The 72089-nt window shown below is 36.6% G+C and overlaps 3 protein-coding genes across 3 annotated transcripts in view; all 3 read right to left on the bottom strand.

Moving 5' to 3' along the window:
• Positions 1–1851: 1851 nt before the first annotated feature.
• Positions 1852–2223, bottom strand: LOC145791663 (uncharacterized). The gene has a single exon (XM_082872063.1). It carries the CDS (start codon positions 2221–2223, stop codon positions 1852–1854), a length of 372 nt encoding a protein of 123 aa, XP_082728189.1.
• Positions 2224–38164: 35941 nt separating this feature from the next.
• Positions 38165–64748, bottom strand: LOC114268971 (uncharacterized). Its single transcript, XM_028210214.2, has 6 exons — positions 64233–64748; positions 54292–54818; positions 53428–53620; positions 51206–51270; positions 39751–39961; positions 38165–38667 (listed from the first exon to the last, which is right to left on the bottom strand). The coding sequence occupies exons 1-6, from the start codon at positions 64377–64379 to the stop codon at positions 38323–38325; spliced, it is 1488 nt and encodes a 495-aa protein (XP_028066015.2). The 5' UTR covers positions 64380–64748; the 3' UTR covers positions 38165–38322.
• A 2201-nt stretch (positions 64749–66949) lies between these two features.
• The window catches only part of LOC114268972 (uncharacterized), an 11474-nt gene continuing 6334 nt past the window's right edge, over positions 66950–72089 (bottom strand). The window contains exons 4-6 of the mRNA XM_082869725.1: positions 71409–71473; positions 69925–70135; positions 66950–67464 (exon numbers count right to left, since the gene is read on the bottom strand). Coding sequence (XP_082725851.1) covers positions 67120–67464; positions 69925–70135; positions 71409–71473 — 621 coding nt within the window. The 3' untranslated portion in view covers positions 66950–67119. The remainder of the gene's footprint in view (positions 67465–69924; positions 70136–71408; positions 71474–72089) is intronic.

Below are 72089 nucleotides of genomic sequence, written 5' to 3'. Positions count from 1 at the left end.
TGGAGGACGTAGAACAACCTGACTTATCTATTCCTCTAGTTTATTGTTTTGACCTTTCTTTTCAAGTTTTATGATGTGAAAAAAATGACTTTGATTCAACTCACAGAGTTGGAGAATGTACTTGTATTGAAATCAATGAAATTAAAGTTGCGAGCACTAAAAATTTTCCTTTTGGTCCCAAAATGGTCTAAGTTTTACAAGGCAAATTTTGAGAAAAATAAACTTTTATTAAAACTTTTCAAAACCATTTTCAGAAATGATCACTACTTGATACGCACATAATCAATCCTCAAGATGTACAACCCCGAATCGACATATCGCAACTGCCCATAACTGTATCCACTATACTGGTTCTGTATCGCAAGCAGCCCTTTTTGCCAAAATGAAGATCACACAACCGAGCTAACCGATAATGGGGAAAGATGGCCCAATCAAAATGAACGAATAAGATAGTTGAGTTGGAGATGGTTATAGTCGAACTTCAAGATGAAGTTGCCTACGTATCCTAAAGATGGGAATCAAGCCTTACCAAGTTCGGTTTAGGTTCACTCAAGTATTACTCTCTCCTTTTGCGCTATAACTTTTGCCAAAGTCGTCCTTTCAGGTTTTCAACCTTGCGAGCTCAATTTTTCTTTGTTTCTAATTTTTCAAGCTCTAACTTTCGCCTAAGTCGCCCCTTCAAATTTTTGGCCTAGCGAGCCTCTCAGGGATAGTATTTCTTCAACTTGTCCATATTGACTGCTGTGAAAACTCCAGGCCATCTGGGTCCATGAGGATAATCGCCCCTCCTAACCAGATAGATTTGGTGATGTAAGGACCAGTCCAATTGGGTTGGAACTTGCCCCTAGGGTCATGGATAGCAACTCAGTTGTCTTTCAGTACCATGTCTCCTTCCTTGAGATTCCTAGACTTAACTTTCTTGTTAAAAGCCCTGGCAATTTGATGCTGGTAGCCTTGGATGTGATATAATGCCCTCAACCTCCTTTCGTCGAACAATATCAACTCCTCAGACCTGCTCTGTTACCAATCCACCTCTGCTATCTGGCACTCAACCACAATTCACATGGATGGTACTTCAATTTTGATTGGTAGAACGACTTCCATCCCATACGCCAGAGAATAGGCGGTTACCCATGTGGATGTCTAAATCAATGTTCTGTAACCCCAGAGAGCAAACACCAATTTATCCGGCCAATCCTTGTAGGTCTCAACCATCTTCCACAGGATGTTCTTAACGTTCTTGTTAGCGGCCTCAACAGCTCCATTGGTTTGTGGTTTATAGGTTGATGACTTGTGAAAAGCCACGTTATATTTCTCAAGCAGATCCACCACCTCTTTCTTGAAGTATGAGCCATTATCTGATATGATTTCATTTGGAACTCCATATCGGCAGATGATGTTATTTCTGATGAATTTGGCTACATGTGACATTTTCAGCACTGCGTATGACTGAGCTTTCACCCACTTCGTGAAATAGTCAATCGCTACCAAAATGAACTCGTGCCCATTTGACCCCTTTGGTGAGACTGCACCGATAACGCCAATTTCCCAAACTGAGAAAGGCCATGGCGAAGTCATATTGTAAGGCTTTGACGGTGGTATGTTCATGCGATTGGCATGGATCTGGCATTTGTGGCATCGTTGTACAAAACCAATGCAATCCTCTTTCATAGTTGACCAGTAATAACCTTGCCTGAGGATCTTTCGAGCTAGCATCACACCATTCATGTGTGCCCCACACTCTTCTCCGTGGATAGCCTCTACAAGACGCTTCGACTCCTCTTCCTCCACACACAACTTGTGCATTCCCAAATGATATCTCTTATACAGGTTACGCTCGTAGATTATAAATTAGACGGCTAGGCACCGTATTTCCCGTTTGTCCTTGGCATTTGCTCCTGGTGGATACATCTCCTTTTCTAGAAAGTTCCAAATATCGTAATACCAGGATTTTTTGTCTTGCATTTCATCTATTGCGACAATGGTCTCATAAGCCGGTGTGTATTTCTGTTCGATAATAATTGGACGTATCTTCACTCCCAGCGGGATGTTTACCATAGAAGATAGAGTTGCCAAAGCATCAGTGTACCTATTGTTCTCTCTCAATAGCTGCGTAAATGTTAGCTTTTCAAACCTTAGAATTAGAATATCTAGGGCTTGATGGTAAACCTTCATTTTCTCCTCTTTGACTTTCCAGTCTTTATTTGCTTGAGAGACAACCATGTTCGAGTCTCCGATAACATCCAACCTTATTGCCCCTAGTTCTAGGGCAGCTTCTAAACCAGCAATACACGCCTTATATTCTGCTTCGTTGTTGGACATTTTGAACCAAAGTTTGAATGCTAGGGGTATATGGGAATCATCGGGTGCTATCAGCAACACACCTGGCCCATAACCATACCGATTGGACGCTTCCAAAATACATTGTCCAAGTTTCCTCTTCTATTTGCAAAATATTTTCATCTGGGAATAAGTACTCCACTACCTCATCTCCTTTGAGTGGGTGGTCTTCCAAAAGTTCCGCTACCGCTCTTCCTTTAACAGATTTGCGCGTGACATATTTGAGATCAAATTTAGAGAGAAGAAGCAACCAACGAGCTAGCCTACCCGTAAGCGTAGGTTTCTCAAAGAGATATTTCATAGGATCTAATCTTGAAACCAGAATTACAGAGTGAGCTAACAAATAGTGCCTCAACTTCTTGGTAGCCCATACCAAGGCTAGGCAAGCTTTCTCAAGGCGAGTGTAGCGGGTCTCGTAATCTAGCATCTTCTTGCTCAGGTAATAGATAGCCTTCTCCACCTTATCTTTAGATTCTTGAGCTAACATGCACCCTATGGTTGAGTCTATCACTGATAAATACAGAATAAGAGGCTTCTCCGACTCTGGCGGCGACAACACAGACGGATTCTATAGGTATTCCTTGACCTGCACAAAGGCAAATTGACATCAATCGTCTTATCGTAACTTCTTTCCTTTTTTCAGGAGACTAAATAGTGGTTCACAAGTCAAGGTTAATTTGGAAATGAACCATCTTATGAATTGCACTTTGCCCAGAAAGCCACACATCTCCTTTTCAGTCCTTAGTAATGACATTTCTAGGATGGCCTTGATTTTGGACGGATTTACTTCAATTCCCCTCTGGGTGATTATAAATCCCAGCATTTTCCCTGTTGTTACACCGAAGGTGCATTTCTGTGGGTTTAACCTCAATTTGTATTCCTGGATCCGCTGAAAGAATTTTTCCAGTGCGGTGTAGTGGCTTTCTCGCTCTTTGGACTTGATAATCATGTCGTCCACATACACTTCAACCTCTTTGTGGATCATGTCATGCAAAGTGATGGTCTTAGCCCTCTGATAGGTAGCCCTAGCATTCTTCAACCCAAAAGGCATAACTCGGTAGCAGTACGTACTCCATAGTGTGGTGAAAGTAGTCTTTTCCTTGTCTTCCGGTGCCATCAGAATCTGATTGTACCCATAAAACCAATCCATAAAGGAAAGCAAAGCATGGCTAGGAGTAAAGTCCATCAACTCATCTATGTGCAGTAGTGGAAAGTCATCATTCAGACTCGCTTTGTTCAGGTCCCTGAAGTCGACGCAAACCCGAATTTTGCTGTCTTTATTTGGAACTAGGATAATATTGGCCAACCAGTTCGGATACTCAGATACTAACAAGAATCCGGCATCAATCTGCTTGGTGACCTCTTCTTTGATTTTCAATGCCCGATCTGGACGAATTCGACGCAGCTTCTATTTGAGTGGTTGGGCCTTAGGGTCAATTGGGATCTGGTGCTGTACGATCTCAGGGTCGATTCCAGGCATGTCTTTGTAAGACCAAGTGAAAACATCATTGAAATTTTTTGATAAAGCGATTAAACACTCACATTCCTCTGAAGACAACGTGGACCCGATCTGGACTAAGCACGAATCCTTCTCAGTACCCACATTAATGGCAATGATTTCATCAATACAGGGGCTGAGCATGCCTCTACTCGTCTCGATTAATCAAGTTTTTCAAAACTAGAGGAATTTCTCCCTCTTCGTTTTCATTAAAATTCTAAAAATCTTGGTTAATACAATAAACCAACGGCACAGAGTAGTACACAGAATCTGCAGTGTTCTCATTCATAAGTTCTGACTCTTCTGTTACAACAAACTCAAAAGCAAAAGAAAAAGAAGTCCTCGACAGGACCTTGGCATCTGGGTCACCACCCCCAGGAATGCTAGACTCAGACTTCTTGGACTGACTCGAATCTAATCCCGACCCCACAAACTCAGTGGAATCAGATTCTGGCTTATCGTCATCCAATTCTGAACTGGAAAGATTGCCCTTCTCCAGCTGCCAAGTAAGACACGGTGCCCTCGATGTATCCAGAATACAACTGGTTGGGTCCACACTTGGTTCCTCCCTGATCATGGAGACAATAAAGTTATCCCTCAAGTTCTCCGAGTCGGTCCTAGGATTTATCAAGAGATCAGCCAGTGTTGCCCCTATGTCAACTTCACTATTGCCTGAATCATCCTCTTTGCTCTAGTGAGTGTTAATGCTTGGTTCAGCCCATTCCTCATCACTATCTTGCAGCTGTAGATCAAAGAAAATCTCGAATCTGAGGACGCACTGTTCTGAGGAATTTGCCCAAGGCTCAGGAAAGCCATAAAAAGGGAAATCCTCTCAATCTCGAACAAAATGCCCGTTCAACGTCCCCCAGATTAGCTTGTGGATGAGTTCATAATGCCTCCAAACTCTATTGGCTTTGGTTCTGCCTTTCGTTTCCTCTCTCTTTCTGATCCAGTCTTCTTTGGTTGGCACATATCCCAACCCAAAGGCATGCGGGTTGTGTGGCACCTCTACTAATGTGTCAACACCCTTCTGTCCACTCTTTCTGAGCCCCATTCCCAGAATATACCGCAGCTTGTTCATGAAGTAGATGGACTGGGCACTGACATATAGACCTTCGTCCGCGGCCAAAAGTGTCTGCACTACTCGGGCTTCCGCCAGAGTAAATCCTTAGAGGAACACATCCTTATCACTATGATTGATCTCTAGCACTGGTGTAGTCACCTTTGGAGGCTAGTAGATGGATGAGTTCCCAAAAACTGTTGCTACTCTTCCTTTATGAGGATACTTTAACATTTGATGGAGGGTGAAGGATGTCCTCTTCACGTGATGTAACCAAGGCCTCCCTAACATCATATTGAAAGTAGCCAGCACATCTAGCACATGGAACTCGATCTCTTGCTCAGATGGGCCCACCTGGACTCGCACTTTCACTATACCCATGACCTCTCTGCTTGTATTGTCATACGCCTGTATTACCTGGGCTGTGGGGATAAAGTCTGCCGGTTTGAGGCCAATCTCATAGGTAGTTCAGGAAGGACAGACATTAATGCTAGAACCAGTATCTACCAACACCACTGGTACCAAATTCTCTCTCCACTCTATAGAGATGTATAATGGTTTGTTATGAGCTGACCCTTTTGGCGGTAGCTTTTTGTCTGAAAAGTAAGCATTGGCTTAGCTCCACTTGGAAAGACCACACCCACAAGTTGCTCGGGTATAGTGTAGATAGACAATTTAGCCTTGTCTATTGCGGACAATACTGCCTGTCAGTGCACCCATGAAGCCATAAGAAGTCCCCAGATAAAGATATCAGGTTGAATTTTCTTGAGCTACTTCAGAACTAGCTCCTCTTCTAGTTGCTTCTCTTTTTGTTTCTCGACCTCCTTGTCCTTTCCTGATGGCTCTGCTAGATCCAGGTGTGGCGGCTTAAAGTACCATTCATTTCGGGTAAGATGGTCTATCTCCTCAACATACCATGTATTAGTTGGGTTATAATCTCCCCAGTCTTCGTCAGTATGGGCCATGTGCAAATCATTGTCATTCCACCACTCGCCATCAACAGCCAACAAACAGTTGTCCGGCTCTACCTGAATCATTTTGACAGTGCAAGTGTCCCTCTCAAGGCAACATGCAGTTGTGGTTTTCTGGCTGTCTTCAATTCTTTCTCTTTCAAATTGCCTTAGCACAGCTTCTTGTCTTGTGTCTGTCGTACCCACAACACCCACGGCTTGGGTGGGTTTCACTGTACATGTGTCCTCCGGCAGTTTTCCTTTCTCATCAGCCTCCCCGGCTACCACAGCTATTTCAACTTTCTCCTCCTTTGATTTACCTCCAGTTTCTTATTTCTTGTCTGGCTTATCACTCAGCCATCCGGTAGTATTAGTCGATCCGTTCAGGTCAAACCACCCAATCTGTATATCTCCCTAATCATGCACATTAAAGAACTATAGGTTGTCTAGATCTTCTTCGAGATCTGCAAGGTTATCCAATCCTGGTTTGAGCTATCCTCCATAACCACATTATTGTCTACCGAGGCTGGTAACACCACCTTAGGCCTGGGTTGAGTGGTATGAACAATATAATGGTTCGGCTCGTACTCGTTTTCAGATAGGTCCCCAAGACATTCCAATAGCAGATCAGTACCTCCCTCCGAGGTCAACATCTCTTCTGCCGCAGGTGTTGTCACCACTGATTTGTGAGGTTTAGGTTGTAAGTTAGATGTGTCCATCACGCACAAGTCTTTGCCCTCATGAACGAATATCGTTGGTTTTGGTAGATGGGAGAGGGTAATATAGACACTGGGGTCGTATGAGGTGGACAATGTATGGATGAGGTAAAGATTTTGAGGTGGAGAGACTTGGTTATGGACGGAAGTGGGTTGGTAGTTACGTTTGGTTTCTGGGGTAGAGCGATGACCTTATTGCCAATGAGATCTTGAATCTCATGACGCAAATGGTAGCATTGGTCGGTTCCATGACCGTGCTGTTGGTGGAATGCATAGTATTTTGTGGGGTTATGCTTAGATGGAAGAGGATCAGAAAGTGGGTAAGGTTCTAAGGGTTTCAAATGCCCTTTCTTGATTAGCACCTGCATGGCTTTTGATAAAGTCATGTATAGCGGGTGGAAAATTCTACTCGGGGGTCTAGTAGGGTTGGATAGTGTTTGTGGGCCTGTGTGGGCGAAGGGGTCGGTAGTTTTCACTGTGGTGACAACACTTACGTTAGACGACCTCGCAGTTGTGTTACTGCTGGCAGCATTGGAACTACGAACAAAATGCCTCTTAGCCGGTTCCTTATCATCAGTAATAATCCCCTGTTTCATGGCATTTTCAATTTGTACCCCCATTTCATGAAGCTTTTAAAAGTAAATAGGGGGAGAATAATCATTTTTTGCAACAACTTCCCATGCAGATTTCGGACAACTATTCTGATATGATCTTTCTCTGAAGGTCGAACAATCATAATGGATGCTTTAGCCCTCCAACTTGTCACAAAGTCAGAGAAACCTTTTTTAGGTTCTTGATGCGTTGCCTCGAGATCACGAGTTGTGATCTCGATTTGCGTGTTGTAAGAGTATAGAGTGATGAAGGACTCAGCTAACTCCTCCCAGTTCTATTTTACTAAATCTTCCAACTTGGCATACCAAATGGCAGTTATGCCTAACATAGTGCGACCAAAGAGTGATAGCTTTTGTAGTCTAATTAAGCCCATCGGTCGCAAGATATCCGAAAACAAACGTAAGTGAACCATCGGTCACAAGGTGTGGCATCTTGAACCGCTCTGGCAATGTAACGATAGATTCAGTGTATCCATCCTCTATGTCTGGAATGGAATTGACCCCTTGCACTTTTTTTAACAACTTCTCCAATTTGTTGACTTTGAGTGCGGTAGGGTCAACCTCAAATTCGAACGGTGCCTCAGTTTGAAAAACTGGGGCTTTGGAAGCTTGTGCCGAGATGGGTTCTGTTGGAATTGGGAGAACTAGATTACCCTGGGTTTATGGATCTTGAGCAGTGGTAGTATTGGCAGTGGCACCAGTCACAGGGATAGCTGCGGTGGGTACATAGGACGCAAAGGTTGCAGTCGATTATGGTGGTTGTTGTTGTTGTAGCCTAGTTATAACCTCCAGCCTGATGGGCCACATCATGCTGTAGTGCCTCAACTGTTTGTTGCAGTTGGAGTATTAAGTCCTCCATATTTACCAGGGGATACTGTGCCATTGGAATATGTGACTGTTCTTGAGCTAAACTGGAAGCAACTGACTGTTCTCGAATCGGACTGAATGCAGGTGAACTGAGAGGTGACTATTGTAAAAACTGGACATGTGAACTTTGTCTGATTCTCTTTCACTTTATAATTGGTGACACCGAGGAAAACACAAGCTGTCCCTGAACAAGATCTCTGACCTTGCACAGTCTTTTGACATGGGTCCAGAGTACTTAAGGGATATCAGAATCTTCTGAAGCTATGGTTTTTAACTTCCTAGCAAAAGAAAACAAAGAAAGAAAACAGTAAGAAACCACATAGCACCTCAGCTAAGATGTTATCAACACAGGTATGATAAAAGTTGTAGGATTGCACTCCACACTGAATCTTGCCCCAAAACAGATACCATCCTTGCAACTGATATGCGCGTTCCTGCACATTTTCACTTTAAAACACATACCGGTTTAAATGAGCCAAAACACCCCTATGAGGGGGGAGGGTTACCCTGTCATAGTTTTTGTCATGAACTAGGGCTTCTCTATTTCAACCAAGCGGTTTCACGCAATCCTGCACTCAGGTGAGCATCCTGTCCTAGTTTGGACTAGTCACTATGTCGTACTACATGCAGTTAGGTCAAATAGTCAAAGAGGATAACTCAGCAAGACTACCTAATATACCTCTCACACCTATCACTGAGAAGTGAAAGGAGGATCAAATGGTACAGCCGTAGTCCAGATCCAAGGGTTGTGTTTCGAACATGGCAGAGCCTACGACCAGTCAGCCTTTTGGCAAGCGTTTTAGGTAATCCTTTGGCAAACTGTCCAAGAATAGAAGATAGAAAACACAATGACTTATAGTAACAATACAAATGCAAATGCAAAGAACATATATCTGTAGATAAAATTTCACATCATGAAGTCCAAGTCAAGTTCTCTAAATCCCCAGCAGAGTCGCTGGAAACCGTAGCTTGCTTTTTGTGCTCCTTTCAAATACGACTAGCCCTAGAGTTCGGACTCCCGTGGTCCTGCATCTGATTCTACAAGTGCAATGTGAAATGGATAAATGCAGATGAGTCCAAATCCGGTAATTCTATTGGAAAATCAATTTTAAATCAAAATGAAAAAAATGGACTGTTTTGCTAGATTACAAAGTCGCCACCTAAATTTTTCAACCCATGACTCGTGCTAAAGGCTACATATCCCTCATCACCAAAGTGTCTCGGCTTAGAAACTTAGGTATTAGAGGGGAAGGTCATGCATTGAGCACCCCACTCACTCGATCAAAGATCGACCTATATTAATCATGATGTAATTTTTATTTACATTATATGCACTTGTTCTAATTTTTAGGCTGTTTTTACCATGTGAAGTACACAAGTATAGACTAATTTGCAAAAGTTGGAACGCTTTGATTTTGTGTTTGTTTTGAAAGGTGTTTTGAATATGTACCACTCAAAAAAGTGATATCATATGTACATTAATCAAATTATCCCAACGTAAGCAATTAGCCTCCGTCCATAGGCATTCAAATAGGTATAGCACTTAAGCACTTAGCCTTGTGGAATATGCTTGATATGGCAACAATCACACACAATGCAACATGCTAAAGCAATAAATGCTCATCTAGTACTCCAAAGCAAGCCAAATAAAGCAAAATGATTAGAAAACATGCATGCTCCTAAACAATGTAATATGACTAATGTAACACACGCAATTATGCAAATAACAAGTTCGGCTACTAGCATGGCATTTGATTCAATCCAAGACATGGGATAAACATGTATTCAAGCAAAGAATTTGATCTTGATGTTCGTTTAGAATGATGAGCCGAACCCTTTTGTATGCAAGATGAATGGATACAAGTTATGGAAAAATGCTAAGGAAACATGATACTCTATGCTACCATCATAAGCAAGGTAAATAAAAGGAAGAAAGAAATGAGGGTTGGAAGATATACACACTAATTACAATTTTGCCCCCATGCAAGAGGGTCTGAATGAAAGTCCAAATGTTCGAATTTACTAACTATTAAAAATTTAAATGGAAACTAATTAGCTTAATGAACTAACTACTTATTACACATTTGAATGAATTCTAACTTAACTAGCTTTCTAATTTATTACAACAAGAATATTTATAACAATACTATTTACAACAATGAAATTGCAACAATAATTATTTACAATAATAATAATCACAATTATAATATTAATGCAAGCAACAATGAAGCACAATGATTGCATGCACAGTGTCCAGAAACTACTCTGTCTGCTCAGACTTGCTCTGTTTCACCTTCAGCCACTACCTTCTGTTTCTGCTAGAATTTACTATTTACCAAACATTGGGGGCTGCCCGCCATCAAATAAGACCCGGCCGGGTCCAAAAACAGCTTGTCGTGTCCTAATTTCATGCCATAAAATATTTTCATGCTTTGAGGTGAGAACAGTGCAGATAGAGCCTTCCTAGGCCTTGTTTGTCCCTTATTCTCTTCTCTGTCATGGGGAAGCTCAAGAGAAGAACAATTTTGGTTCTAAGATCATCAATAAGAACAAGATGATGGCTGATGATTTGGAACATGTTTGGACAAAAAATCAATGAATGCAATGAAAAGTGACCACCCCTCTCTCTTATCATGAATTTAGCTCAAAGAGAGAGGTAGACACGCCTTAAGTCTGCTCAACATATCATGAATCGATAAGTGACAATTCTTGAAACGATGGGTTTGGCATAATATCCGGCCAAATCCAACCAATTCTAAACACTTTGTTTATGTTAGTTTCATTGATTTTAAGCCAATTTTTTATTACTTCTTCCCATTGCTTAATCAATTTGTCCGATAATGAGAGTTAAGTCTACTAGGCAAGAAGACATGTCAAATGAGAAGTGATCCATAGCATGAAAGAGAGACTACACCTTGGCAATGAACCTCCGTAGAGATTAAACCATTGAGCCTAGATCTTTTTATCATGCCTTGAATAACAACCAATCATTTGAAATAGCTCTCAAACAAAAGAAAAGAAGAAATGAGTAAGGGTGCAGAAATGATTATACAAGATTGGTTATTTAATCATGAGATAAAGAAGGCTACCAACTCGAATGACTCAGTGTTTAAAGCCTAAACAACTGAAGCGATGAAGATGTACAATACAACAAGTAAAGTATTCAAAGCATAAACTAATTAAATGAAATAAAAAAACCTTAAACAACCCCTAATATGTGAAAAACAATGGCTAAAACTTATGTTAAAGAGTACAAAAAGATAGGTAATAACAAAGAGATACCAAACTAGTAAGCAAGAACAAGGAGAGTTGGCTAACCCCTCCACTTTTGAGACTTCAAACCATGTTCTTTTAGCCTTTTTTAAACTCAGAAAAAACAGTTTGAAAGTCAAAGAATAGAGTGTGAAACAAAGGGTATGAGTTATGAATTAAGGTGCAAGAAAGGGTGTTAAGCCTTTCTACCTTTGGTAGCTATTCAACCCCAAGTTCCAACACTCAGAAAGGATCCAAAACAACACAAATACACAAGAAATAGATAGAAAGAGATAGAAATGAAAGCAAGAGCAAAGGTGACAAGCTTATAGCTCTTGAAGAGAGCAAGCTTTTGTTATTGATCAAACTTGATCCTAGCACACTCTTAAGGTTGTATTGTGATTCTCAAGGCTCAACCAAGAATCCAAGGTCCAGGTTTGAGGGTGTGTATAGTGTATAGATATAGCTCAAGGATGGTAAGTTTGCTTAAAGATGGCTTGGCAAGGAAGAAGTAGCTCTTAAGTGATTGTATAAGCTTTTTTGGAAATTGTTCATCCCTCAAAACAAAGATATGACCTCGTATTTATAGAATTTGAGCAAAATAATCAACAATATCTTCAAAAATAGACAATTGGCAGGCTCCTGCCCAGAATAGTGTTTATCACCAATAAAGCACAACCGGCTCCCAATGAGGCATGGCTGGGCCCCAATGTGTTCCCTTGTTTCTCTATTTTAGGCTCCATGTAAGGTGGCACAACGTACAAAAGGGACTTCTGAGGTAAGAACCAGGCAAATATGAAAGTTTTGGGACTATTTCAGAGCTCAACCTTGGATTCCTTTGTTGAGAATTTGAATAATACACAATGCAATTTTCATCATCGAGTGCACAAGACAAAACACCTAAGTCATGCTGGCAGTCAAAAATAGGGTGTTTATAGGTTGGATTAGGGATAACATTGGTTGATCACTTGACAGATCCTGAGACTAGTGTGGAGAACTTGGGGGATACCTTTACTATTTTTATGATCGGAGAGGAACTGGTTGTGGACTCTACCAGCTGCATTCTAGATGCGTCGAGGGTGCCACGCCTTACTAGCCAGTTCTAAATTAGATGATAAGCCTGAGTCTGATTCCACCTAGTTTGTTAAGTCAGAATCAAATTCGAGACGGTCTAATGAGTCCGAGTCCGGCACTTCCAAGGGTGGTAACTCGGATGCCAAAGTCTTGTCTAGGTCCTCTTTTGCATTTTTCTTCAAGTTTGTTGTAACTGAGGAGCCAAAACTTCTGAATGAGAATGCTGCAGATTCCGTTTACTTCTCTGTATCATTAATTTATTGCATTGACCAGGATTTTCAAAATTTTAATGAAAATGAAGAGAAAGAAATTCCTCGAGCTTTGAAAAACTTGATTGACCAAGAGGAGGAGACGCGTGCTAAGCCTTGCATAGATGAGATCGTTGCAATTAATGTGAGTACTGAGAAAGATTTCCGCTTAGTCCAGATCAGGTCCACGTTGTCTTTGGAGAACGTGAGCGTTTAACCGCTTTATTAAAAGATTTCAAAGATATTTTTGCATGGTTCTACGAAGACATGCTTGGAATCGATCCTGAAATTGTACAGCACCAGATCCCTCTTGACCCTAAGGCCCAGAAACTCCACAGGATTAGAGGAAGTCACCAAGCAGATCGATGCAGGATTTTTGATGGTATCTGAATATCCGACTCGATTGGCCAACATTGTTCCGATTCTGAAGAAGGATGGCAAAATCAGGGTTTGCGTCGACTTTCGGGATCTGAATACGGCTAGTCCAAAGGACGACTTTCCAATGCCACACATTGATGAGTTGATAGACTTCACTACCGGTCATGCATTGCTATCGTTCATAGATGGGTTTTCCAGGTATAACCAAATCTTGATGGTGCGTGAAGATAGAGAGAAAACTGCATTCACCACGCTGTGGGGTACCTACTGCTACAGGGTTATGCTATTCAGGTTGAAGAACGTCAAGGCTACATACTAGAGAGCTGCAACCACAATCTTGCACGACATGATCCATAAAGAAGTCGAGGTGTGTGTGGATGACATGACTAGTAAGGCCACTATATCGCACTGGAAATATTCTTCGAACGGATTAGGGAGTACAGACTGAGCTTGAACCTATAGAAATGCACTTTCGGGGTGACTGCAGAGAAAATGCTAGGATTTTTGATTACGCAGAGGGGAATTGAAGTAGATCCATCCAAGATCAAGGCCATCTTAGAAATGCCACCACCAAGGACTGAAAAAGGAGGTGTGCGACTTTCTGGGCAAAGTGCAATTCATATGACGATTTATCTCAAAATTAACATTGACTTGTGAACCACTATTTGTTCTCTTAAAAAAAGGGAAGAAGTTCCAATGGGATGATTGATGTCAGTTTGCTTTCAAACAGGTCAAGTAGTACCTTCAAAATCCACATGTGTTATCACCACCAGAGCTAGGGAAGCCACTGAACATGTATTTTTCCGTGACAGAGTCAACCATGGGGGTATGCTAGCACAAGAATAAGAAGTTAAGGTAGAAAATGCCATTTACTACTTGAGAAAGAAGATGTTGGATTATGAGACCTGCTACACTTCTCTGGAAAAAGCTTGCTTAGCTTTGGTTTGGTGTCACGACCCAAACCCGCCCCTATAGGTTTAGCACCATAACCAGCCAGTAATCCGTGGATTACCAAATGCCTCTGAACAGATTATCAAGTAATAAGGGGCTGCGGAAGCAATAATACAAAATAGACAAGGTCCAATGAGCTGTGACAACGTACATGGGACAGAACATTTTAAAACTTATTTATATATACATAAACATGCCAGTCAAGGACACCAATATTTACAAAATAATTACAGAAGTGAACTTCCCAAGATTTGACTATACAGTGCCAACTCGGAGACTAGCATGAAATACAAAAACAACCATGGCATTAAACTTTGATCGGAACCTCCTCGAGAGGCACAAAGGTTGGCTAACAAAACGGTACAGAAGGCCGTCAACTCTGGCCCTGGTCATGTGCCGGCTCACCTACATACATAATATAAACTATGAGTAAAGGCCCAGTGAATAATAACAGAGTAAAGGGGTTATATGAATGATGTCCAGCACAAGTTAGAATCCATCATTTAAATCAGACTTCAAAACAGAAACAGATTCATATACATTTTCATATTCAGATTTTGCATAAGATCATACGTGGTACACCCATTAGCTATCAGATCAGATAGGTCCAGAGACCCACACATATAGTTGGTACCAACGACCACAAAGGTCCATATCTTGCGCGCAAGTAGCCATGGTATTGTTACCCCCAAGCAAGGGCCACATGCAGATTGGCCGCTGTATTGTTACCCCCGGGCGAGGGCCACATGTAGATTGGCCGCGGTATTGTTACCCCCGGGCGAGGGCCATGTAAACTAAGGGTGCCACAAATACTTTTCAGAAAATTGGACATTCATTCATCATTCGTAAGATAGCATTTCAGAAAACAGATTATACCGTACCAGTCAGAAAATACATAGGTTAAACATAACTTTACAGGGTTATTACTCACAGTGGGCCTTGAGACAGACAAACGGAGTAAACTTGGTCAAATGGTACGTGGCACGTGACCTACATAACACATAACAGATGCACACTTGAAACACACGATCTAATTGCACAAAACTTATTTCATTGGCCCTTAGTGTGTTTCTAATTTCCTATCCTCATTATGGGGTCTAAAACATGGCCTAGGAATGCCTAGGATGGAATGAGCATGCAAAGATGCCTTGGAAAACATTTTTCAAAACTTGCTGAAAATAGGGGTCTCGCTCAACCGTGGCTTTCTTCGCTCGAGCGAGCTTGTCAAAACAGAGGGGTTGCTCAAGTGTAAACTCCTTCGCTCGAGCGGTCTGTAAAAATGTAAAAGTACTGGTTGTTGAAATTTTATGCTCAATGCTCGCTCAAGCATGAGACACAGCTCTTCGTTCGAGCATAGGTCTCGTCGCTCGAGCATGCATCTGCGTGCACCAAAAACTTGAGAGCTTGCAATTAACGCTCGAGCCACCATTCCTTCACTCGAGCGTAGCTCTGAACAAACGATGGTCGCTCGAGCGTGGAATCCTTCGCTCGAGCGAAGAAGCCAAATTCTGGAATTTCCAGATTTGCCTCCCAAGCTCAAACCAAGTATTCAACACCTCAAAACTCGACCTCTTGGGCCCATTTTCTGGAAAACACTTGTAAACTCATAGTATAAAGTGTTTCAAAGATCAATTTGTAAAATCAAAGCCCAAGGATGAGTCAATTGAACACAATTTCAAATAAAATCTCAAGAACAAAACTTGAATGTAACATGCAAGAATCTCCTTGAAACCAAACCCTCCAAAAGATGAACAAACTTGATAATTTGATGGACAACAAGATAAATGGCCACAATGTGAGTGAAATTAATACATGCATGGAAGAAATATTAGAATTCAAACTCAAAACATGGAAATTTATGCATGCATGCATGCATGAATTACTACTCAATTCAACATTTAAACCAATTCTTGACTTTAGACACTAATTAACCATGAACCATGAAAGAATTAATCTGAAATTCACAATTGAAAGGGAAATCTCCTACCTTAAGTCTTGAATTCCAAGTCTAGGAGCTCAAATTTGCCAAGCCTCTTCAATTCTCCTATGTTCCAAGCCCAATCTCTAGATGAATTCAAGTTTCTCTTACTCTCCCTCTATCCCACAGTTTGGACAAGAAAAATGGCTAAGGAGAGATGTTTCTAAGTGTAATGAAGTTGGTCTCCAATAAGTCACTAAGTGGCATTTGTGTAATAACTCAAACAAGTATAAATTAACATGATTTAATCTAATTTAATCGCTCCGAAACGAATTTTAGTTAAACCTACCATAAAATCACATAAAATCTAACTAACATAAAACATTAATCAATTTCGGAATCGGGCGCCGATAAGGCTTTCAATTCGCAGTTTAAAGTCAAAGACATGAGCAGATCATTTTATGGCAAACAGATAAAAACACATAAATAATGCAATACACATGCAAATAAATCCCAAATCCTTCCTAAATTACTGTTAAGCATAATTAATCATGAATTAGCATTAATCGGAGGTCGAGGTCATTGTAGTCTTCCCCCCTTAAAAGAGTTTGGTCCTCCAAACTCGAATTACCTTCATTTTGAATCAACATTGGGTCCAATGGGAACAACTCCGGATATCTCTTCAGCCTGTCTTCCTCGGTTTCCCAAGTTGCATAGGTTCCTCCATGGTTTTGTCAATCAACTTTTACCAACGGTATTTCTTTATTTCTCAACCTTTTGATCCGGCGATTCACAATCTGGATAGGTCTTTCCTCATAAGTGTAGTCATCTTTCAAAAGTACATGTGTTGGTTCGATGACGTGGAGTGGATCCCTCAAATATTCTCGAAGCATCGATACATGAAAGACGTTATGCATATGTTCCATTACTGGAGGTAAGGCTACCTGATACGATACGGGATTGATCTTTTCGAGAACTTCATAAGGTCCAACATATCTCGGCGCCAATTTTCTCTTAACACCAAACCGAGTTTGACCCTTCATCGGGGTCACCTTTATAAACACATGGTCCCCAACTTCATATTCCTTATCTCTTCTTCGAACATCGGCATAGCTCTTCTGCCGACTCTGTGCAGTTTTCAGATGCTGCTGTATCAATTTTACTTTCTTAGTTGTTTCTTGCACAAGTTCCGGTCCCAACAAAGGTCTATCACCTACTTCAGCTCAACATAGCGAAGATCGACATTGTTTTCCATACAAAGCTTCGTAAGGAGCCATTCCAATGCTTGAATGGTAACTGTTGTTGTACACAAATTCGGCTAATGGCAAGTAGGTCTCCTAATTCCCTTGGAAGTCTAACACACACATTCTGAGCATATCCTCCAATGTTTGGTTCGTTCATTCAGTTTGGCCATCTGTCTATGGGTGATAGACACTACTTAGTCTCAATTCAGTTCCCAAAGCCTGTTGCAAACTCTGCCAAAATCTTGATACAAACTTTGAGTCCTTGTCAGACACAATAGATACTGGCATTCCACGCAATCTCACAATTTCAGTCATATAGATATTGGCCAATTTATCATCATTATAAATAGTTTTGACAGGTAGAAAATGGGCAGACTTAGTTAAACGGTCAACTATAACCCAGATAGAGTCTATACCTCGAGAAGAATGAGGCAATCCCACAATGAAGTCCATGGTAATGTGCTCCCATTTCCATTCCGATATTGGGAGTTGTTGTAGCAAACCAGCGGGTCGTTGATGCTCAGCTTTAACCTATTGGCAATGTAGACATCTAGCCACGAAGTCTGCAATACTCTTTTTCATTCCAGGCCACCAAAAATTATGTTTCAAATTATGATACATCTTCGTGTTCCCCAGATGCATAGCAAATTTACTACTGTGAGCTTTGGTCATAACACGTTTCCTCAAATCAGAACAATCGGGCACACAAAGACGGTTTTAAAATTTCAGCACACCATTCTCAAACACAAATCTTGGCCTTGGCTTCGAATCAAATTTCCCTATGATCTTTTTCAAGTATTCATCTTCACATTGTTTTTGTTTGATCTCATCAAGAATAGTAGGTTGAGTAGAAATAGCAGATAACAGCCCATCTTGTTCTAGGTCAGTCAACAATTCTTTTCGATTGGATAACAAACATGACAAATTTGCACTGGATTTTTGGCTTAAGGCATCTGCTACGCTATTAGCCTTTCCTGGATGATACAAGATTTGCAAATCATAATCCTTGATTAACTCTAACCATCGCCTCTGCCTCATATTCAATTCCTTTTGGGTGAAGAAATATTTCAGGCTTTTATGATCGATATACACCTCACAAGTTACCCCATACAAATAGTGACGCCATATTTTCAAAGCGAACACCACAGCCGCTAATTCAAGATCTTGTGTTGGGTAATTCTTTTCATGAGGTCGAAGTTGTCTAGAAGCATAGGCAATCACCCTTCCGTTTTGCATTAAAACGCACCCCAAGCCTTTATAGGAAGCATCACTGTACACTTGAAACCCATCAGTACCATTAGGTAAGGTTAAGATTAGTGCAGTCACTAACCTGATTTTCAACTCTTGGAAAGCTGCCTCTCTTTGTTCATTCCAATCAAATGGCACATTTTTATGAGTTAACTGAGTCAATGGCATGGCAAGCTTGGAAAAGTCTTTCACAAACCTCCGGTAGTAACCTGCAAGTCCCAGAAAACTTCGGACTTCTATCACATATGTCGGTCTAGTCCAATCCACAATGGCTTCAACTTTCTGAGAGTCAACAGAAACTCCATCCTTGTTGATTACATGTCCCAAAAATGCAACACTGTCAAGCCAGAATTCACACTTGGACAATTTAGCATATATTTTCTTTTCTCTCAAAATCTACAAGGTGGTTCTCAGATGGTTCTCATGTTCTTTCCTGTCTTTCGAATAAATCAAAATGTCATCAATAAATACAACAATGAAATCATCCAGATATGATTTAAATACCCTATTCATAAGATCCACGAAAGCTGCAGGTGCATTGGTCATCCCAAACGGCATTACTAAAAATTCATAATGTCCATATCTGGTTCAGAATGTAGTTTTCTCTACATCCTCAGCTCTAACCTTTAATTGATGATACCCGGACCTGAGGTCAATCTTGGAAAACACTTGGGCACCCTGAAGTTGATCAAACAAGTCATCTATTCAGGGCAAAGGGTATTTGTTCTTGATAGTCACTTTATTCAGTTCCCGGTAGTCTATACACAATCTCAAAGATCCATCCTTCTTTTTGGCAAACAAAACTGGAGCACCCTAAGGTGAAGTACTCGGACGGATATATTTCTTATCTAACAATTCCTGCAGTTGGGTTTTCAATTCTTTCAATTCAGAGGTAGACATTCTATAAGGAGTCTTGGAAATAGGTTGTGTCCCCGGAAACACTTCAACAGTGAATTCAATCTCCCTATCCACTAAGTCCACAGGTAAGTCAGTTGGAAACACATCAGGAAAGTCACAAACAACAGGGATTGTTTCTACAGTAGTACTGTCAGATGGTGCAGTCAGTATACAACACAGGTAACCCCTACATCCCTTCCTAAGGAGTTTTACAGCTTTCATAGCCGAAATCAAATACGGGGGAAGAACTACCCTATTTCCAATAAAAGTAAATTCAGGCATTCCCGGTGGTCTAAACACAACAGTTTTATTTGCACAATCAACGGTAGCACAGTATTTAGTCAACCAGTCCATCCCCAAAACACAATCAAAATGACTAATATCCAAGGGTAACAAATTCACATATAACACCATATCACCAATCATAATATCACACGCCGGATAAACATGAGTACACATCATAGAATCCCCAGATGGTGTGGATGCAGATAACACATATGTCATTTGTTCTAGAGGTCTAGTCAATTTTCGAGAGAAAACATGCGATACAAAGGAATGCGTAGAACCAGAATCTATCAGTACACATGCATTTTGAGAACATACAGAGAGTGTACCTGACACCACAGTATAGGTGTTGGGTACGTCACCAGGCACTAAGGCGAACACTTTCCCTTGCCTTAATGTTTCATTATTTGCATTCCCTCTAACATCGGCCCTTGCATTTGGTCTTGCTACGGAAACAGACCCGGTGGAACTTGTCATAGGATGGTTAACCTCATTGGATCTCATCGGGAAATCCCTCACCATGTGGCCAATCTTGCCACAACGAAAACACGCACCTGATACTCGATAACAGGCACCTTTGTGCTTCTTTCCGTAGTCGGGGCAGTTTGGAGTAGATCCGCCACTTTGGCTAGAGCTGCCGGAGGATCCTGTATATTGCCTTTTCAAAAACGATCGGCCTTTCTTGAAACTGAATCCAGTCCTTTTTCCTCTCCATTCTGTTGTTGGTGTTGTAGTTTGTTTCTTAGCTGCTATTGTGGCTTCTGCCATCAATGCCTTGTCAAGTACCTCCACATAAGTAGGTAATTTTAGGACACCCACTCGGTCAAATATTTCCAGGTCCAGCCCTCCCTCAAACTTCCGTGCTTTCTTGTAATCAGTATCCACCATATGTGGAGCAAACCGTGCTAGTTCGGTGAATTTAGTTTCATACTCTGCTACAACCATTCTTCCATGTTTAAGTTCTTGGAATTTTGACACTTTCCGATCCCTGAAACATTGGGGAAAGTACTTGTCGTAAAAGATAGTATTAAACTGTGCCCATGTCATATTCCCATTGCCATTTCGGATCAGTGACCACCACCTGTGAGCTTCTTCTTTCAGAGTGTAGGTGGCTAGGAGGACTTTCTGAGTTTCAGTACAAGGGAACACTTCATACAACTTCTCCATTTCAAGTAGCCACGTCTCTTCTTTCAAAGGTTCAATTCCACCATAGAACGCTGGCAGTTTCATTTTCATGAATTTCTGTGTCAAATTGATGATGTCATTGTTATCTGCCTCGGTTTGTGCTCGTGGAGGCGGAGGGGGCAAAGGTTGTTGTCTCTGTTGTTGTGTCAAGGTTTCAGTCAATGCTGCTAACATTTGTTCCATTCGGCCTATGCAAGCCTCTGAAGATTCACTTTCACCACTTCCCCTTGCATTCTCCATCTTACTATACAGACATCAAATGACAATAAACACATGCATAATCTTATTCGTTTCCTTCAATTCATTTGATTCAAATGTACATTCAGTTTTCATATTCAGTTGCATTACCACACACTCACACATGTAGATGGAATGCCCCTAACTCTTACTAGGACATCCTAAGCTCATACGGACCTGTGTGTGCGGTAGAACACGTGCTCTGATACCACTCTGTCACGACCCAAACTTGCCCCTATAGGTTTAGCACTGTAACTAGCCAGTAATCCGTGGATTACCAAAGGCCTCTGAACAGATTATCAAGTAATAAGGGGCTGCGGAAGCAATAATACAAAATAGACAAGGTCCAATGAGTTGTGACAACGTACATGGGACAGAACATTTTAAAACTTATTTATATATACATAAACATGCCAGTCAAGGACACCAATATTTACAAAATAATTACAGAAGTGAACTTCCCAAGATTTGACTATACAATGCAAACTCGGAGACTAGCATGAAATACAAAAACAACCATGGCATTAAACTTCGATCGGAACCTCCCCGGGAGGCACAAAGGTTGGCTGACAAAACGGTGCAGAAGGCCGTCAACTCTGGCTCTGGGCATGTGCCGGCTCACCTACATACATAATATACTGTGAGCGAAGGTCCAGTGAATAATAACAGAGTAAAGGGGTTATATGAATGATGTCCAGCACAAGTTAGAATCCATCATTTAAATAAGAGCATAATCAGACTTCAAAACAGAAACAGATTCATATACATTTTCATATTTAGATTTTGCATAAGATAATACGTGGTACACCCATTAGCTATCAGATCAGATTGGTCCAGAGACCCACACATATAGTTGGTACCAACGACCACAAAGGTCCATATCTTGCGCGCAAGTAGCCATGGTATTGTTACCCCCAAGCAAGGGCCACGTGCAGATTGGCCGCGGTATTGTTACCCCCGGGCGAGGGCCACATGTAGATTGGCCGCGATATTGTTACCCCCGGGCGAGGGCCACGTGAACTAAGGCTGCCACAAATACTTTTCAGAAAATTGGACATTCATTCATCATTCGTAAGATAGCATTTTGGAAAACAGATTATACCGTACTAGTCAGAAAATACATAGGTTAAACATAACTTTACAGAGTTATTACTCACAGTGGGCCTTGAGACAGACAGACGGAGTAAACTTGGTCAAACGGTATGTGGTACGTGACCTACATAACACATAGCAGATGCACACTTGAAACACACGATCTAATTGCACAAAACTTATTTCATTGGCCCTTAGTGTGTTTCTAATTTCCTATCCTCATTATGGGGTCTAAAACATGGCTTAGGAATGCCTAGGATGGAATGAGGATGCAAAGATGCCTTGGAAAACATTTTTCAAAACTTGCTGAAAACAGGGGTCTTGCTCGAGCGTGGCTTTCTTCGCTCGAGCGAGCTTGTCAAAACAAAGGGGTCACTCGAGCGTAAACTCCTTCGCTCAAGCGGTGTGTAAAAATGCAAAAGTACTGGTTGTTGAAATTTTATGCTCGATTCCCGCTCGATGCTCGCTTGAGCGTGAGACACAGCTCTTCGCTCGAGCGTAGGTCTCGTCGCTTGAGCATGCATCTGCGTGCACCAAAAACCTGAGAGCTTGCAATTTACGTTCGAGCCACCATTCCTTCGCTCGAGCATAGCTCTGAACAAACGACGGTCTCTCGAGCGTGGAATCCTTCGCTCGAGCGAGGAAGCCAAATTCTGGAATTTCCAGATTTGCCTCCAAAGCTCAAACCAAGTATTCAACACCTCAAAACTCGACCTCTTGGGCCCATTTTCTGGAAAACACTTGTAAACTCATAGTATAAGGTGTTTCAAAGATCAATTTGTAAAATCAAAGCCCAAGGATGAGTCAATTGAACAATTTCAAATAAAATCTCAAGAACAAAACTTGAATGTAACAGGCAAGAATCTCCTTGAAACCAAACCCTCAAAAACTTGATCAAACTTGATAATTTGATGGACAACAAGATAAATGGCCACAATGTGAGTGAAATTAATACATGCATGGAAGAAATCTTAGAATTCAAACTCAAAACATGGAAATTTATGCATGCATGCATGAATTACTACTCAATTCAACATTTAAACCAATTCTTGACTTTAGACACTAATTAACCATGAACCATGAAAGAATTAATCTAAAATTCATAATTGAAAGGGAAATCTCCTACCTTAAGTCTTGAATTCCAAGTCTAGGAGCTCAAATTTGCCAAGCCTCTTCAATTCTCCTATGTTCCAAGCCCAATCTCTATATGAATTCAAGTTTCTCTCACTCTCCCTCTATCCCACGGTTTGGACAAGAAAAATGGCTAAGGAGAGATGTTTCTAAGTGTACTGAAGTTGGTCTCCAATAAGTCATTAAGTGGCATTTGTGTAATAACTCAAACAAGTATAAATTAACATGATTTAATCTAATTTAATCGCTCTGAACCGAATTTTAGTTAAACCTACCATAAAATTACATAAAATCTAACTAACACAAAACATTAATCAATTTCGGAATCGGACGCCGATAAGGCTTTCAATTCGCAGTTTAAAGTCAAAGACATGAACAGATCATTTTATGGCAAACAGATAGAAACACATAATTAATGCAATGCACATGAAAATAAATCCCAAATCCTTTCTAAATTATTGTTAAGCATAATTAATCATGAATTAGCATTAATCGGCGGTCGGGGTCATTACATTTGGGCCACTTGGAAGTTGAGACACTTAATACTTACGGATAAGCTAGCTCGTTGGTTGCTTCTTCTCTTCGAGTTTGACCTTAAGTACGTCACTCGTAAGTCAGTCAACGGGAGAGCAGTAGTGGAATTTCTGGTAGACCACCCAGTAGAAGAAGATGAAGCGGTAGAGTATCCGTTCCTAGATGGGGAGATCCTGCTGGTAGAAGAAGAGACATGGGCAATGTACTTTGATGGAGCCACTAATCAATACGGTTATGGGATATGTGTGTTGCTTATAGCACCCGATGATTCCCATATGCCCCTAGCTTTGAAACTTCAGTTTAAAGTATCTAATAATGAAGCAGAGTACGAGATGTGTATTGCTGGATTAAAAGCTACCCTAGAACTAGGGCCAGTAAGGTTGGACGTCAGCGGAGACTCGAACCTGGTTGTTTCTCAAGCCAATAGAGATTGAAAGGCCAAGGAAGAGAAAATGGAGGTTTATCATTAGATCTTGGACATTCTGATTCCAAGGTTTGAAAAATTGACATTTACACATTTACTAAGAGAGAACAATCGGTTTGCTAATGCGCTGGTAACTCTAGCCTCCATAGTAGACATACCGCTCAGGGTGAAGATGCTGCTTACGAGACAATAGCCGCAATAAGTGAAGTTCAAGACAAGAACCCCTGGTATTACGACATTTGGAACTTCTGGAGAAGGACGCGCATCCACCAGAGACAAATACCAAGGATAAATGGGAAATAAGACACCTAGCCGTCCAATTCATCATCTGCAGAAATAAGTTATACAAAAGGGGGCATTTGGAAATGCACAAGCTCTGTGTCGAATAAGAGGAGTCGAAAGTTCTCATGGATCCACAAAGGAGAGTGTGGAGTACACATGAATGGTGTGATGCTGGCTAGGAAGACCCTCAGGTAGGGCTATTATTGGTCAACCATAGAGGATGATTGTATCAACTTTGTTCGACAATGCCACAAATGTCAAATCCATGCTAATCGCATGAACATCCCACTGTCAAAGCACTACAACATAACTTCACCATGGCCTTTTTTAGTCTGGGGAATTGACGTCATTGGGGTAGTCTCGCCAATGGGTTCAAATGGACATGAGTTCATTTTAGTAACGATTGACTATTTTACCAAGTGGTTGGAAGCTCAGTCTTATTTTGTGTTAAAAGCGTCACATGTGGCCAAGTTCATCAGAAATAACATCATCGATAGGTATGGAGTGCCAAATGAGATCATATCGGACAATGGCTCACACTTCAAAAAGGAGGCAATAGATTTGCTTGAGAAATACAACATGGCTTTTCACATCAACATATAGGCCACAGACCAACAAAGTTGTTGAAGGCATGAACAAGAATGTCAAAAACATCCTACGAAATATAGTGGAGACCTACAAGGACTGGCCAAATAAACTACCTTTTGCGCTCTGGAGTTATAGAACGTCAATTCAAACATCAACAGGGGCCACCCCCTATTCCTTGGTATATGGGATGGAAGTTGTTTTGTCAATCAAGATCGAAGTACCGTCGTTGAGAATCATGGCCGAGTGTCAGATAACAGAGGCGGATTGGCAGCAGAATAGATTCGAAGAATTGATGTTGTTTGATGAAAGGAGGTTGAAGGCATTGTGTCACATCTAAGGATATCAATGCAGAATTGCCTGGGCCTTCAACGAGAAAGTCAAATCCAGAAACCTTAAGACAATCGAGCTCCCATCCATGACCCTAAGGAAAAGTTTAGACCCAATTAGATTGGTCCTTACATCATCAAATCTATCTAGTCGGGGAGAGCAATCATCGTTATGGATTTAGATGGCTTAGAGTTTTCGCAACTGATCAACATAGATAAGTTAAAGAAATACTATCCTTGAGAGGCTAGCTAGGTCGAAAATCTGAAAGGGCGACCTAGGCAAAAGTTAGAGCATGAAAAAATTAGAAATAAAGAAAAATAGAGCTCGTAAGGTTTAAAAGCCGAAAGGGTGGCTTTGGAAAAAGTTAGAGCGCAAAAAGAGAGTAAATACTCGAGGGAACCCTAACCAAACTACGTAAGGCCTGATTCCCATATTTGGGATACGTAGACAACTTTATCCTGAAGTTCGGCCATAACCATTTTCAACTCAACTCAACTGTCCTGTCCATTTGTTTGATCGGTCCATCTTTTTCCGTCATATGTTAGCTTGGATGTGTTACCTCTATTTGGCAGAAGGGCCAGTTGCAGGATAGAGTAGTGGCAAACGTGAATGCAATTGTGGGCAATTATGATCTTCTTGATTCAGGGTTGTACATCTTGAGGATTGATTCTATGTGTGTCAAGTAATGACCGTTTGCGAAAATTATTTTGAAGGGTTTTAATAAAGTTGATTTTCTCAAAGTTTTACTTTTTGCAACACTGACCATTATTTGGACCAAAAAGGAAAATTTTCAGTATTCATAACTTTAACTACATGATTTTAACACAAGTACATCCTCTAACTCTCAGGTTAAACCAAAGTTGCTTTTACATCATAAAACTTGAAAAGAAAAGTCAAAGCAATAAACTAGGGGCACAGATAAGTCAGTTGATAGTCCTCTGTCTCCTGTCCGCACCCTTGGAAGTCTCTACAGCCAAGGATGGTCTAACCTGTGCCTCATTCTTAAGCCAAGCCAAGCACTCGCCAGAAAGGGTGTAATTAAAGCTAGCAGCAGGGGCCAGAAGCTCTCTCCTCCTCCAAGCAGCGAGGTACCGAGCCAAGTACGAGGCATGAACTGGAAATTGAGCAAAATATTCAACCCCCTCATCTGGACGAGTCTGATCATGCCCAAACTGGCGTCTGAACCGGAAAGGGAAGTAGAAGACACAGTGTGTGGGGCTGATCAGCTGTATACCCGGCTACCCAGACATGTTGTAGCTCATCTCGACCAAGTTCAACTAGGGCCAACGCCAGGTAATGTCAGTCGCAGATCTATTGTACATCCAGTCACACCACAATACCACTGTGGGAAAGTCCACTAGCCACGGGTGAAAGAAGTAGGATATGATCGAATACTCGGGGAAAGGGTTTATGACCTTTAGCTTATCCATCAACCACACCTAGGAAGGGATAAAAAGAACAGAGATTAAAGAATAGAGAGATGTGCGTTGAGAGAAAAATAAGGAAAGGACTTCAAGAGAAAATAGAGAGTGAGTGCCCAAAATGATGTGAGAAATCATAAATAAGAAAGGATGGGAAACAATACCTGGAGAAGTAGTGGACTCCCCAGGAACTGAGAAGTCTCTTGTTGATGGCGTGTCCAAACCCATCAAAGTTTTGGCCAATGCCAAACCTATGCAACTCTGACCCTCCTTGAGACGTTGGGCCACTTCGATAAACCTAATGCTGGCTCCGCTGTAACTAGGGGAAAATATGAAGTGTCTGAGAAAACATAAGCAGAGGGAGTATTGACGATAACCTTGCCAGAGAAGGTCACTTCTGTCTCTCATACCAGAAAACCGATGAATCAAGCCAGGTATATCAAACTCCTTGTCATGAGCCAAGGACCGAGCCTCATATAAAGTAAGCCCACACATCCATTCAAGAGACTATACATGACCAAAACGGGGTTGAGGCATAACCTCCTTATCGGGTCAGGATTTCATTAATTCTTGAAACTCTTTGAGAATAGGACACAACTCTTGTGATCTAAAACGAAACACATAAGTAACCGGATCCCAACAGCTGGCAGCGGCTTGAAGGAATGGAAAATAAAGTGGAGTGCAACTTAACGAAAAAAGAGCGTTTATGCCAAAACTGTTAAAATTTATCTTTTCTATGCCGTCCAAAGTGGTCATCCAATCCTTAAGCCTCTCAAAAAGAAAAATCTCCATTTTCAGAGAAAACTAGCATAAAGATGAGGTTCTGTCGAAGAAAGGGCAAGAGAAGACCTTTATAGAAGATAAAGGTTGTGTGAGTGGCTGAGAGGTGTTGCCAGTTGTCCAGCCGCAAGTCTTGGTTGGCCGACCAGCCAATTCACTACCCGGCCGACCAAGTATGCTGGCCAGGTAGCTGGGCAGTAGTGTTATGTTGGCCATTTTTGCTTTTGAGTTTTGTTTTGAGTCTTTTGTTTCTAGCAAGTGTAAATAGCTGTGTTTAGGTTATTTTGCTTTATCGAGTTGTATTTTATATTTTGGTCGGTTTTAGGCTAAATATCTGGTTAAGAACTCATTCGAATGTGATCATTCTCAATTTCAAATTCAAATACAATCATCAGTTTTACGCAAGTGTTGTGCCATTCTCGAGATGTTGTACAAAAATAAAGCTCTTTTTTTATTATTAAAAAACTATAGGGTATGACCCCGATCATAGTTTTTACAAAAGAGAAAATACAAGTTTGTAAAGTAAAAAGTAAAGACCTATTTGAAGCTATACAAAGTTTTAAACTACAAAGCAAAAGAAAAGAGTAAAAGGAATACAAAAATCGGTGTCAGTCGCATCAGGTGCGTTGAGAGGCTCTCTTTGTCCTCTTCCGAGGAGGGGACTCAAGAGCACTGTCACTATCAGTGTCGCTGTCGTCAGAGGAGTGGGACTCAGAGCCGGTATCATCCTCTCCACTCTCTAACCCAGAACCATCATCATCCTCCCCGCTCCCAAACCTAGAGTGTCCGCTCATCGTCTCCTCAGTGCCGCTAGTCTCGGCATCATCTCTACGCAAAATCGGCTCTAAATATGAGGAAGTCTCCTGCACTTGACACTTTTTACTATGACTCCGGGCACCCCTACTTCTGCCCCGACCTCTACCCTTGCCCCTGCTGTGTACAGGAGCCTATCTACCTCTCCTTCCTGTAGCTGGAGGAGGAACCGCCAGTGCTGCAGGTACAAGTGGAGACTGAAAGTAAAAAACAGAGTATCAATACAGTTACGTGAAAAATCAGTATGACAAAAGAGAATTAGCGCAGTTAGATGAATGAGAAAAGTAAGGGTTCTTGATGACCATGGTAGGCAAGTGAGGCCTCCCTTCTCCGTACCACCTGGACCAAGGAGTCGACGAACTGAAGGAGGCCGTTTACGTACTCCACAAGCACCTGTAAATGAGTTTGAACATCAGTATACAGAAAAGGGAATATGAAACACAAACTCCAAGATAAAATACATACTTACTGCACGTTAGGGTCCCTAACGTACTCCCGCTCCTCTAGATAGTCAACAGGATTCTGGTGGGCCATCTCACTCGGTAGCTAGTATGTGATCGTAGCTAGCATCACAGGCAGACCTACAACTTGTACAGTGGGGGCAACTCCTCCAACATAAGGCTCAGCCATATCTGTAGCGCCTCCCGCACAAGCTCTAGTTAGAGGCGGCATGATGTGGGTCTTAATGAACTCAGTGTAATCCCCAACCCCATGAAAGGGACGGGCGTCTTGCCCTGCCATGAACTGTATGATAACCTCGACCGGTAGACTATTAGCAATCGTCATCGATGTAGGGGGAGGAGCAGGAACAACGGAGGTTGGTAGACCTGTAGTTTGGCACACAAATCTCTCTTTTAAGTACCAGGTCCAGCAAAAAGGACCCTCTAGCAGGATACGCAGCTGGGAGGTATCCCAAGACTTAGCGTACTTATCCTTCATCCCGGCCGGCATTGCCACCCATGGCTGCCACGTCACCTGCAAATAAAGAATTCATAGTTTTTAGTTTTTGTCGATTATCAGAGAATGGGTCAAAGTAGTAGTAATGAAATGGAATGTGCATAAGTTTCAAATTACCTCGCGGGCCGTCACTGTGTTGAAAAAATGACGGTAATAGGCGAAGGTGGTAACGCTATGGTGCTGGGGATGGCATCTGCTATCATATCGTTTGGAGTAGGGGACCGCTGCCTCTACTTCATCTTGTGGAACTGGGGCGAGGACGAGGAAGTAGGCATAGATCCAGAGTTGCAAGAAAAGATTAGTTTGTGAGTCAACAGGAAAAGACAAAAATACAGGCGGAAACATAAATAAAGACAAAAAATGCAAAACAGAAATCATGGTCTACAACAGAAATGGAAATAGAAAGTGCAGTATGTACCTCCCAAGCTCTCTAGTAGCCCCCGACCTTGTTCTCCTTTTTGTGAGAATCGGAGCTCATGTAGCCATACAGAGTGGCGAGGCCAACACCACCCCAGTTGTAGAATAGCACTTGGGGCAACACCACTAAAGTACTAAATAGATACAAACTTACGATATTCCACCTGTTCGGGAATAAGGTGGTACCGAGCAGATAGACCAAGAAGCCCCGGGTGTACTACTCGACCTGCTCTTGAGTCTTTGGCTGACTCCTGTGGAAGTGGTCGTAGAACCAGCTATATCTGACCATGACCAGCCTATCCAATGGAAAACATGCTACGAGCAGATAGATCCAAGCTGCATCTCACTGGCCCTTGTCGATGTCGAAGGGGATCGGATCACCCCCTACTCACAACCCCGTAAGCATGGAGAAATCATAAGGGGTCATCGTCATCTCCTTCATAGAGGAGAAGTGGAATGAGTGGGTGGTGTCCCACCACCTCTCCACCAAGGCATCGAGGACCGACTGGCCTGTAGTCGTGCAAGCCTCGAGCAAAATAGGCCAAAGTCTGCCTCATCAACTAGCTCTCAGACTCGAGCAGTGAGTTCCTGGTACAAGTCTCTCGCAGTCACAGCCTCATAGCCTCTTTAGGTGAGAGCACCACCCTCTGTTGAAAGAAAAGAATTTGTTACATCCATAGCACATGAAAGATTGTAATGAATATCAAAGCAAGCAAAGTGCATAAAAATGAGCAAAAATTCTTACCTCAGAGGCGTTGTGGAAGAAGTGAGATGCATGCTCGCTCAAAAGAAAGTCCTTGGGCGCACCCCGAGCGAAGTCCTCAAACCATAACATACTGCCAAGGGCCATCGCATGTATGCAGGAGTGATAGGTGGATAGATCAAAAGGCCTCACCCTCAGTGGCAGCAACTCAAGCTCGGGCTTCGGAGGGTAAATCTCCTCTATAGCAATATCGGCGACGATATCTTCTGCCACCCTGCCAGCCTCGTTTATCATCAACTCCACTACCTCCGTAGCAGGTAGGAGTACGAGCACCTCGGGAAGGGCACCATCATGTAGAACATCGTCAGCCACAAAGAATGTGGTGGGTGGTGAGAGAAAAACAAGAAAAATGAGGGAAATAGGTGAAAAATCCCAAAATCAAGCCCTAGGAGAGAGAAAAAGAGAGAAAAAAAAAAGTCAAAACTCGGAAGATAGTGCACAAATACCAATAAAAACCCATGAGAATGAGTCTAAAACAATGAGAAGCCCAAAATTCGACCAAAACAAATTCTAATCGGTTCAAAATGTAGAGGGCCAAATGGGTTTTATGAATAAAGTTTTCGTGGATTGTTGGGTAACGCGAATAAAGTCAAAATCTAGAGAGAGAGCACCTAGAGAGAGGGGGGAGGTTTTCGGAATGTAAGGTGTGTGAAAATGAGGCTTGTGTGATGTTTTAAAAGGCCTCGGGTGCGAAATCACAAATTTGCCCCCGATATCGGCATGGGTGGCCAGCCGTACAATCAAATGGCCAGCCAACCCATCTTTTGGCCGGCTGTGCCATTAAGTGGGTCCTGAGGTGTTTTTTTTTGGTTCCATGCATGGGTGGTCTTGTGTTCATCTTTGGGAAGGAAAATCGAAGTATTTAAGTGTGTTTTAACTTTAGAAAATTTCGAAATGTCATTCTAGGTACACCATTTCAAGTCCCATCATTTCTCCGAAGAGGAAAATTGCCCCGATCTCAACCTTGAGCAAGTTGTGTCCTTTTTTGAGCATTTAAGGACCTCCAAACTGTAAGTCAGAGATCTTTTTGTGGTGTTTTTAAAAATACCTCTTTGTGTTTATCTTTTCAATTCTGTAGTCTATTATGTTGCATAGAGCATGCACCGCATTGTTTTTCGCATCAACTGTAGTAATTATATTGTATGTTGTATTCATGTGCATCATGCTTTTCATTAATTGTGTTCACCCTTGTCACCCAAGTGTGATTTGGCTTGTACCCCTTCCCTTTTCTGCACAAAACATAGTTTGGCTTGTACCTTTTTGTCTCACCTCCTCTCTACGTGAAACGTAGTTTGGCTTACACATTTTCCTTGGTTAAAACATTCCCTCTCTCCATATGAAATACGGTGAGATACACCTGTTGGTTACACCACTTTTCTGTCCTTTCACATGAAATGCATTAGGACGTTGCTTCCTCTCGGTTAAAACTTTCCCTCTCTCCCTATGAAATACGGTGAGATAAGTCTGTTGGTTACACTACCCTTCTGACCTTTCGTATGAAATGCATTAGGATGTTGTTTACTTGGTTGAAACCTTCCCTCTTTTCGTATGAAATACGGTGAGATATGCCTGTTGGTTACACCACCCTTCCATCCTTTCGCGTGAAACGCATTAGGACGTTGTTTTACCCAGATAAAACCTTCACTCTCTCTGTATGTAATACGATGAGATACGCCTATTGGTTACACCACCTTTTCGTCCTTTCATGTGAAACGTATTAGGGCGTTGCTTCCTCTTGATTAACACCTTCCCTCTCCTTGTATGAAACACGGTGAGATACGCTTGTTGGTTACACCACTCTTTCGACTTTTCATATAAAACGCGTTAGGACGTTGTTTTACCTAGTTGTAACCTTCCGTGTTTGTTGCACTGTTTTTCCTTCTTTCGCGTGAAATGTGTTTGGAATTGTTGTTTGCTTACTCCTTTCCATGCGAGGCACGGTTAGATTTGTTTTGATTTAATCTTGAGGCCTGTTTCATTCATATGTTGTCATCTTGTTATTGCTTAGTGCATTGTCTTATATCAACATGGATTTTCAAAATAATCGGCTTGGTGAAGCGTATAAGTCTAGCTTTCAAGTGTATTCTTGAGCATATCATTTGCATCTTGTCCTTAAACTACGCTGATTTGATTTCTTGCAAAGGGGATACGTAGGCAACTTTCGAGTTTAACCAATTGCATTTACATTTTGATTGTTTGCCCAAGTCTTACGGCCTTGTCAAATGGGTCGTCTTTGGGCTTTGACATTACTCACCTCATTTTATGACTTCAAGCTCTGTTAAAGAGGGACAACTGTAGACACCCCATCTTAACTGCCCTTAAGACTTGGGCGCCTCACTTTGAACACTCAATGATGAAATGTTACACTGTGCAAATCGTTCAATTTCTTCAACAAAAAGCTTCAATTTTGAGTTTCAGAACCTAAACCTTGTACTCGCTTAGGACCAAAACCTAATTTTTTCTAGCCTAAACACCCAGAGAAGAGCTACCCAACAAGTGGTCTGCAGGCCAATTTTGATTGGCCGGCCGTCCCTCTTCATGGTCGGCCGACCAACCATATTTAGTGCATCAGATATTTTGACAGCTGCCAGTTGTCCCCATGTACATATCTTGCACCAGCTATCTCATTACAGATATATCTGATGTGAGAAGGTGTTTTTCTATAAACACATGACCACCCCTCATGGTTTAGGGTTAGAAAATTTTGCAAAGAGCCATAACTTGTAAAATACACTTCCCTCCTCTCTTGCAATATACATACACCATACATACACCTCCTATGCCAAAACTTGAGGCCCTTTTGCTGAGATTCTTGAATACAATTTCAGCTCTTGAGAGTGTTCAACTTGTGGTTTGTGAACTAGAAGAGCATCCTCTCTTTTAAGAGGTATACTTTAAGCTTTTGTATTATCTTTTCTCCCTCTTTTCTTTGCTTTTTCATACTGATTTTAGAGTTTTTTTGAGGCCTAAATTTGTGATTTTAAGTCACAAAAAAAGAAAAGGGGTTACACACCATTCCTTAGGCTTGTTGGTTGGTTGAAACCCCTTGGCTTTATCCTATTTTTGCTCACTTTTTCCACCTCAAAAACTTGATTTTCAGCACTATTTTTGTGCTATTTCAGAGCTTTTTAGTGTGTTTAATTATGTTTTGAATATAATAGATGTGTTGTTGTAAGCCCTCATGCATTGGTGTATAGGCTTTGGCTTCCCATCCATTTGAGTTGATAGGCTTTTCTTGTTTTTTTATAGCTTTCATGCATGTTCACACCATTGTAATCACCCATTTTTTCATAGCACTTTACAATCTCTTTCATTTCTTTGTTTTTTTGATTAAAGAGTTGTATCAACCAAAAGATTATTGCTTAAGGCATAAGAAAGAGACCCCTCATGCTAAATGGTTTAATCTCTTCGGAGATTCATTATCAGGACATTACATCTCTCTTATGCTAAGCACAACCTCTTGTTTGATACCTCTCTTTATCGCCGGTGCATTTACTTCTAAGGGACTAATTTTTTAGTTAGACCGTTGGAATTCACAAAGGAAAAGTTTATTGTAGCTTACTATCGAGTTTGGATTTAGAGTCATTATCGCTCATTTTGGATTTGACTAGTCATTATCGCTCTTTTCGAGTTTGATTAGCCGTTATTACTCATTTTAGGTTGGACTCCGAATTCATTATCGCTTGTAAATGAGTTTGATTCTTCCTTTGTAATTTCCCCCCATAGAAAAGGGCTTGAAAAGCTCATTTCTCGAGTTAAGTCGTGCTTGCTATTCTTTATTGCTTTGGATTTAGTGGACGTGATCATCACCTTTGGACAAAATTGAAGAAAAGATAAGAAATGGAAAGGTAATGTAAAAGAGCTAATAAAATTGGAGTAAAAAGAGGTAAAAAAGATAATAAAATTTGGTTAGGTTCGGTCGGACGTTATACCGAGCCTATTGGTCTTGAATCATCGCATACTATTTTAGTGATATTTGGTGATTCACAAGGCATGTCTACCCTTCTCTTGAGGTAACTCCATGATAGGGAGGAGGTATTGTCTATCTTTTTTCTTTTTTTTTTTTAATTTATTGAGCTATTGTCCTATCGGTTCTAAGATCATTATGTAACAAATTTGCGACAATTAAAGATTTGTGAATTGAATCTACTCCTCCCTTGATCATCTTCATGATAGGGAAGGACAGAGAGGATAAACATCTTTTGGAAACACTCTGTTTTTGCTCTGTTTCAGCTCTGTGGCAGCAGGGTATCCTCTAGAAGCAGTGGCTGGCCGGCCATCATTCTGTACGGCTGACCACTTTTCAAGGTCGGCCGACCACCTATTTTGTACAGGCAGTGGCATTTTTACAACAGAACATAGCAGAATCTGTGGCCAAAACAGAATAATTTGCTGATTACAAACAGAGCAAATTCTGGTAATAAACAGAGAGGTTTTCGGGAGGATGTTCTTGGTTGTGCGCATGCGGCTCCTCGCCTCTTGTTCAAGTTCATTAAATTAGTACTTTAATATTGTATGTGCAATTAATTAGTTGGCTTCATTCAAATTTGTAATGGCTAGTTGATTTAGTTAATTCAATTGGGGTTTGTAATAATTAGCTTAATTAGGATATTTATTCCGACCCTCTTGTACGAAGGCAAACTTGTAATATTTGTATGTCTTCCAACCCCCATTTCTTTCTTCTTCTTTTTTTCTTACATGGCTACCATGGTAGTATCATGTTTTGATTTCATATCAGAGCCATGCGTTGTATCCATTTTTGCATGCATTGGGTTCGGTTCATCATTCTAATATCATTGTCATTTTCTTACTTACTTGAATGCGTGCGTTACCACATGGTTTGAGTTGATCCATATGACATGTTAAATAAACCGAACCTACTAGTTACATTTTGTATGTGTGCATTAGTCACTTGCATATTAGAGCGTGCATTTTTCTAATTATTTTATCCTCTTTGGCTTGCGTGAGAGTACTAGGTGAGCATTTTTTTGCTTTAGCATGTTGTATGAGTGTTTGTGTTGCCATATCAAGCATACTACCCTGAGACTACATGCTTATTCGAAATAACTGTTTAAATGCCTGTGGATGAAGGCTATTTCACTTAAGTTGGAATGACTTTGATAAATGTACATATGAACTTGCTTTTTCAAATAACACATATTCAAAACTCTTTATAAACATACATGAAATCAAAGCATTCCAAAGTGCGTGAGTAGTCTATGCTTGTGTGCCTCACACAGTAAGTTAGCATAATAATCATAACATGAGCATATACTGTACATAAAAATCACATCATGATTAGTAGAGGCCGATCTTTAATCAGGTGAGTGGGGTGCTCAATTCAATACATTCTCCTCTCATACCTAGGTTCCCAAGCTAAAATACTTTGGTTATGATAGACAAGTGGCCTTTGGCATTGGGTTCGATTCATCATTCTAATATCATTGTCATTTTCTTACTTACTTGAATGCGTGCGCTACCACATGGTTTGAGTTGATCCATATGACATGTTAAGTAAACCGAACCTAGTTGTTGCATTTTGTATGTGTGCATTAGTCACTTGCATATTAGAGCATGCATTTTTCTAATTATTTTCTCCTCTTTGGCTTACCACGGAGTACTAGGTGAGCATTTTTTTGCTTTAGCATGTTGTATGTGTGTTTGTGTTGCCATATCAAGCATATTATCCTGAGGCTACGTGCTTATTTGAAATAACTGTTTGAATACCTGTGGATGAAGGCTATTTTGTTTAAGTTGGAATGAATTTGATAAATGTACATATGAGCTTGCTTTTTCAAATAGCACATATTCAAAACTCTTTATAAATAAACATGAAATCAAAGCATTCCAAAGTAGGTGACGTAGTCTATACTTGTCTGCCTCACATAGTAAGTTAGCATAATAATCATAACATGAGCATATACTGTACATAAAAATCACATCATTATTAGTAGAGACCGATCTTTAATCTAGTGAGTGGGGTGCTCAATTTATTATATTCCCCTCTCATACCTAAGTTCCCGAGCTAAAATACTTTGGTTATGACAGACAAGTGGCCTTTAGCATGAGTCATGTGTTTCTTAAATTTCTCAAAAATATTTAGGTGGCAACTCTGAAATCTGGCAATGCAGTCCATTTTTGACATCTCAGATGATTAAATGGATTTTCTAAGATTTGTCGGATTTAGACTATCATTTGTGTTTTTCTATTTCACATTGCACTTGTGAAACCAGATTCAGAATCAGGGGAGTCCGAACTGTAGGGCTATCGTATCCGAGGAAACTAAACCTCTTCGAGGAGCACAAGAAACTAGTTACACAAACGTAACACTCCAATGTAACACACAAAAATGCTCGTTAATGTACTTTTTCCAAACGTAACACTCCAATGTAATATACATAAAAACACTAAAAAATTATCTAATGTACTTTTTCTCAATGTAACACTCATAATTTGAAATTATACATTTATCCAGAGTTTACTAAGAAATTTTTGAACTCCTTTTGGAATGGTTTGAATAATCTCACACATTTTTTTGAATAGTTTAAAGAATCCCTCATCCTTTTTTTAGAGTGTTACATTGGAATTTTATGTTTTAAAAAAGTACACTAAGGAATTTTTGCGTGTGTTATATTGGAGTATTACGCTTGGAAAAAGTATAATAAAGAGTTTTTTTGGAGTGTTATGGTCGAGTGTTACAGATTGAAATTATACATTTATTCAAACCTTACTAAAGAGTTTTTGTACTCCTTTTGAAATATTTGAAGAATCTCACATCCTTTTGGAATATTTGAAGAATCACATATTTAAAGTCATTTTTATACTTGTTTTGAAATGTTTGAAAAATTTTACATTTCAAGTCATTTCAAATAAAAAAGATTATCATATAAAAGTTAATCTCAAATTTGATCATCATAAGTGGTGTATCTTACATTTCCAGCGCAAAAGAAAAATAGAAAGAAAAACATAATAGAAATAAGAGTATAATCATATATCTAATTTTCAAATAATATATTAAATTTACCTTTTTAAAATCAATGGGACTAATTGATCTATAAGAAAACTCTTGAAATTAATCGGATTATCATTTCTGAAGATGAGATTTATAAGTAAATTTTTCATAAAAATTGAACTTTTTATCAAATGAAGAAAAAAAAAATCCATATAATTTAAAAATAAAAAACTCTTTATTTATGAAGAATGTTCATCATTGGAATCCATATATATATATATATATATATATATATATATATATATATATGTGTGATTTTTTGTTTTTTATTTTTTCCTTTTTTTCCCTCTTGGTCGAGGACAAAATAATGTCACACAAACCAATAGTAAAACTAAAAATTTGGAAAGCATGTCAGCTCTATTATCTATCTTAAATTTTAGGAGAGAAAAAAAATCTACAATTAAGAAACACATGTGTACTCCTTTCAAATTTTATTATAGTTAATTATATTTTCTTTTTCAATTTCTTTCTCATTCAAAGAATTCCCTTTTTTTTTTTCTTTTCTTCAAACATCCCAATAATTACTTTCTTACACACAAAAAAAAGAAAAATCAAAATGCCTTTACTTCGATTATTTGTTGATTAATATTCTATATGGGCTACGCTAAATGGACTGAGATGTCACTGAGCCAGTACCTACCCTTAGAAACATATAAAATGATAGTTTTGGCAAAATTTGACAAAGGCATTTGAAAAATGTAAAAGGACAAGACAATTTAACATCCTTTGTCTTAGGAAGTTAAATTATAAATATTAAAAGCTATATAAGAAATTATTGTAACCTAGCTACTTCTTCACATCTTCCAAATTTCTCTCTTCTAATTACATTTTCCAACTTTTCCTCCACCTCTCCACTTGCTTTGTTAGGTTTTCTTTCCTTTGAAGAAAAGATTGAAGAGTAGTGGGATCATAGGGTGGAGGCATGGTGCATGGGCTCGTATCCGCTGGACCCTTCACCATGGAGTTAATCTTGAACTTCTTCCTCAACCCTTTTCCAGAACATGCCATTGTTTCCGAGCACACTTCGATTGATCCATCAGGTACAGTCGGTTTGTATTTTAGCAGTTTTCCATATTCATATAGCAAATGAAACATGTAGTCATATACATTCTTCATGTTTAGCTCCTCTTGAACGAACTTGCTCCCTGCCTTTCCAATCTCCTGAGCCTGTGAGTCACAAATGAAGTTGGTAAAAGTAAAACTCAAAAAAAGGTAAATTACAAATACACCCCATGAAGTTTGTTTAAAATACAAATTATCTCATGCAATTAATTACAAATACTCTCTTATTAGAATTTTTTATTTAACAGAATTAACTCAAAAAATAAAATTCCTAACTACTATTCTACAAGCAATAAAATTACCTAAATTAATTAAAAAAATATTTCTTGTATCATTAAAATCTATTAATTGAGCAGATAATTTTTTTAAAATTGATCATTTTTTATGTGATTAGAAACTTGAAGAGGCGGGATGCAATTTCTAGAACTATAGGAAAACATTGTATTTTAGGCAAACCTCAGGTGGTACATTTGTAATTTACCCTTAAAAAAAAAGAAAAAAAAAACAAGTAGACAAATTTTCTTCATATAGCACATTCATTTATTTGTATAGAGATTCACATTACATTTTTTAATTTTTTGAACCAATGTAAAGATAAATGTTATGAACCTAGAAAAATATACCCCAAAAAAAAAAAAAAATTCTTAGAATTTTGAATATGTAGAATTTAGATTTAAAATTGTAGTGTATGTAGATGACAAAGTGACTACCATGTTATAAAACTACTGAAAAATTAAAACTACTAAACCTACTAATGATATTAAACTTTTAGAAACTTGTATCATTTAGGAAGTCTGTATATTTTTCTAGCTAAATTGTATCATGATGAGTTTTTAATGGTTTTGACTCCTGATAATTTCATATGTTGCCACTTGTAACCAGAGCAATTATTTATTCTTCTATGAACATCACGTTGATAGTGTGTTCATCCAATAATAAGGATTTATATAGTTATGAGGTTTAAAAATATAGAAATAACAGGAAAATAATAAAAAGAATATTATTGATTGGGTACACAATCATATAATGTTCCAAAAAAAAAAAAAAAAACTAGATAATTTTCTGTTGTACATGTAAACCATATTGTAGAGATGCAACAAACAACTACTAATATTGTTAGGCCCACTTAACCAAGTTGCAATACACATTAACGATTGTGATTCTTGTGTCATAAAGAAATTTGATCACCTTTTGTGGGTGTTTGTTTCCCCAGTCAACTGCAAACTTGATAGATTTGCACATGTCATTCTCGTTGATTGGCCAGTAGTGGATTGAGGGTAATAAACTTCTTGTGAAGAAATCATAGTAATGGGGTGTTACTAGTAAACTCATAGAATCACATGCTAGAATATATTTTTCACTTACAGACCATGCAGCTCCCTCAACATAAATCTTGTATCTGCATGAAATTAGTATAAAGAAATTAGGGGGGAAAATTTGAAGGAAAGAAATGAAACATTTGGAAGCATGGATGGAAGTAGGATTTAATTCTTAGCCGAACCTTCAGGAACAAAAGAAATTGTCATTTTAAAATACATATACAAGTAGTTGGCTATCAAAGTGGTACTTGATGTTCTTTTTTACATTGAAATTCATCTATGATTAATTCCATATCAAAAATTGTAGCATTTAAAGAATAAGTACTAACAATAAGTTTCTAAATAAACTATTTATAATTGACTTAAAACAAGTATTTCACTGAGATAATTAACTAACACTAAAATCTCAAATGAATTTATAGATCAAATTCTAATAAAAGAAAGAAATACGTGTGTTTGGTTTGTATTTTGAGATAAATTTTCAAAAAAAATTTGAGAAGAGAGTTTAGAATTTTTTTTGGTTTGTTTGGTTATATATTTTGAAAATAGTTTTGGAATTTGGGAATTTGGTATAGCGATTCCAGTTTTGCCCTTATCTTTGTTGTACTCCGGACTCGGGTTTCATGGTTTAGTGTTGTGGTTCATCTCTTATTTCCTTGGTTTTCCCTTAAGTTTGTCTTTTGGTTTGTTGTGATTGTGTTTGGGACAAGTTGGTTGCTTGATTTCCAAAATTTTGTTGCCCAAATTTTTGTTCCTCCGCTCGAGCGGTACTTCTTGCGCTCGAGCGGGTTTGCAAACTCTCAGTACTTTTGCAGGCCTGCAAAACTACTGGAATAGTGTACTTTACGCTTGAGCGGGTCTTTTTACGCTTGAGCGGCCACTTCTTGCGCTTGAGCGGTTGGTCAAATGTCAGTAAAACTATTTAGATGTGTGTTTTTTACGCTCGAGCGTCACTTCTTGCGCTTGAGCGATGTGTGTCTCTTTCATTGTGTCTTGGCGCTCGAGCAGAACAACTTATTGTGTTTGACGCTCAAGCATCACTTCTTGCGCTCGAGTAGACTGTGCGTATTTCAGTTCGTGAAAATGAATTTTTACATCACTTTTTCAGATCTTTTCTTCCTAAACCCTAAAGTTGTGACATTCTCTCTTTAAACACGCACACACTCTTTCTCTCTCTACATTTTCCTCTAGTTCTAGTGATTTCTCCATCCATTTGCCTTTGTTAAAAAAAGTGAGCATCTCTAGATCTCCGTTTTGATCCGAATAAAGTTGGATTTGAGTATCTTTGAAGTTTTATCCTTGCTTGGATCGTCTTCTCTCTTTGAGGTAAGAATTTTTTACACTTTTATATGACTTTTTAACTTAATTATGGGTTGTTGTGTAAAAATGATAGAATTTGGGGTATTGTGAACAAACCTAGGGTTTGGGTATTAAATCAAAAGTGAGGTTTCTAAGTGAATGAGCTACAGATGGTTATGGGATTAAATATGAGATATGTTGTGTCAACATAGTTGATTTTGGCATTTGGTTTGAAATTTGGGAAAAAATGGGAGTTTGCCCTAAAATGCTTCAGATAATTATTTTGTATAAATAAATGAAATTGATATTGTAAATATAAAATTGGATGAACGTTGATATAAATGGTGGAGTTGGATATGTATTACCTCACACCTTTGGAAATTTGAATAAATTATCTGTCTTGAGATTGAATATCTGTTTAGAAATATCTATATTGAGCTATCGGTGGAGGATAGCTATGGTTGTTATAGAAATTACATGAGAATTATGTGAATTAAAACTAATTTCTTGTTGGTCGTCATTGCATATGATTGTGTTTTAAATACATTGTATATGCATGATGTTTGGGAGGAGAAAATGGATGTACTCCATGTTTGGGAGGAGAAAGGGAATAGACTCCATTAAAATTAAGTTGGCCTGTGTGTCTAGGGTGAAAGTCCCAAAACTGTGCGTATACATGGGTGCCGATCCTGTGAACGAAATTTCCGTAAATGACAAATTGAAGTGTTTGTGTGATAATTGTGTTAATTTGGGAATCATTGAGTTGTAGTCTCAAATGGATTGTCTGAAAGATAATGAAATTGACTTATGAAGTGAAAAAAAATGAATTTACTTAAATTAATGAGAAGGAAAAAGGATTGAGAGGTGAGTTTTGGTACTCTATGATTATATAGAATATGGATGTTTTATCATTGGCATTGTAAATACACATTATACTTATATCTTTGTTAAGATCCATATACTGTGTTAGATTGTACCTACTGGGCTTTGACTCACCTTATTTGGGAAAAAATTATTTTCAGGTGTTGATGATATGCCTCCGCCAAGATAATAGCTTGGAGGGACTTTAGAGCAAGAGCTTCCTTTTGTTGCATTTTCTTTTGTATAGACCATGGCTTTATTTGTATTGAGTTAGTCTTGCTTTTGTTGTAACAAAGTAATGACTTGAAAAGATATAAGCCCTTAGGACATTTAAATATCTATTTAACTTCCATTCCTGTTTACCACTTGTAGCACATGCTGTATATTCAGGATGAACTATTTATGAATGTATATGGCATGTGTCACTTTTGTATATCAATTCAGATAAATGAAAGTTTATTATTTCGATTATGTTATCTTTGCGTTAATCGTGTTGGGATGGACTATTGTAATTATTTTCGGGACGTTACATTTGGGATGATTTAATATTTTGTTGTAGTGAAGTAGATATGTGTGAGATAAAAAATGATTGAGAATGAGAGATGAGAGAGAAAAAGTGATTGATTGATGTGTAGGAGAGAAAAAATTATTTTGAAATTTTTTTTCAAAATATTTGAACCAAACAAAATTTTAAAAAATTTTCTCAAAAATTATATCATGAGATACAAAACAAGATTTTTTTTTTTTTTTTTAAAAATATCCTTCACACTGCATTATGTTCATGTTAAAAAAAACATTAAAAAATGTCTTTGTCCACAAACAAAAAATGTTTTCGTTATTTTTTTTATTTTTTATTTTTATTTTTGGATAAACAAGAGGGAAATTTTTTAGGATAAATTATGCAAATAGGTCATATAGTTTACAAAATGTGTTAATTTGGTCTTTGTTGTTTTAATTTGCTTGATTTTATCCCTTAATTTAATGGATTGTGTCATGTTAGTTCAATAAATAACGGTGATTAGTTTTTTGACGGAAAGTCAAATGATGTGTCAATTTGACACATCATTTGACTTTCCGTCAATCAAACCTAGCAACTGTTATTTATTGGACTAATATAAAATAATCCTTAAATTAAGGGACCAAAATCGAGCAAATTAAAATAACATGGACCAAATTGACATATCGTGTAAACTATAGGGACCATTTGCATAATTTATTGATGAAACTGCACAGAATCAATACAAGATCAAGAAGCATACATCAACAAAGAGAAAAGGACGGTGCAAAAACTGTATCATGGCATAACCCTCCAATCCTAACTAGATTGGTACAAAAACATAAGCATTACAAAAGCATAAAAAAACATAGCTACAATCCTCAAGCATCAGGCAATGTTACTAATTTATATCCTCAAGCATTGTCCTATTTTTTCTCTTTTTCTTGCTTTGGTTGCTTCTGATTGGTTTCTCACTGATCTTGGGGTTAGTGTTAGCAAATGATTGTATTTCCTTTGCGGTGCCAACCTAGTTGGATTTGTTAAGGTTAGCTATGATGTGTTATTCCCACAAAGGTGTGTGTGTGTAAATAAAATGTATAACTTAAATAAATAATAAAATAAAATAATTCAGAAAATAATTATATAAATTATTTTTCGAATTAAATGGTTATAGAAATTAATGTCGAGGCTTGTATTGGATACAATCTCCTTAACGTAGATTTCACTCTCGCTCTGGCGCTTCGAGTTTACCAGTGTCTACTTCCTAGGATGCAACAACTATCAGTTGAATTTTGCAGCACTACAAAACCAAGCCTTGCAAACCAAAATTATGTTGTAACTCTTTCTTTTCCTTCCTAAATTTAAATGCAAGAAAAATGCAGAAAGATAAGAGGACGACTTGAAGAAGAAAGGAAGAAATGCTCTCAAAAAAACTTGATTAAAAGAATTGCTGGATGGCCAACTATTTATAAAAGTGGAAATGGCTTTTCCAAACAGGTGCCAACAAATATGAACTTGTTCGGACAGATTCAATATCCAAAAACCCAACCTGATTGGACTGTTTGAATAGATCTGTTCGGACTGTTTGAACAGATACAGATCTGTTTGATTTTGGAATGAACAGGTATGAACCTGTTCGAGTTAGGAACTGTTTGGGTGGAAAAAATCAGGACTAACTTTCTTTTGAATTTTGAAATCAAAATTAAAAATAAATACATAAATAAATAAAATACAAAAGTTTTTGGTCTAAAACGATAAGTATTGGGCTGGACAAGCCCAACCCAACCTCACACCACGCACCTATGCCCGCCAAAGCTCAGGCCCAGCCTAGCCCAGCCTAGCACGCCCAACGGCGGTGGCGCGCGCGTGTGGTTTTAATTTTGGGTCCAATGGGTCTAGCCCACTTCACCCATAATTTCACCCTTCCACAAACTTGGGTACCCCTTGGGGCCCATCTCAAGTATCCCAAGCTAAGGTTTATAAAACCATTTAAAACCTTAAGCCTTTCTAATGTGGGACAAGCACATTTCATAAATGTGTAGGAAACTCACCAAAAAACTAGTTTCACGAGCTCGAAAATGTGCGTTGAATTCTCATTCATCCGGAAATGGTTTTGAGCAACCAAATACATGAATTTATTTACTACGCGGCATTAAACATGAATCCACTTAGAAACATTAAAAATAACATTTGGGTCCCACCTTAATTAATGCTCAAAGTTAGCAAAACATAATGTTATACAAAAGCCATTATCCAACAATTCCCCACATGAATGGAATTCACGATAACGAATATGCAACAAGAAGCACACAAAGAAAGAGTACGTTAAGAAGATACACCACATCGAGATAGGTAGCTTTTGGCTTTAACCTCTTCTAGTGAAAGCCTATCGAACTTACTAGCTAACCAGTAGACGCGATACCTTGAACTATTCAGTTGTTTGTGTAAGCCAAGACAATAGACTACACATAGTGTATTCAGAGACACAGTTTAGTTCTTACGGCTGTGTTCATTTTGGCCCTGAACAACGCCTGATAATTTATGAGTGCTCTAGAGAATTTAGCCTTCTCAATTCTCACAAAACCAGTCCAGTTCACACTTATATAAGTGACTTCTTATTAAGAGTATCTTGTTATACCCCACTTGGATGTCCAAGCTATAAGAATCATTAAAAGCAAAGCTTATCATACTAACGTTGCAGGTATCACTCTTCTTATCATAGAAATGGATAGGATTAAACCTCCTTAGTGATACATGAAGTCATCCATAATTCGGTTGTCCCTTTGAACCTAGATCTTGGGATCTCCAGTCAACTAGGTTGGGTTGCCATTATGGCGACTTTTAAGTAATAGGCTTTAATCCCATTCCCCTCGATAAATGGTACACTTGCTCTCTAGCTAGCCTTTTAGTCAATGGATTTACAATATTCTCCTTTGACTTTACATATTCTATGAAAATTATTCAATGTGAGAGAAAATGCCTAACGGTATTATGTCTTCAACTAATGTGTCGAGCCTTACCATTATACATATGATTTTGTGCCCGTCCTATTGCTACATCACTATCACAATGAATGCATATAGTTGGCACAAGTTTAGGCCACATTGGAATGTCTTCTAAGAAATTACGAAGCCATTCTGCTTCTTCTCCTGTTTTATCTAATGCGATAAACTCATATTCCATTGTCGACCTTGTTATACATGTCTGCTTAGAGGATTTCCAAGAGACTGCAGCACCTCCTAGGGTAAAGACATATCCACTAGTGGATTTTGAGTCTTTAGTATCCGATACCCAATTTGCATCGTTGTACCCATCGAATACTACTGGATATTTGGTATAATGTAAGCCATAATTGTGGGTATGTCTTAGATACCTAAGTACCCTAATTATCGCTTTCCAATGATCGGACCCTGGATTACTTGTGTACCTACTCAATCTGTTTACAACATAGGCTAAATCTGGCCTAGTGCAATCCATTAAGTACATCAACCTTTTGATTATTTGAGAGTACTCTAACTGTGATATGCCTGCACTTGTATTTTTTGACAACTGAAGACTAATGCCAATAGGTGTTTTAGCAGACGGTCGTCATGCTTTCCAAATTTCTCTAGAATCTTCTCAACATAGTGAGATTGAGATAAAGCATATCCTTTAGATGTTCTAGTAATTTTTATTCCTAGAATTACATCTGTTACTCCCAGATCTTTCATGTCAAACTTTTTGTTCAACATTTTCTTTGTGAATTTAATCATGTCATTGTTGCTTCCAATAATGAGCATATCATCCACATAAAGAAGAACTATGACATAGCCATTGTCTGTGCTTTTAACATAGACGTGTTTGTCACATTTGTTTATTTTAAAATCATCCGAAAGCATAGCTTGATCAAATTTTTCACGCCATTGTTTTGGAGCTTGTTTTAATCCATAAAGGGAATTGACAAGTTTACAAACCTTTTTTCTCTTGGCCGAGAACTTGAAACTCTTCTGGTTGTTTCATATAGATTTCCTCATCTAACTCGCTATTCAAAAAAGCTGTTTTAACATCCATTTGATGTATTTCCAGATTATACAAAGCTACAATCGCTATCAATATGCGAATAGATGTTATTTTTGTCACTGGTGAATAGGTGTCAAAATAATCAAGGCCTTCCTTCTACCTGTATCCCTTAATAACAAGCCTAGGCTTGTATTTATCTATTGAACCATCTGCTTTTATTTTTCTCTTGAATATCCACTTATATCCAAGAGGTTTACACACTGGTAAAAGATCCACTAGTTCCCAAGTATGATTTTGCAATATTGATTCAATCTCAATATTCATAGCCTTTCTTCACAATGGAGCTTCAGGACTTGATATTGCTTCCTTGAAGTTTTGAGGCTCATTTTCTAATAGATATGTCAGAAAATCTGAACCAAATGATTTAGAGATCCTAGCCCTCTTGCTACGTCTAGGTTCATCTGATTCATTATCATTGTGGTCTTCACTGCTACGAATAGTAGTATCAAAAGTTCTTTTATTTGAACTTATCTCTTCAGTTTCTTTGCAAGGAAAAATGTGTTCAAAAAACGATGCAATCCTTGACTCAATAATATTGTTTACATGCATATCAGGATTTTCAGATCTATGAACTAAAAATCTATATGCACTGCTATTATTTGCATAACCAATGAACGCACAATCAGCTGTTTTTGGTCCTATCTTAGTCATTTTGAGACTAGGGACTGCCACCTTGGCCAAACACCCCCACACTTTGAGGTAATTGTAAGTAGGTCGTCGACCTTTCCATAATTCATAAGGTGTTTGATTGAGTTTCTTGTGGGGTGCCCTGTTAAGGACAAAGTTAGCAGACAAAATCGCCTCCCCCCACAAGTTCTGAGGTAATTCTGAACTAATCAACATGGCATTCATCATCTCTTTAAGAGTTCGATTCTTTCTCTCAGCAACTCCATTTGACTGAGGAGAATAGGGTGCAATGGTTTGGTAAATGATACCGTGTTCAGAACAAAATTCTTCAAATGGTGCATCATACTCACCACCTCCGTCACTCTTCACTATCTTAATAGTTTTGCCAAGTTGATTTTCAACCTCAAGTTTATATTGCCTAAAAGCTTCTACGACTTCATCTTTACTTCTCAGTAAGTAAACATAGCAATATCGAGTGCAATCATCAATAAAAGTAATAAAGTACTTCTTACTTCCTTTAGTTTGAATAAATTTTAAATCACAGATATCTGTGTGAATTAAACTTAGAGGTTCAGTACTTCTTTCAACTTTATTAAATGATACCTTAGTGAGTTTTGCCTCAACACAAATCTCACATTTATGATTAGGATCAAATTCTAAGTTTGGTAAACATTCTAAAGCAACAAGTTTATGCAAAGAATTAAAATTAACATGTCCTAATCTACCATGACATAAAAAAGAAGACTCAACAATATAAACAAAAGATGTGTTCTTATTATTAAAAGTCAAATTAGGTACAACAGGATTTACATTGAGCTTAAAAAACCCATCACTCATGTAACCTCGCCCCACATACATTCCGCTCTTAGAGAGTACAACTTTATCAGATTCAAAGACTAATTTAAATCCATTCTTGATCAACAATGACCCAAAAATCAAATTCTTGCGAATCTCTGGCACATGGAATACATTGTTAAGAGTGAGTTCTTCCCCTGAGGTCATTTTCAGCACGATCTTTCCTTGTCTTTTTACATTTGATGTAGAGGAGTTTCCAATAAAAAGCTATTCCCCACTTTTTATCATTTTGTAGGTTGTAAACATCTTTTTATCTGCATAGATATGGCGGGTTGCTCCAGTATCCACCCACTATTCCTTGGGACTGCCCAACCAAATTTGCTTCAGAGACTACTGCAACAAGATTGATGTCTGCCACTCCATCGGAAAGATAAAAATCATCGGCTATGTTGGCTTGTGCTGGCTTTTTGCTTGAACTTCCTCCGTCCTTGCGAACATGACAATCCTTAGCATGATGTCCACCTCTGCCACACACAAAACACTTGCCTTGAAACCTTTTGTTGATCCCTTTGTTGATCTTACTAGTAGATCTTTGTTTGGTACCATTGCCATCATGCTTCCGTTTCTTGTTGTTGAACTTTGACCCATGTTCATGTTCCATAACATTTGCTTTAGCCTGCATGATATGGTTTCCTGACTTCTTGTCGGAACCACGGTTGTCCTCCTCAATTCTGAGTCGCACAATTAGTTCTTCCAATTTCATCTCCTTGCGATTATGCTTTAGATAATTCTTGAATTCTTTCCAAGATTGTGGCAATTTTTCAATGATTGCTGCTACTTGGAAAGATTCATTGAGAACCATCCCTTCTGCATGTAAGTCATGGAGAATTAACTGGAGATCTTAAACTTAGTTAATAACCGTCTTGGAATCTATCATTTTAAAATCCAGAAAACGACCGACAACAAATTTCTTTGTATCGGTGTCCTCTATCTTATATTTATGATTTAGTGATTCTCACAGGTCTTTAGCAGTGCTTTTGACACTATATACATGGTACAGTGTATTGTCTAACCCATTGAGGATATAATTCCGACATAGAAAATCACCATGTTTCCATGCATCGACTGCAGCAACCACTTACCGGTCAATCTCTCCCTCGTTTAGTAACGGGGCTTTTTCATGAGTGAAGCGAGCCAAATTTAATGTTGTAAGATAAAACATCATTTTTTATTGCCATCTTTTAAAATAATTTCCATTGAATTTTTCAGGCTTCTCCCCATGATTTACCAGTACTGCCGGAGTCATCACTGGCACAACAGGTGTGGGGGTTTGAGTAATAACAGTCTCAGTATTATTAATTTCAATTGTCATAATTCTGACCAAATTAACACACCAATAACAAATTTATACAAAAAAAGAATTTACACACAAAATAAAAAAATAATATTTTGTAACAAATTTCCAATGATAAACAGTATATTACTACTATGTTATCAAAGAAATCATTAAACAGGATATTACTACTATTTAAAAAATTAAACAGTATATGACTATTATTTAATTTCCCAAAACAAAATATTCGTCTATCTAACACAGGAAAAAAAAATAGAAATCTACTTTAAGATTGTTATTCCCACAAAGGTGTGTGTACATAAAATGTATAAATTAAATAAATAATAAAATAAAATAATTTGGAAAATAATTATATAAATTATTTTTCGAATTAAATGTTTACAGAAATTAATGTCGAGGCTTGTGTTGGACACAATCTCCTTAAAGTAGATCTCGCCCTCGCTCCGGTGCTTCGAGTTTACCGGCATCTACTTCCCAGGATGCAACGATTATCACTTGAATTTTGTAATACTACAAAACCAAGCCTTGCGAACCAAAATAATGTTGTAACTCTTTCTTTTCCTTCCTAAATTTAAATACAAGAAAAATGCAAAAAAGACAAGAGGACAACTTGAAGGAGAAAGGAAGAAATGCTCTAAAAAAAAACTTGATTAAAAGAATTGCTGGATGGCCAACTATTTATAGAAGTGGAAATGGCTTTTCCGAACAGGTGCCAACAGATATGAACCTGTTCGGATAGATTCAATAACCAAAAACCCGACCTGTTTGGACTATTTGAATAGATCTGTTCGGACTGTTTGAACAGATATAGATCTGTCCGGTTTTGGAATGAACAGGTATAGACCTGTTCGGGTTAGGAACTGTTTGGGTGGAAAAAATCTGGACCAACTTTCTTTTGAATTTTGATATCAAAATAAATAAATAAATAAAATACAAAAGTTTTTGGTCTAAAAAGATAAGTATTGGGCCGAACAAGCCTAACCCGCCTAACCGACCGGACTGGCGAACAGCGGCGGCGCGCGCGTGGTTTTAATTTTGGTTCCAATGGGTCTAGCCCAACCTCACACCATGCACCCAAGTCCAACCCGCATGACCTACCGGACGAATGGCGGCCCGCATGTGGTTTTAATTTTGGGTCCAATAGGTCTACGCACTTCACCCATAACCTCACATTTCTACAAACTTGGGTACCCCTTGGGGTCCATCCCAAGTATCCCAAGCTAAGGTATATAAATCCATTCAAAAACTAAAGCCTTTCCAACGTGAAACAAGCACATTTCACAAATGTGTAGGAAACCCACCAAAAAACTAGTTTCACGAACCCGAAAATGCGCGTTGAATTCTCATTTATCCGAAAATAGTTTTGAGCAACCAAATATATGAATTTATTTACTACGCAGCAATAAACATGAACCCACTTACAAACGTTAAAAATAACGTTTAGGTCCCACCTTAATTAATGCTCAAAGTTAGCCAAAAAAAGGTTATACAAAAGCTATTTTCCAACATGATACTTAGTGCACTTCCCCACTTTGTTAATGTAAATTATGCATGTACTGTGTTTTTTTGTCAATAAAATTTTTTTGCTGATAAAAAAAAAATAAAAAGCATTAAGGGGCACTATAGTTGAACTCTTAGCATTAAGGGGATGGGTATAGCTACCTCAAGCATGGTCAAGCTATTCCATCTCTATAATGTAGAAAAAAGAAGTGACGTCGTTCAGGTGTAACTTAAACTCAAGCATGATCCTGAATAAGAAAGTGTCTTATTCTTCGGAGTAACTTCAGAATTTAGAGTAGAAGTGTTAAAATAAATAAAGATTTGGTTACCTACCTATGAGTGCATTGGTTTGCTAAATCCGTATTCTTAAATTTCTCTTCACGTGTAAATTTCCAATCCTGCAAAAATGCAACTTTATATGAATTCAATAAAATTGAGAGCCAAATAAAGAAAAAGCAAAAAAAAAAAAAAGATGTGGGGAGGGGAGATTACTTTATAAATATCTATTACTTTATTTATTTTTAAAAAACATATTATATATATATTCTCTGCCACAATATATGTAATATAGTCCTAATGTTTCATGACATATACCGCAACAAATCGTAACCTTTTTTTCACCAATGTTAACATTTCTTATAACAAATGGTTAGTAACATTTACACTATATTATTCATAAAATAGCCACGAAATTCATAACATAATTACAACGATTAGTAACTTTCGCTTTCCAAGTGCACACTATAATTCGTCATTCATAAGTTTTACCATAAAATAACATTAACATATCAAAAATGTTCGTAACTTCCATCGCAAAAATATATTTTTCTTACAATGCGTGTCTTTTTAAGGGTGCATATTGGTCCCTCTAGTTTGAGCGAATTTTCATTTTGGTCTCCGTAATCTTAATTTGAACAATTTGGTCTTTACACTTTTAATTTTATTACAATGCAGCCCCTCCCTCATTCGTTGTTAACAGTTTGAATGGAAAAAATTCACATGACAAATTAGAGAGACTAAAACAAAATTCAAAACAAGGTATAGAGACCACTGGTGTAATGAATATATTACACTAGTGGTCCTTGTAGCTTTCTGAATTTCATTTTGATCTCTCTAAATTTACGCATGTTTTTTTTTTTCCATTCCAAATTCTAATGGTAAGTGTCGACGAGGGACTACCTTGCAACAAAATTAAAAGTATGGCACCAAATTGTTTAAATTAAAATTACGGAAATTAAAGTGACACTTCTCTTAAACTACATAAACTAATGGTATAATTATCTTAGAATCAATCCTTTGTATTCTCTCTCTCTAAAAATGAGAGTTTCTTCTCTATCTTCATCCTTTAAGGTTTTCGGTGCAGGTGCGTAGCTTGGGCAGAGGGAGGGGGCTCCGGCCACCGGCTACCTCTCTCCTCTTTTTTTCTTTTGTTTTTTCTGCACAATAAACCTTGGCAGCTCTTTTTTCCCAATCTCTCCCTCTTGTGAGGTGTTTCTTCCCCTCATGGTAAAAGTTTTGCTGGGCTTCTCCTCCTCCCTTCCATCGGCGCTAGATCTTCCTTGTTCCTCCTCCTCCGTCTCTAGTCGTAGTTGTCACCACCATACCTCCGCCAGAATTGCCACAGATTTGGCCCTCCTCCATGGAACCGGCTACTTCTAGGATTGAAATTTTTGGTTCTTTTTTGTGTGTTTCTTAGAGTCCATCGGTGTTGTGCTGTAACTTACCCACTTTGTGGTTATAACCTATAATCTATCTCGTACATGTTCTATTACCAAATGATCGGCTTCTGCTTTGTAGTATGAGCAAGAACACGATCTATGCGTTTGGATTTTTTTCATAGTTTTACTCCTTTGTGTTTCTTACTTTGATTTTTTCTTTGCTTAGTATAAGTTTATCTATTGGATGGACTTTTCTCTGTATGTGCTGTTTGGCTTCCTTAATGAAAATTTCTTTATGATAAAAAAAAAAATGGTGTAATTTACCCATTTTTTATTTTTATTTTTTATGACTTTCTTACTACTAAACACAAAGTAAAGAGTTCCACTTTTTACTACCTTTGTTTGTAGTATAAATTAATGTGACAGTTGAGTTATTCTTATAATTTAATGGATTAGTTATACTTTTTACTCCTATAGTTTGACCTAAATTTTACTTTAGTCCCTATAGCTTCAATTTGAATAATTTGATCCTTAAACTTTAAGTTTAGTTTCAATTTGGTCATTTCATCTAAACTAGACGTTGAAAAATTAATAATTTTGGAACACTTATCAATTTTTTAAGTTGTACATACAAAATTAATAAAAATTTAGACGGAATGACCAAATTGAAACTAAACTTAAAGTGCAGGGGACTAAATTGTTCAAATTAAAACTATAGAAACTAAAATAAAATTTGAATTAAACTATAGAGTGATCCTAATTTGATTTTAATGAATTCATTTTAAATATCAAAACTTTGTTACTGCATGCCATGTCAATTTGTACAAAATATTTTTTGTAGTCTTTTCATTTTTATTTTAACAATTATTGTAACTAGAAAAGGGAAGAAATTGTCACCAGCTCATAAATCAGTGCACCCCAATCCTGTTTGTGAGTGACATTGCATTTGTGAAGCCCTTTTCTAACTGAACTAACTCTTGAGTTCCCTTTCCAATAAGCATAGGGTATCCTGTCAATCCACTTCACTCTCTGGTTGCCTTCTTCTAGATCCTTCTTAAAGGTTTTCCATGGCTTTATCTTCAACTCTGGCCTGCCAAACACAATATAGATATATTGGAATATTGTTACTGAATTGCTCTATATAAACATTTAAATGCATATTAATATATTTTTTCGCTGATCAGAAGAAAAAGTATATTAAATATATATATATATATATATACAGAATGATTTGTTTTATTTATAAAATGATTACTACCTTGCTATTATGATAAATGTGTTTTGAAAAAATAAAAAATAGAATGAATGTATTTTCCAAACAATAATGCTACCTACTGTTGTTATATAGATTTCACCATTTTTTTTGAAAACCTCTTTTAAGAATCTATATAATAAACATATCCATCTCACCATTTAAAAAAAAATAATTAAAAAATTTGATGAATGCATTATTTTTAGATGAGTTGGACTTCTCTTCAATGCACTAGCTATGGAATATTTGTGAGTCCTACAATACGTGTGGTCTATTGTGAGGCTCATAGGTCTCTCACGACCGATGCACTAGACAAAAGAGGTAGCGGATCTAATATTTGTGCATTGTCTTTAAGGCTTGTGAATCCGACAATATCAATAAGATCCACAGGTCTCAATCAATGGACTAGATCGAAGAGACAATATATCCAACATCTACACATTACATTTGTTATGTGCAACAATATTATTATTATTATTACTTAACAAATAAGGAAAAAAAAGCTTTACCAACCCCAAAAGGACCAATCAGGAAAAACAATGTCCAAAGTTGAATTACTTCCACAGTAATGAAGCATTGGGGGCACTTTCTTGGCTTTTGATCCACCATAGTCACTTTTTAGGATCACCGGTTTGTCTCCACACTCAAACATGAAATCCAAGTCCGGTAACTTACCAGGATACAATCTCAACAGTTGCAATATGCCCCACACAGTGTACACATCTCTTGTTTGGTACACCCACCTCAACTTCTTCACATAAACTCTTCCATTCACTACCACTATTCTCATATGTGCTTTGCTTTCAACGCTTTCCACCATTTGTTTGGTGATTCCTTTTTCCTTCCATGGATTTAGGTCTTGTTGGATCCACTGAAAGTACTCTGGACATGCCTTGGATGATAATGATTCGTCATCTTTGACGGTAACTGGAGAATTTTCCGGGCATGTGATGGAACAGTTGATTCCAATCGGAGATGTGATGGAGGTTATGGAGGGTAGAAACATCTTTTGTAATGAAATGCCTGTATTAGGGGACTGCAAAAACAAGTAACAAGAAAGTATAAATAACAATGATACATCCCTCTTGTAAGATAAATTGATAGAGAGAGAAAGCAAGTGAATAAATGAGATGTGTATATACTTTGTTAATTTACAAAGGGAGCCTAGCTCTCTTCTTATAGCCTGTGATGTACATTGGATGCGAGGCACCGAAAGCATAAAGCTGGGGACACTAATTATTAGAGCTAAACACTAACATATAATAATATACTAACAGCCCCCCTCAAACTCAAGGAGGATAGGTACTAGCCAACTTGAGTTTGGAGAGAGTAACAAAACAGAAAAATAAAATAGGATAGGAGACACTGTATGGTCGTGTCGAACCGTTGTTGAAGACACTGTATGGTTGTGTCAGACCGTTGTAAGAGCTAACCGGAATCAATGTTGGGACAGTTTATGGGGTCATGCCGGACCGTTGTAAAAGCTGACCGGAATCAATGTCGGGATAGTTTACGGGGTCATGCCGGACCGTTGTAGAAGCTAGCCGGAATCAATGTCGGGACAGTTTATGGGGTCATTGGGTGGTTCCCATGGTATATAACCATGCTCACCATGATATATGTATAACCCCCCCCCCCCCCCCCCTCAAACTCAAATAGGTGTGAAGATAGAAACCTATTTGAGGTTGAAACAAAGGGATTGATAAAGTGGAGCAAAACAGCTCAACACAGAGTGAAGATGTTAAAAAAAAAAAAATGATAGGAAGGGTTTTTTTTTTTTAATTTTGTTTGTATATTTTTTTTTTTGTTTGGTGGTGTAGAAGGGTGAGCGGGGTGGATCCCCGATAGGAATAAAAATGAGAGTGTTGTGCAAATTTGGATAACATCAAAAATTTGTGTGTTGGTTATGAAAATTTGTGTTTGTTGGTTTGTGGTTTTTTTTTTTTTTTTTTTTTGAAATGAAAAGTGGAGCCAACGTGGGTGGACATGTGGCCCAACAAGTTTGGTGTGATGGAATAAAAAGAGACATATATATATATATATATATATATATTAGAATTGGTGGAATGGTGATGATAATGTTTTGTGGGTGGTGGAAAAAGTAAAGTGAGAGAGAGAAAATCTGTTTCCCGGATTGAGAGAGAGAGAGAGAGAGTGGGTGTAAAGTGTTTGGTGGTGTAAAATAGATGAAAAGAAAAAATAAAGAAATAAAAGAAGAAAAGTAAAATGGGTTTGAAAAACTAGAGAGCATGGGGTTGGGTCATGGATGCTGATTGTGTTTATAATAATAATAATTATTATAATTATAATAAAATGAATGAGATTTCAGAGAGCAGAGAGAATGGAGATGCATTTGTGTGAGCCCATCTCATGTGAGTACTTTGTGCACTTTTCTGTTGCTGGCGTCTGCGTACCTAAGCTTTTCTGCATACCTAGGCTTTTTTTTTTTTTTTTTTGTCGTTATATCCATGATCCTTCCCTTACCTTTCACTTTGTCCCCAGAGGTTTCCATTAGCATCGAGCTTTTTACAGGTTGTCGAGAAGTACGTATTTCTTGTGAAGCTTCGACGATCTGGTTCACCATCTCCAACACCTCACACATCTTCGGGCGTGACTTTGCATTTCTGATCAAGCACCGATTGGCAACAATAGCTAGATTTTGGGTTGACTTGAGGGAGCCATTCCATTCAAGCCTAGGGTCCAATATCTGCTTAAACTTCTTTGTGTATAGGATGGGCATGGAGTGAGAGAAGTTTCAGTTGTTGATATATATATATATATATTCATTTTAGAGAGAGAGCCGAGAGCCGAGAGAGAGGCCCTGCATGTGTTTGTGTATATTGTTTAGCAGATGATGATGAGGGTGGAGCAGCGTTCGATAGCTTGCTCAGATCTGGCACATTGGCGGCCGTAAACGCCTCATCCGACGGCGCAAACACCGTCACCTTGCCGCCTTTCAAGTCGGTGATGTTGACGGAGCGAAGGAGTTCGCGATGATGACGCTGTTGTAGTTGTGTGGCGAGAGTGTGTGGAATAGGGGTTTGCTTGTCAGGGAAGGTGGGATTCCTTCATCGGCAGAGAAGAGAGCTCAGCAAGTTGATTGAGCCATTGTAAGGCAGAGAAGAGTTCAGCTATGGAATTTGTGTAGAGGTCCGGCGGGCGGTCAAAGCGAGACTGCCACCCACCGGTGAAGCAGAATGACTAGGTTGTTAACCTAGCTCTGATACCATGTAAGATAAATTGATAGAGAGAGAAAGCAAATGAATAAATGAGATGTGTATATACTTTGTTAATTTACAAAGGGAGCCTAGCTCTCTTCTTATAGCCTGTGATGTACATTGGATGCGAGGCACCGAAAGCATAAAGCTGGGGACACTAATTATTAAAGCTAAACACTAACATATAATAATATACTAACACCTCTAAATCAATGAGTTCTTATGATATGAAAAGTCAAAAAAAAAAAAGACACAAATATCACTATCACAGTGCGACCCACACCCCATTAGGGCTATTAGAGCTCCTTTATTAGAGCTCCTAAACATTTTTGAAGTAAAAATTATCACATAGGTCTAAAAAAATACGTGACTATTTGTCTGTCTAATAATCCTTTGTGATTTGTCTACTATTAAATACGTGACTATTTGTCTGTCTAATAATCCTTTGTGATTTGTCTACTATTATTTTTGTTTTTTTATTAATATTCCAAAATGGCAAACGCAGGGAGAGAGAGAGGGAGAGGGAGAGGGAGTGGAAATGGAAGTGGGAGTGGGAGTGGGTTGGGAGGAGGGGGGCATTGCCGTTGCATCCATCTATATAAGCTCAACTAGTATATATAGATTTGTTATTAGATTTATAAGTTGTAAAGACTTGACCCCTCCACCTCAGTCTCAACTTTGTCAATTTGTTTGAAGCATTGCTATATATAATACATAATATATAGGGTAAATTACACTAACATTTCTGAGGTTTATATTTATTACAGTTTATCCTCTCATCTTTTGAAAATTATATCTCCCTCCTTAAGATTTAAAGCTTCATTACAATTCCCCTCTCAGCAATTTAATTTTTTTAAATACTAATTTTTCCCTCACTGGGTAAATTACATTGACACTTCTCACATTTTAGAAATTACAATCCCCTCCCTAAGGTTTAAAGTAGCATTACCAATTGCCTCTCGGTTAGTATTGGTTGGAAAAAAAAAAAATTACTTGGAAAAAAAATTAATTGAAAAAAATTTAATGGGAAAAAATTTTGGTAGTAAAATTTTTAAATTTCTGTTTAAAAACCAACGTAAACTCATTTTTTGAATTTACGTTTTTTCCTCAAATTTTCAAGTTGAGACAACAATTTATAAACAAAAAAAATTATCAAACAAGTTTTTATGACAGTTTTTAAAATTTTTGTAAATATAAATTGAAAACTGAAAATGAAATGGTTATCAAACAGGCCTCGAATGGTAAAAATATCATAAAATTAGCAAATAATTAAATAAGTTACCAATGTAAGAAATGACTTATCAAAAGATTCTTAGGTTATGTATGGTTTGATTTTTAGAAATTTTAAAAAAAAATTAAAAATTAAAAATTAATTTGGTTAAGAAATAAAAAATAATTATCATTTAAAGGTAAAAAATAATTATCATTTTAACTTTTGGACAGGTTATATACATATGTATGGTTGTTTCAATTTAATTTGTAAAAAATTATTTCTAACCACTCGAAAGATAAAAATTATATAAAAATGGTAATTATTTTTTATTTTTGTAAAAAAATATTTTTTTTAAAAATGATTGTCTCAGTTTGTAAATTTGAGGAAACAACGTAAATTCAAAAAATAAGTTTACGTTGGTTTTTAAACAAAAATTTAAAAATTTTACTAATAAATTTTTTTTTTCAATTAATATTTTTTTCAAAGAATTTTTTATTCAATTAATTTTTTTTTCAATGAATTTTTTTCCAATTAATACTAACCGAATGGGCAATTGGTAATGCTACTTTAAACCTTAGGGAGGGGATTGTAATTTTTAAAATGTGAGGGGTGTCAATGTAATTTACCCAATGAGGGCAAAATTGGCATTTAAAAAAATTAAATTGTTGAGGGGGAGAATCTGTAATGAAACTTTAAATCTCAGGGAGAGAGATGTAATTTTCAAAAGATGAGGGGAGAAATGTAATAAATATAAATCTCAAAGGGTGTCAGTATAATTTATCCTAATATATATATATATAACATAATTTTTTGTTTAAATTAATGTTAATTATGAATTAGGTTTATAGGCATTATGGTGATGGGACTAACAAATTATAAAATCTAAATTAGTCACATCTCCTTCTAATATTTTGATTATGTTTCAAAGTAACATTCGAACCATTGAATTCGAAATATGGTAAAGTAGCTCCTGGATGGAAAACGACTCCTTTAATGGGTGTCGCAATGGCTTTATTTGCGATATTTCTATCTATTATTTTGGAGATTTATAATTCTTCTGTTTTAGTGGATGGAATTTCGATGAATTGGCGTGGTGGCTTTTGTTAAGACCAAAATGACCTTCAATTATGACTTCAATTTGTGTGATTATAATTAATATGGAATGTACTTATATGTTATTATTATTTTTATCTTATATTCTGTCTAATGTGAAATGAAATTTATAATTTTATTTTGATACTTTTTAGTTTTGTAAATGTCTATTGAATGAAAATATTATCTGCAAATATAAGAATAATGTTTAATTTGTGTACTTATAAAAATGAATATTTTAGTGCAATATACGTGCAAAATATTTGTAAGAATGTGATAAATAATTTTTAGTAATTTTTTGTTATACAATTGATCCCCTCTTAATAAAATTTTTGCGTCCACCAAGACCATGTAAAAATTTAGTTGAACACAAACCAGTGTGAAACTTTCTAAAAACGAAATAATATACATTTTGCAATTCATAACTAAAATCAAAAATAAAAAGGGAAAATACCATTCAGTGAGAGTTGGAAAAAAATATTTACATATTAATAATAAAATTTGCGACATTAAAAGTCCAAACTCATAAATTTTCATGGAATTTATATTTATTTTTTAACTAACCACTGATTTGTTATTACTCCAATAAAAAATGATCAACTCTGTCATTTAAAATAATTTATGATAGTATTTTTTTATTTAATATTTCGTTAGGGTGTCTGTTGTCCTCATTTCTAAGGCTTTTCTCCTATCCTAAAACATTTCCACACAACACCCTGCATTAAAATAATTAATTTTTTAATTGAGAGTTGGAACATTGTGGGATGAATGGCATTTACATTTGAGAGATGGAAATCGCTCGGGACATGAGGTTGCAACTGTGCCATTTGGGGGACTTCTTTCGGACCGATGTCGATAATATGAATCATTGATGTTATAAATTTTATTGAGCAGATCATCTATAAAATAAAATAATAAAAAAAAGTTGATTAAATATTTATAACCTCATGATCATATTCTAATTATTTTTAGAGAAATAAAAAATTTATTATCAAAATTATGTTTTGTCATTCATTTTCTTAAAAACAAATGTGATCTTATTATGTAACTACGAATACTCAATTGACTTAATTTTTTTTTACCAATAATCTGCCGATAAATCTTATAATATAAATAATTTACATTATCAAAATAAACCTAGAAAAAGATCCCACCAAGGCACAATTCTAAAGCAATCAGAAAAAACAGGAACACAGAATCCCATATTTTTTGCCTCTCTATTAAAATAACAACATACATGCACCTCAAAGGATAGCCTTTAGACCATCTAAAAAGAAAGGGTAAATAACAAATACATTTCTGAGATTTAATTAAAATACAAATCGTTTCTTATAGTTTTGAAAATTATATTCTACTTTTGAGGTTTCTAATTTCATAACAAATCGTCCATTTTATTAATAAATCATCAAGTCAATTAACAGTTTTTAATGATATTAGAAATATGTTTTAATTAATAATTTAGGTAATTTTATTATTATATACGAGAGCAATTATAAATTTTATTTTTTCAGTTAATTCTATTAAATAAAAAATTATAATAAGAGAGTATTTGTAATTTTTCAAACTACAAGAGACAATCTGTATTTTAAATAAATCTCAAGAAGTGTATTTGTAATTTATCAAAAAAAAAACAAAAAAAACAAAAAAGGGATATCCTTTAGATATGTGGGGGTACTTTTTATAAAGTATTACTTTCAAGTTTTCAACTGTCATTATTTAAATGTTAAACAAATATTTATTCCTATTGTTAATTATTGATGTTGTTGTTATCCTTCTAGTTGACTAAGAGCAGTGTTTTGAATTGTTTATTGGGAAAATTTCAAATTAGTTGCACAGTGAATTTTTTTTTTTTATTTTTTTTTTATAGAATACAACTTTGTCTAGTGTTTGATACATTTTTTTTAATGTTTGGTACAAGTCTTTCTGTATGTCAGATTTACACATAAAAAAATCAATGCATTAAAAATTCCACGTGCAATGCAATTTTTTTTTTTTTTAAAAAAAAATTGTCTCACTGGTAAACAATTGTCCATTGTTTATTTAAGAATAACATATGGATGGAAAAGAGACAAAATTACAAATCAATAGAAATCTTGTTGGATGCAAGTTTTAAAAAAAAATAAAATCCAATTAATTTGTAAATTATTTGTCATTTACATTGATACCTTATTCCCTTTGTTTATTGGGGAAATTACTATTCAGGAGTTGTTTTGAAAAATTATTACACAATAGTGAAAAAGTTTATTATTTTAATTATCAATATTTATAAAATTTATCACTTTTGTTGAAATATTTTTTGACACAGCACTGGTGTAATTCCCCCTTGTTTTTTTGGCAATGACCCTAGCCCAATTCCCATTTAGTTGGGTGTCTCCGGGCCCAATCCCTGATCTCCCCCTTGCAGTGCTTTGGTCTTTATGGAGGGCCGGAAATGACTCAATTTTCAACCTCAAGGAGCCAAAGTGGACTGAAATGGTGGACTTAATCAAGGTTCGGACAGCTGAATGGGTGAAAAACAGGGAAGAGGGGTCACTGCAACAGTAACGGTTGTGTCTCAATTTAAAGTGTACTATGAGTTTATTTTTATGATCCAAATCGTCTTTTTGTAAAGTTTGTTAATTACTTCGTGCCTACCAAAAATCATATTAATCAGATATCAATAATTATATGATCGATAATCAAAATAATAAACAATAATTTTTTCTTTTGATAAATGCAATAAAAAATATGCAATTCGATCATATAGTTATTGATATCCGATTAATATGATTTTTTGTAGGCACGAAATACTCAACAAATCCTACAAAATGATCTGTTCGGATTATAAAAATAAACCTATAATATACCTCAAATTAAGGCACAACAATTACTACTATGCTAAAGATACGATAATGGCACTTAATCCGAAAAGCAGGGCCTAGATTTCAGATTATTCAATTTTTAATGATTTTATCTTCAACCTTGAAATAGTCAAAGGGCTCAAGCTCTCCTCCTATCACAAGCTTTAACCTTTTCGTCAATGCCTCTGTGTTTTTCGCCTAAGGATCTCCTGCCCCAAATATTCATATCTCTCTATCCCAAATCACTTACAATCATTAGATATGTCTTGAAATTTTTAAATTTTAAAATTCTCATATAATCCAGTAATTATGAGTAATTTAGGATAAGGGGACAGAAATATTTGAGAACAAGAGACCCTAACTCGTATTTTTCTTTCTATAAGCTTGGGTTTGCACAGGATTGGCAAAGTGCCAACCTAATCGAGATTTGCCCTTTAAGCATTAATGCATTTAGGCCCAGTCTCCCCTTCTATTATATTATCATCAACAATGGTAGAGAGCCCTAATTTTTGTGGCTCAAATGGCTCAAATTTGCCAAAACGACGTCGTTTTGAGTATAAAACAACATCAAAATTGCCAAAACGACGTCGTTTTGGCAAATTTGAGCCATTTGAGCCACAGAAATTAGGGCCCTCAAACATTTTTCTATTATCATATAGTTTGTACTCCTTGTACTTCATATCATTAATACAAATTTTCTTTTTTGTTGATAAAAATGAAAAATAAAAAATAAAAAATAAAAAATAATCCCAAAGAAGGTTCATGAATTATTATATATATATATATATATATATATTTTAAAGTTGAACCAAAAATAAGTGGATTGGCAACTAGTGGATGTCAGCAAAAAAAAAAAATTCTTTGGGGACATTTCATTATGCCTAGAATGTGTTTTATTTTATTTTATTTTAACAAAAACCTTTTAAAAGTAAAATTTTTCAGATTCACTTTTGCAAAGTAAACTCTAAATAACTGTAATTATTCATAAATCATAGGTAATACCTAAGCATGTGTAAGATTTTACTGAGCCTCTCTTTGAAGATAACAAGTAGACGATAAGACTATTTTATTTTTTTTTGTCGTAAAGATTGGGGACAAAGTGCCTGTTTGGCAGAACTTAAAAGCAGCTTATTTCAGCTTTCAGCTTAATTTAAGCTATTTTGATGTGTTTGGTTTAGCTTATAGCTTATAACTTTTTGGAAGTCAGAAATCAGCTTATTCTTTGATTGGGGCATGAGATGCTTAATTTATAAGTTAGAAATCAGCTTATGTTCATAGTTATAAGCTATAAGCTGTTTAGGCATAAGCTATAAGCACTTTCCCACAGTTCTACCAAACAAGGCCAAAAGGGTGTTTAGAACCACACATATATATAGAAGATTCATATCCACCTAAAATCATATGAGTAATGATTCATCACCCCTTTTCCCCCACCCCCTTTGACCCCCTCTCTCTCTCATTGGTTACCTTTTCTTTTTCTTTTTCTTTTTTTTCCTGCTCCACCAATCACCTCCTGCCACGTAGCAAAGGGGGGTGAGGGGGTGACCCCAAAAGGGGGTCCCAAGCATTATTCAAATCATATTACCCTTTTGTAAAATATCATACACAAAATATTTTAAAGGTCAAAGAAAAACCGATTCAATCTTTTTGGTCCCTACCTATGTTTCCTCTAACAATTCTATGTAATATTACTGATACCTAAATAATTTGGCCTACAAACAAGAAAAAAAATGTTTTTTGGAGTGTAGCAAACCTTTTAATTTGATAAACGAATAAAACAATTGAAGAAAGATACAAGAGAGAAATGGAAATGTTTCATTTACTTCCCAATCACTCACCTCACAAGACAATAATTAAAAATATATATATATATATATATTAATGACGAGAAATCTATTCCAACGCTCTTTGGATCCACTTTTGCAAAATAAAATCCCAAATACTTATATTTACCCGTAAACATTCATTATCGAATCCAAAATGTCATAAGCAATATAAAGAAAAGCAATATATATAACAGAAGGAAAAAAAAATAAAAACATGAATTAGAGAATTTTCCAGGAAAATGAGGTTGTGGATAGACTTACAGGCACAACATCAATCCAATGGAGGCAAACAAAGGCACCAATCAAGAGAACAAGGAAGAAGATCAAGGAAACTCTCACCGGAGCCCCGGTCTTCATCGGCTGCTCAATCAACTTACGCAGAAACAGGCTGCATATTCTATCTCCCATAACCAAACCAGATTTTTTTTTCCCTCCAAATACTACCCTTCTAGCCCAAGATCATCAATCAACAACCTTTTGAGGCCTCTATTGAGTTGACTAATTAAAATTAGTATTAAATAATTCAACATCAACAGTTGTCATCAATAGGAGAAAATTGGAAGGAAGAGAAAAGAAATCAACCTCAAAGTTTCAATAGTGGTTAGCACTCATTTGGGTTGTTGCAATGTGGTGCAAATTTTTTGTTCTTTTCTGACCATAAGTGAATATTTGCCAAAAATTTGGCATCTCTCCACCTGAAAATCTTACATATGACTTTCTTTCTCTCTGTCTATGTATGGAATGGTTCCTATAATAGAAATTGACTCTTTTTTAGTTAACCTTTATTGAAACAAAGTCTAGCCTCTTATCTAAGGGAAGATTGTTGTGAGGATGCTATTAATTGTTTATTTATTTATTTATTTATTTATTTATAATTCATTAGACATTAATTTTGTTTCTCATTTAATTGATTGTTAAAAAAAGTTCTGAGTAATTATATTCGTATTTCACTTTTAATCTCGCACGGTCTTGTTGCGAGAGGGGTAAAATACAAAAAGAAAAAAGAAAAGAAAAGAAAAGAAATTGCAATGTGAGAGGTTAAAGTGGATTGTGAATATCATTCCACATTTTTTATCTGGCATATTATGTGACAGTATGCTAGATCATTTTAGGTAGTCTGTGCCTTTTTATATTGATTTTAAAAACTACCTTCAATCAAACAATTCTAAAAAGAATTGTACGATAAACAAGGATTTTTACATTCTATTTGTCTTTGAATAATATATATTCTTATATTATCAATTTTCCATGAACAAAAAAATTAGGTAAATTAGAAATACACCTCTGAAATTTTTTTAAAATACAAATTATTTCTTGTAGTTTTGAAAAATTACAAATACTCCATTGTCAAAATTTGTCATTCAAAAGAGTTGATAGAAAAAATAAAACTCCCAATTGTCCTCTAATACAACAACGAAATTATCAAAACTATTAATTTAAATATATTGCTCATATTATTAAAGCTGTTAGTTGACTTAATAGTTAATTAATGGAATATGTTATTTGTTATGCGATTAGAAATGTTAAGTGACGTGATGTAATTTCCATAGCTATATGGGGACAATTAGTATTTTAAACAAATTTTAAAAAATATATTTATAATTTACCTATAAAAATTTAATTCTTTGTCATCTTATCAAAAAATAAAAAAATTTCACAAAATTTAGAAACAACAAGTAGTGATTTTTTTTTTCTTTCCTTTCTAAATCTCTTTATTTATAAAGGATGTTCATCATTGGAATCCATATATATATATATATATATGTGGGGTTTTCAATTTTCTCCAATTGTCTATCTTAAATTTTTAGAAGAAACAAAATCTAAAAGTTAAGAAAGCTATTCTCCTTTCAATTTTATTCAATCCTTAATTCTCTTTTCTCATTCAATTTCTTTCTTTTTCAAAAAAATACTTTCCTATTCAAACATCCCAATAATTACTTTCTTACTTAAATATAATTTCCAAAATTAGTTATCTTGATTATTTGTTAATTAATATTTAATCTAGGCTAAGCTAGATAGACTGGGAAGCCACAAGCCGTTACCCACCCATAGAAAGCGGTTAAAAAAATAATAACAATAATAATTTAACGAGTGTTTGTTTTAACATACAACTGCAGTCTGAATATGCCCTGACATAATTAAATAGATTCATTTAGCTAACTATTGGGGATGCCCTAAGCTCAAGGAATGGATCCACCAGAAAATAAATAAATAAATAAATAAATATAAATAAATAAAAAAAAAAAATTGGCAAGGATTATGGTACCTAACATCCTTTCTCTTAGGAAACTAAATTACGCATTATTAACAGCTGAAATATCAATAAATTTCAAACAGTAATTTCATGATTTTTTTTTATATTTATTTTATGGACCCAAAGGTCTTAAGTGTAAATTACATAAAAGGCCAAAATATGAGTTTTTTTCATATGTTAAAATTATTAAATGTAACATTTCATAAAAACTCTCCAGTGTATTTTTTTTTCCAAATGTAACATTTCGAAAACGTAACATTCCAATCTAACACACTAAAAAAAAATTTAGTGTATTTTTTTTAAACGTAACATTTTAATCAATGTAACACACAAAAACTCCTTAATATTTTTTTTCAAACTTAACACTTGAATGTAACACACCAAAAAAATTTCTTAGTGTGTTTTTTTTAAACGTAACAACATAACATTCCACAAAATCTCTTTAGTGTATTTTTTTTTTTTTTCAAACATATATAACACTCCAATTAGTGTAATACACAAAAACTCATTAGTATATTTTTTTTAAACGTAACACTTCAATGTAACACCAGAAAACTCTACTAATAGAAGGTAGATTTTCAAGCTCAACAATCAACACTTCAACCACCAATTTCTCCAAAAAAAAACTTTCACACCTCACCTTCTATTCCCATCCAAAAATGAATCAAAAAATTAGAAAAATAAATCATAAAAAGACATTCACTTAAACTAAACTGGCACCAAATTAAATAAATATAACTTTCCTAAATAAAAACGATTAATTGGTTCATAAGAAAACTCTTAGAATTAAATAGATCAACATTCAAACATATGAGATTTATGGATAAATTTTTCTTTTAGAAAATGATTGCAGAAGAAAATGGTCTTCAAATTTTCTAAATTTGTCTCTTCCAATTATCTGTTTTCACTGGCCTCCCACCTCTCCACTTGCTTTGCTAGATTTGATTTCCTCTCAAGAAAAGATTGAAGAGTTGTGGGATCATAAGGTGGAGGCATGGTACATGGGCTCGTATTCGCTGGACCGCTCACCATGGAACTCATCTTAAACGTCTTCTCCAACTCTGGTCCAGAACATGCCAATGTCTCTAAGCACACTTCAACTGATCCTTCTGGTACATATGGTTTGTATTTCAGAAGTTTTCCATATCCATATAGCAAATGAAACATGTAGTCATATACATTCTTCATTTTTAACTCCTCTTGAATGAACTTGCTCCCAGTCTTTCCAATCTCCTGAACCTGTGAATCATAATGGAGACACATTACAATACTTGGTGAAAAAAAATATATATATATATATATATATAAAGAGACACACATTACAATACTTTCTTCATATAAAAATTCCATCTCATTCATTTACCTGTTTAGAGACACACATTACAATACTTTTTTTTTCAACAACACGAAAGTAGAAATCCTATGAACTAAGAAAAAATATGTAAAAATTTATTCAAAACTTGAATGTAGTGTGGGCCACATTCAGATTAATTTATTTTACGCATTTTTGTACTCGATCAACAGGAAAATAGCCACACACATTATAATTTAGACATTAATCGATCCTATCACATTATAATAACATCATGATATTACAAAGTAAGGGAGGGAACTTGAACATCTAACTTCTCTTGAGAGAGTGTAGGAGCGATGCCATAATGTCCAAAGGTCATTGTCACAAAGCGATTACATGTTTAAACTACTGATAATCTACTAATGATATTAAATTTTTGGACAAATCACAGAAATGGTCCCTATAGTTTACCTGTAGTTTCATTGTGGTCCCTCCACTTCCAATTGCATCAATTTTGCCCCTATAGTTTGGTTTTTGGGTCTATGTGATCCAATAGTTAACATCCGTTGGGTTTTTGGACGGGAACCCCACGTGTGCCTTGCACACACGGTTCTTGCAAGGGCAAGGTTGTCTTGACACCCCCTCCACGCATTTTCCCCAATTCTGCAACTGATACAGGGCATATATATGTACATAATATATTATGTATGTGGGTTGAGGGCAAGACGAAGAAGATGAGAGAAAGAAAATGGAATCAATCTGTTGCCAATGTGGGTTAAGGGCTCAAGTATGCACATCTTGGACTAAGAATAATCCTTTAGAAGGTTTCTAGGTTGTCCTCGATATGGAGTAAGTTAATATATATATATATATATATATATATTTTCTCTGTTGAATCATGCTCTTTTGAATGTTTTTGTGGTTTGATAAATGCAGATATGGAGTAAGTGAATATATATATATATATTTATTTATTTATTTATCCTCTGTTGAATCATTCTCGTTTGAATTTTTTGTTGTTTGATAAATGCAGACTAGGGTGCTTGTGGGTTCTTCATATGAGTTGATCCTCCTTCTAGTACCCGAGTTCAAGAGGTGATTAATGGATTATTTAGAAGAATTGGGGTCATTGAAGACCAGGTTCGATTGCACAGAGGAAGAGAAAGGAAGCTGCTGATCTTTGTAGTGATCTCGTGGATATTTTTCTTATGATGCTACCTCACAATGGAGCAAGATGGGGAAGTTGCTGGTAGCAACAATGACAATGATTCGACATAAACTAGGTTGTTTCATTTTTTGTGTATTTAGGAATGAGAATGAGAATTGTAGATGTAGGTGTTTCATGTTTTAATGTTTGGAATTTGGATTGTGTTAGTTTTATGATCAATGCTAGAATAGCATATGCAATGATAACCATGTGTAATGTTGTTTGACTGGCTGAAATGAAATGACTTTTGTATTTTTGTGAATTGCAATGCCATTTGAATATTATGTATTGAATTTTGTGAGCTTTGTGATCAATGTTAGACTGCAATTGGATTACATACAAATGTATAATGTATTGTGATTTGGTAATATTGACTAGTATTTCCAAAAGACAAAACAATACAATGACAAAAGGCAATAAGAATATGTTAGCCATATTGTGTTTTGATGATTAATTTGATTATGTTTTGATAAATTAAATTGATCAATACAATATGTTTTATCCATATCAATTTAATCTATTTTCTCCAGATGCTACCATGTTCTTGGAGGCCAATATGTAGCTTAAAACAGGCCCAAAATAGCATCATAACTGAGCTAAAACAGCATCAGCACTGAAGAATGATTTGGCCAGCCATACAGGTCTTTTGCCCAGCCGGTAGATATTTTGGCCGGCAGAAGAAGGAAATTTGGTCGTGGTGGTCGTCCAGGAGGAGGACCAGCCAAACGTCCAGAGGGACGATCGGCCATGGTATTTTGGCCTAGATTTGTTCCAATTTAGTTCTAGGGGGTGTCGAAATGACAACCTTGCCATTGCAAGTCCCGTGCGTGCAAGGCACGCGTGAGGTTTCCGTACAAAAACCCAACGGCTGTTAACTATTGGACCACATGGAGTCAAAAACCAAGCTGTAGGGGCAAAATTGATGCAATTAGAAGTAGAGGGATCAAAATGAAATCACGGATAAACTATAGAGACCATTTCTATAATTTGTCCTTCATTTTTAGTGATTTTAACACGTGATAACTTGATAATTAGATAATTTATGTTGTAACTATAACCCATATAGCAAAAATGCAATGAACAGAAAATAAAATATTATTAGGCCCAACGCTTTAAATTGTAAGCCCAATGAACTAATTTGCAATAAATATTTTGAGTTGATAATTGCGAATCTCGTATTACAGAGAAATTTAATTACCTTTTGTGGGTGTTTGTTTCCCCAGTTAACTGCAGACTTGATAGATTTGCACATATTGTTCTCGTTGATTGGCCAGTAGTGAATTGAGGGTAATAAACCTCTGGTGAAAAAATCGTAGTAATGCGGTGTAACCAGCAGACTCATAGAATCACATGCTAGAATGTATTTTTCGCTCACAGACCACGCATTTCCTTCAACATAAATCTTGTATCTGTGTGAAATTAGTTTTAAAAAAAAAAATGAGAGGAATGATGAAAAGGAATGAAATGAAATATTTGGTGCAGGTTTTTATTGTTAGGGGTTAAACCTTTTGTACACAAGGACGGAATTAAAATTTTATTATTGGTGGGGTCAAAAGACGAATACTTTTTTTTTTTTTTCACGTTATACACAAACATAAATGTATGTACAATAAAAATTATATATACACAGGAAAAAAAAATACTATAGAAGCCATCTCTAATACGATGAAGAAGTTTATTGGTGTAAAATAAAACAAAAATGCAAGATGAAAGAATAATAAGAGATATATTTTTTATATTAGGGTCATTTTATGCTTTTTTATAGTGAAATTCATCAATAATTAATTTTGTACCGTACTTAACATTAAAAACAATAAGTGACTAACAATAATGTTAAGTACGGTACAAAATTAATCATTGATGAATTTCACTATAAAAAAACATAAAATGACCCTAATATAAAAAATATATCTCTTATTATTCTTTCATAAAAACAATAAGTGACTAACAATAATAAGGCCACGTTTAAAATACGCTATCCTAATAACTTTTTAACTTTTTACGAAAAGATATATAGAAAAGTAAAAAAAAAAAATAATGTGATAACTTATAGTGATTTTTTTTTGACTTTTTGATTAAAATTGAAAGTTGTCAAACAAGATCAAGTGTCTAAATAAACTATTTAAAATGAGTTAAAATGGCTCTTATTTATTTTGTTTTTGCAATTTTTTTTTTTTTTTTAGATCGGTGTTATTAAAATGGCTATTAGAATGAGGTATTCAATAAGTAACTATCACTTATGAATACATGGATCAAATTCTAATAAAAAGAATATGAGAATTAAAAAAATGAATATCTCTTACACTATTGTGTCCTCCTTTTGAAAGAGAATAGAGAGAGAGAAAAATATATATATAGAATGTGAAGGAGTTATTTTGGAGAGAAAGAATATGAAAGAAGTCTTTGTCTACAACAAAAACAAATGAAATAACAGATTAGAAGGAAAAAAAAAAAAAATTGGTTTAACACTAGCATTACTAATTTAACCTCAATATTATTGTTCAATATTAGCAATTTATCTTCAAGCTTAGGCCTAGCCAAGCTATAGCTTCGTCTTTTTTATGTTATGCACGAGAAGCAAGTTTTATTGTGCAAGTACAACTCAAAGTAAGGCATCATGCTAGATAAGATAGTGTCTCATTTTACCAAAACAATTCGAAATTTAAGGCACAAATTACCTACCTATGAGTGCATTGTTCTGCTAAATCCGTACTTTTATACCTCTCTTTACGTGCAAGTTCCCAATTCTGCAAAATTGCTAAATGCAATCAAATTGAGATCTAAAAAAATAAAAAGAAAAAGAAAATAAGAAACATAGTGTATTACTCAAAAGGAGGACAGTGATATATTGGGAATTTCAATACATTTTCTAGAAATATATCCTAGAACTATTTTGTTAAAGTTTGAAATCTTAATTCCTAATGCTTTGTGTTTAGTGGTAGAAATATCTTGTAAGAATAATAATAGAGCCCAACCTGGTTATAACATTACTCACGAATAATACAGCCTCGCTATAAATACATCATTTTTTACTATATTTTTTATTACCTGCTCACAATAAAAGCAAGATTCACATTAAATTAATTATGTGAGACTCACTACCAATTAATTATGGCAGTATAAAAGTTCGGGATCATCCCTTATATTTTCAACTCTTAAATTTTAAAATTTGGGTAATACAATCAAATTAAAACATGAAGTGAAATTTGAGCATTTAAATATTTTTCATAAAAGTTGAAAGGTCAAAATGAATTTCTATAAAAATAAAGAGTGAGAAGTTAATTTAATATTGTTTTAAGGATTCTCTAATTTTGTTCACACACTTTGAACAAAACACAATTTCCATTAGTCCAAAACAGTAGA

Source organism: Camellia sinensis, chromosome 5 (assembly GCF_055761805.1).
Source record: "Camellia sinensis isolate YWXY chromosome 5, ASM5576180v1, whole genome shotgun sequence".
In the NCBI taxonomy this organism is placed as follows: Eukaryota; Viridiplantae; Streptophyta; class Magnoliopsida; order Ericales; family Theaceae; genus Camellia; species Camellia sinensis.
The sequence above is the reverse complement of the archived record's forward strand: the minus strand, read 5'-3'. Positions and strand labels throughout refer to the sequence as shown.

Coding starts and splice junctions, on each gene's coding strand:
- LOC145791663 (XM_082872063.1), bottom strand. CDS start 2,223: ATGGTTGTCTCTCAAGCAAATAAAGACTGGAAAGTCAAAGAGGAGAAA.
- LOC114268971 (XM_028210214.2), bottom strand. CDS start 64,379: ATGGGAGATAGAATATGCAGCCTGTTTCTGCGTAAGTTGATTGAGCAG. Junction 39,962..51,205: donor GCAAACCAATGCACTCATAG/GTAGGTAACCAA, acceptor AATTTCATGCAG/ATACAAGATTTATGTTGAGG. Junction 38,668..39,750: donor GAAACAAACACCCACAAAAG/GTGATCAAATTT, acceptor TGTGACTCACAG/GCTCAGGAGATTGGAAAGGC.